Source organism: Armigeres subalbatus, chromosome 2 (assembly GCF_024139115.2).
Source record: "Armigeres subalbatus isolate Guangzhou_Male chromosome 2, GZ_Asu_2, whole genome shotgun sequence".
NCBI lineage: Eukaryota > Metazoa > Arthropoda > Insecta > Diptera > Culicidae > Armigeres > Armigeres subalbatus.
Genome location: NC_085140.1, coordinates 130,394,925 through 130,453,712, shown reverse-complemented (window position 1 = coordinate 130,453,712; position 58,788 = coordinate 130,394,925). Strand labels below are relative to the sequence as shown.

At 41.6% G+C, this 58,788-nt stretch overlaps 1 protein-coding gene across 2 annotated transcripts; it reads right to left on the bottom strand.

Annotated features, from left to right (window-relative positions):
* Positions 1-12,285: 12,285 nt before the first annotated feature.
* On the bottom strand, positions 12,286-49,719 carry LOC134210846 (uncharacterized). 2 transcript variants are annotated; one of them, XM_062687201.1, is made up of 3 exons: positions 49,134-49,719; positions 33,199-33,302; positions 12,286-12,646 (listed from the first exon to the last, which is right to left on the bottom strand). In XM_062687201.1, the coding sequence occupies exons 1-3, from the start codon at positions 49,288-49,290 to the stop codon at positions 12,473-12,475; spliced, it is 435 nt and encodes a 144-aa protein (XP_062543185.1). In that variant the 5' UTR covers positions 49,291-49,719; the 3' UTR covers positions 12,286-12,472. The 2 variants fall into 2 exon arrangements, with proteins under 2 accessions (XP_062543185.1, XP_062543184.1); XM_062687200.1 differs by lacking the exon at positions 12,286-12,646 and adding an exon at positions 13,066-13,738.
* Positions 49,720-58,788: the final 9,069 nt, after the last annotated feature.

The window sequence follows — 58,788 nt, the reverse complement described above, 5'->3', positions numbered from 1 at the left end:
CAATGCGGCATACGACAGTATAGATCGCGTAGAGCTATGGAGAATTATGGACGAGAACAGCTTCCCTGGGAAGCTTACCAGACTGATCAAAGCAACGGTGGATGGTGTGCAAAACTGTGTGAAGATTTCGGGCAAACACTCCAGTTCGTTCGAATCGCGCCGGGGACTAAGACAAGGTGATGGACTTTCGTGCCTGTTATTCAACATTGCGCTAGAAGGAGTCATGCGGAGAGCCGGGTGTAACAGCCGGGGTACGATTTTCAACACATCCAGTCAATTTATTTGCTTCTCGGATGACATGGACATTGTCGGCCGAACATTTGCAAAGGTGGCAGAAGTGTACAGTACCGCCTGAAACGTGAAGCAACAAAAGTTGGACAGGTGGTGAATGCGTCAAAGACAAAGTACATGCTTGTGGGCGGAACCGAGCGCGACAGGGCCCGGCTGGGAAGCAGTGTTACGATAGACGTGGATACCTTCGAGGTGGTTGAGGAATTCGTCTACCTCGGATCCTTGCTAACGGCTGACAACAACGTTAGTCGTGAAATACGAAGGCGCATCATCTGTGGAAGTCGGGCCTACTACGGGCTCCAGAAGAAACTGCGGTCGAAAAAGATTCGCCACGGCACCAAATGTGTCATGTACAAGACGCTTATAAGACCGGTTGTCCTCTACGGACATGAAACATGGACAATGCTCGAGGAGGACTTGCAAGCACTCGGAGTATTCGAGAGACGGGTGCTTAGGACCATCTTTGGCGGTGTGCAAGAAGACGGTGTGTGGCGGCGAAGAATGAACCATGAGCTCGCCCAACTCTACGACGAACCCAGTATCCAGAAGGTAGCTAAAGCCGGAAGGGTACGATGGGCAGGACATGTTGCAAGAATGCCGGACAGCAACCCTGCAAAGATGGTGTTCGCTTCCGATCCGGCAGGTGCGAGACGGCGCGGAGCGCAGCGAGCGAGATGGGCAGACCAGGTGCAAAACGACTTGGGGAGCGTGGGGCGTATCCGAGGATGGAGAGATGCGGCCTCGAACCGTGCATTGTGGCGTCAAATTGTTGATTCAGTGTTATCTGTTTAGATGTTAACTAAATAAATGAAATGAAAGATTCGACGTGTAATATTTTTGGTTACCACAATGGCGCAGTCGGTGAGTATAAAGAACCAGATTTGGAACTTTTTGGCAGAAATTGAGAACATAGTTCTTGTTAAACTTTTCGTGAAGCGATGGGTCTCCAAATAAATTTTCTCCGAAGCGACAGGTCTTCAGTTGAAAACAAAAGAAAAAAAAAATTGCTGGAGCGAAAAATATTCTGAGTGAACGAATGATTGTCGGAGCGACAGATCTCCGATGATTTTGTTCGTTTTCAGTTGGACCACCTGGCAGGGCTGATCTCGGACCGTAATTTTGTGATTTTAGCAACACATCTTCGAATTGTATTAAGGTTTTTGGTCCATTACAGACCGTTCCGATGATTATAAATACACTAAGAAATAGTCGGCAATTGGAATGGCGCTTGATATTTCATGAAAATGTCGATTTCTCTTATAGATTACATCATACTCTTTCACGTGATATATGGTCGGGGTTCAGCCAAACCGCACCAAGCGGCTTTTTGACTGACTTGTGATATTGTGTTCGTAAAAGGACAACGTAAAACGTTTCATATCAATTCATGTGTACATTTGCTGCAGTTTTGGGGTTACGATTTGCGATACGATTTGCGATTAATTAAATTTGCTGAACGAAAGCTTGGGCAGAAAAATTGATGATTTTTCGTTCGCGCTTGGTGGGATTTGGCTGCACCCCGATCATATTAGCTCCGATTTTTTTTCAGAATATTAAGAAAATATTAAGGCTCGATTTTTGACCAAAATTTTGTTTTTGCACAAAATGGGTTATTTTTGGAACGTGTTTTCTGATAAATTACCTGGAGAAAAACGTAAAACTGGTAAGTCAATATAATTTTCGATACAGATACGTAAAAATATCTGTCGCATTAACGACGAGATCTGATTGAAAAATTATTTTAATGACCTGAAAATTCCGAAAAACACAAAACATATTTCGAAAATGGAATAATCCTCATGAGTATGCATATGGCTTTATAATCAGACGATTTTCAGGTACTGTATATCTTGGGGATGGATCTGTACACTAATGACATAGACCACATTGCTCCAAAAAGTTAAAAACTGGTTACATTAGTGAAAACGAGAGCTTTTCACATCTTTCTTTTTTTCTTTTACATCTTTCAACATCTTTCAATGTTTTTTTGGTGCTAGTCGCTACACAGAAAAAAAATCATTAAGAGAGTTAAGAAAACCGTTGGTTAAAATAAAAAGTTGCGTTGTGTGAGTTGTGTATGTTTAAAATAAAAGTATGCCAACTTTTGAAACAACCATCGTTTGAAAGCTACGTATTGCACTGAAATTAAAAGTTTGAATATTCAAGCCTAAACTGTAGAACTGTTATATCCAAATAATCACACCGTGGAAAATGAGAGTGGTTTATTTTTATTCCAAAATGAAATATTATTTAACCAAAAAAGAACCTCCCAAAACTTTTCTTCAATTCACCCTTTCCTTTCAAATTAAATTGAATCCTAATTCTTAGTTATGATTGCCTTTTTATTTCATTTTTATATTCAATTATTTTAAATAATTTGTATTTTTGTTGTGACAGAACGTTGTTTTGGTGACTTTTTCAACGCTGCTGCGGGAAATCCGGTAGGGATCGAGAAAAACATCACCAGTGTGCTTTTCCGATGGCTACGCCCCACAGCAGCTCATGACCTGCTCGTGACGATCCGTCGCATCTTGTGATCGTATGCATGTTCTTCATAGGCTTTCCGACGATGTCTTGGTTTGTTTTTCCAGGTCGAATCATACGCCCGCAGCTATCAAAATGGATGGTAAACAAATAATTAATATTCGATTATTCAGATCTTCTCGACGAAGGTACTTACCATGAGCAGATAAAAACTCGAACTGGGAGATATTTCTGGCTTTTAAATAGATATTATTTCTTATAACGTCCGAATATGGCGTAAAACGCGTGAAGAGAAATCAAGTGTTTCTTTTTGGAACTTTGAAAAGGTAAACTTGCGCGGTAACTATCAAAGCTGGCGAAAATTGAGAACAACAGAAGAAATAAAAAATATCAGTTGGCAGTCCAAGTGATTTTTAAAGCTCGTGTTGTCAAATTTTATGAAAGCAGTTAACCAATTCAAATTGAAAATAAAACTTTTAAAATTACAGTCAGAGGAGATGGAAAATTCTTCTAAATAAAACGCATAACTTTCACTCAAAGATATTATGCTTTTATTTTAACGAAAATTAGCTACTTTTCCGATTGAAAGTGCATAACTTTTGATAGAACATTTTTTTTATGTGTATTGATTTGAAATTGTTCTAATTCTTGTTCGATTGCAATTATTCAATTTTCAAAATCCATATTGCTTGTTAAATGAGTGCGAAAAACAACAAGTCGCATGGAGTAAGTAGAATAGGGTAAATCACTACTTGGGCCTATGGACCCGGTTCCCGGCTCACTGCACAGAAAACTGATGGTTTAAACTGTTTGGAAGTGGTAGGTTTATGGTTGATAATTTTTAAAAAGTCTCTCACAATACTCAATATTTTTCTATCACTTGTTTTACTCCTAATTGATTCAATTGCAGAAAATAAAAATGTAGAATTCAAAATTTCACTCTCCGATGCCACACCACTGAGCCGGAGTGATTCTTTCCACGGGACTGACACTTGTATCCCACCACCACAGTACATTTCGTAGTCAACATTGAAAATTCCGCACTGACAGCCATAAGAATGATCGTGGGATGGAAAGAGATGGGTGCGATCCACGGTGACAGTTTCATAAACGACAAGCAGAAGAAAAGAGACGACATGTAAACTACGAAAACTCAACCAAAACATCAGACCGTGATTCTTTCCACTTTTACAAAACGGTATTATCGAATAAACACCTACCTGAAAATCGTCACAGTGCTCGATACAACCATTGCATGAAGCTGTTAATCACCACACCATAATTCTAAACACCCGCACTTCAATTATTCTTATTTGTTCGTTTCACTAGAACTTATTTAAACATACTAGAATACATTTAAAAATATATTCACAAACCGAACAAAAATTCACCTCGGCCCAAGAACTTCTAACCGCACCGTGCTGCCAAAAGGCCAGGATTATAAAAATGATCCTTCATTGTTAATAGGAAAATTGTCTAATATGTTGACGTTATCATGTTATTTATAGTTCTCTCGATTTTAAAAGGTGAAATAAATATTGTTTTTAAGTATTTGGAAGAAATTTGAATGAGTTAAAATATCTTCTCAACCAAATAAAAATGATTATGAATAATACCATCTGGCATCTTGTTGTCGTGGAACGTGCATATTTTTGTTTACATCGCTTTTTTACCGTCCCGAGAGAGAATGAGAGTAAAATGTTGAGAGATTGAGTGAAATTTTGCTTAGGCCGGGAACTGGTCTTTTGTATGCCGGATTGGGAATCGCTATGACTGAAATGAGTGCTGCACCTCGTAAATTTAAATCAAATAAAAGCTTCTTTGAACGATATTTAGCACGAATAGCTATTTTTTAAGCAGAAGTGAACCCCAATGCAGTATTATACAGCCTACAAATTTCAGAAAAAGTTGCTTCCTGTAATAAATATCAATCAAATAATGCAGTCGTACGCATGTTAGGCCGGGAATGGGGTAAGAAACCCTATTTATGAAATTTTTTAAGTAATAGCTGAAAAACATGTTGTGCAAAATCATCAAAACAATGGCAAGGAAATACTCCAGAGTACATGACAAATTTTCAAAACATTCTCGAATACTAGATGCTATATGAAAGTAAATAAACATTTTGGGCCAAAGAAGAAAAAAAAATGCTGGAGTGAGTAATCTCCGGAAAAATCTTACCCGAAGCGACAGGTCTTCGCTGTAAAAGAAAATGTATTGGATTTCCGGAGCGACATGTTTCCGGCGAAAACTTCTCAAAAGTGACAGGTTTTTTGAATGAACAAATGATTACCGCAGTGGTAGGTCTCTGAGAGGTAATTTTGCCTTTATTTTTTGGACTGGCTGGCAGGGCTGATCTCGGAACGTTAATTTTGTCTTATGAGCTTTAGTGACATATCTTTCGTAGTTGAGCCTTTGTTCGCAAGTCTACGAAGCAAAAAGTTTTCTGAGTGGAAATATTATTGCCAGGCTGGTCTCCGAGGGATGATTGTGGTTGATTTTTTTGTTTGGCACACACTTAAAATAAATAGCAGATTTCGGAGAATTGAAGCAAACCCAAATCTGTGAAATGATTTAAGTGTGCAGGCCGGCAGGGCTGGTCTTGGAACGTTATTTTTGTCTTCTGATTTTAAGTGACATACCTCCGATTCGTAGTTGGGTCTTTGTTTAATACACAGAAGAAAGGATTGCTGAGGCGATAAATCTCCTGAAGAATCTTCTCCAAAGTGACAGGCCTGGGTGTAAAAAAAAGTAATGGATTTTCGGAGCGACAGGTCTTCGACGACAATTTCGCAGAAGCAGAAAGTTTTCTGAGTGAAAATATTATTGCCGATAAAGGCAGGTCTACGAAGGACGATTTTGGTTGATAATTGTTAGACGTGGCGTGGCTGAGCTTGGAACGTTATTTTTGCCTTCTGAGTTTCAGTGACATGCCTTCGATTGGTAGTTGGGTCTTTGTTTGATAAACAGAAGAAAATATTGCTGGAGCGAGAAATCTCCTGAATATTGAAACTTGAGTTCAATTTGTTTTCCGTTTAATCGTTAAGTTGACATTACACGTTCTTGGACGAAAAGCTCCGATGATGAACGAACGTGTTATGTTTGTCGAAATTAACGTCTGCGAGTTAATAATCTATTTGACCGCGACGTATAATTTGGTAATCTCAAGAGAAACTGAAGCTGCATGCAATGTATGTATAATCGTAATGCTCAATCATTCTTACGAGCAGAGGATGCTCTCTCGCGCAGATTTTCGCCGAGAAATATTTTTGCACGAAAGAAAAAAAAAGCTCGATGAGAGATGTAATTATACTTCCCCCACTTCCAGTGCCGCGATCGTTTTCTCACTCCTTCAATCCTTTCCGTGCCTTCATCAATACCAAAAATAGTAGCTTTTAGTCCTTTATGGAACAGATAATCCATCACCGTCGAGATGATGGTGTGGGTAGAGTGAACGAAACCCAGTACCATTTTTGTTGATGACCTATGTTCGAATCTCCCTTTGTGGTCATATATATTTTGTTATAAATGCACACCGAAATATTTCGCGAAAAACTTTTGCCGTATTTATAATTTATTTATATATTTATTTCTTTTATAAGAATGATGGAACGGAAAAGGAATTTAATCAAGAAGGCACAACTTTTGTTTATCCTTCAGGCTTGTTCTAGAGAGTAGCGATTCTCCTTTGACCGAAAATCGCTTGATTTCATCTCACCGAAACGAAAGGTACGGACCCGAGAGTTTCTTATTTCGTCTCCATTGATAGCAGAAATATGCAAACATGTATGGTATTTTTCCGACTGATAAAAGCAAAGATGTGGACACAATCAGCAAACAATTAGCATCTGTTCAGGAAGCATGCAATATGGCGATGCCAACCGATTCTTTATGTATTTGCAGTAATTACAATCGACCACCGCGTAAAGAAGCATACCTTACGTAGGGGCAGAAATAAAATCTGTTAACAAGCATTAGACTGGAACCCAGCGAGATATCGCAGCAGAGGCAGAGGCTCATGACGGCGAATCCTCAATAAAGAAATAAAAAAGTCGGCCGAAATCTAACCTGGCAACAGATTAAACCGATAGCTCAGGGTGGAGATTTTTCATGTCGGTCCTTTGCACCACCGGAGGTGTATAGAGCCCATAAGTAAAATCTAAAAGACATTTGTGATGCAATGAATCGTTTTAATAAATAAACTCGTTTAAATAAATAATAAAAAATAATAAACTCAAAGTTTATCCAAGTGTAAAGATTTTCTAAAATTGTATTTACTTACCTGGTGGTAATTTTTATTTTCCAGAAAAAGGTCTTCAGTAAGATGTACAAAACTCCAAGAGAGGCCAAGTATACAATGATGAATATTCTTACGGAGAATGAATAAATATACCATAATATGCAAACAACATGAATTTTATTTCAAAGTTTTCAAATCAAACGTATGATAGTCTTAAATCCCATACTAGACCAATGCCTTCCTGCAATCGATTAACGTCCTCTTCGCATTTCCAATTTCACGCACCCACCCACTGTGGTTGTGTTGTGCAATCATCAATCCTTTATGAACAGCCCGAATAGGACATTTGGTCGAATAGGACTTTTGACCGAATAGGACATTTGACCGAATAGTTTATGTTGCCAAACAGATCATTGAGCTGTATATATCATTTGACCGAACATGTTATTTGTCCGAATAGGATATTTGAAAAGTGTAAAATGAAGTGTGAAAAGTGAGACTGTGCGCAGATTTGTATGTTAAACATGAATGTAAGTAACGATTTTGTATGTTTTGTATGTGTAAGTATTTAAAATTGTAAATAAAGTTAGTTCCAAATCGTCCGTCGCGAGTATGAGTCAACGCGAAATTTCATGGATCATAGTCCGAAACAGTTCCTAATTAATTACATACGCGGGAGTTATGTTTCATTGAGGAAGTTAGAGATCAAGTGAGCATGAGCATGAGCATGAGCATGATTGACCGCCCACGGTTACTACTCCGTTATTGCCAGGTCAGCTGAAATTACACAGAGAACCAACAGATGATGTTTGGGACTAACATCTTCCTCAATGTGTAAAATCTGGTGACCCAAAATCAAGCAATACCAGCGCCGGCCGTGTCCGAATGCAGGTCAATTGGGGAATAGGTAGGAAGATAATGACGTGATACTCGCTTTGATGGAAGCCGACGCGTCATCTGCACCTCCACGAGAATATGGGGTAGGAAGTGTAGCAGGGTTCGTTTTGGTAAACGGTTTGCCGTGTGTAACGTGTAGTTTGATGAACACAATCGAACGCGCACTAGTTAATCGATTTATCGACCGCACTTAGCAGAACAAAATATTTCGATGATCGCGCGATCACTCTGCGTTCTATTAGAAACACGATAGAACACGCACTATTTTTTATTTGTTAAATAATTTAATTACCCGCACAACGCAGAGCCAAATATATCAATGATCGCGCGATCGTACGCGCACTAATGTTTCATTTGCTAATTAATTTATTCACCCACACAAAACACAACTAAATTATTCGAAGATCTCATGATCGTTCTGTATTTGTTAATTGAATTACTCATTCGCACAACGTAGAACAAAACATTTAGGTGATCTTGGGATCAATCTGCGGACCAGAAATTCCTACTATTACATTGATAGAACAATATGTTTAAATATAATCTCTGAAAAGAAAGAGTGGCCTGCAATATTTTCAACATATAAATCACGGTATGAAAACGCCAGTATGTTCATAACTATTATCCTACCGTATATTTGTCATTTCATGTTCTACTTTGTTTTTCAAAAAAACGATTTGATATATTGGTTTAAAGGTGAAAATTTTTGAAGAATAATAATAAAGAAAACTAGCATTTCTATATAGGGAACAACTGCTCTGATTTTTTCTTGTATATCAGTTAATATATGGATTTATAGAATAGCCTATGGAATTCACTACCAATTTGTATAAAAAACAAGAATTTTTGTGTTCAGGCGCTGTAAAGAGTATTTTAATTAGTCATTAATTGAGCATTAGCATTTCAAAGCGTTTCATCAGATATTATGATAAGTGATGCTTTCCTGTATCGTAAAAATATGTAGCATTAAAAAGACAGTAGTCAAATCTTTGTTGTAATTTCTGGCCACCTGCTTTTTGAATTGACCTCATTTGATTCCTGTTTGAAAAATGTTTGAAAATGTATTTACAGAGCCCGACGATTGCTCCAGAGAAATTTTTCAGGAAATATATCTCTGGAAGGCAGCATAAATCGAAACTAACTCCGACAATACGCTGTATTTTTATCCTATCGTTAGAAGAGTTATAACACTACTCCACCAAATTCTATTCTCCGATGACCTATCTCGACCTTAACACAAACATGCTGTTCTTAGTGCCTTAGATCTGGCTTGAATTTAAACAAATCAAGTACGGCACAATGAAGACGGTTCTACTGTTGAGGTCGGAACACGCATCCGCATAGTCGCTATCAAGTATATGCACTCAATCTCATCAACTTCACACGAATTATGAACATGAACATGAAATCGATTGGAACACAAATCAAACAATTAAAAAAGCGAGATAGTGTCAATAACATATAGTGATAGTGAAAAATGAGAGATATGTCATTTTGTGAAATGTTTTTTACACAATCACAGGCAAAAAATTATGTAACTTCTTCCCCGGGCTACATGGAAATAATATGATTATAGATACATAGACGACAACAAAGAAATACATCGATAATATGAATATATATAAAAAGTAAAGGAAATGAAATTATACTTAATGATTTCCAAGGACAAACAGCAAGGGCCCGGGATGGAACTAGTTACAGATGTTTTGGGAAAAGTCCGCACACCAATGTGATTTCGAAGGCTTTCCCGGGCACGGTCCGCACGATGTCCAGAAAGGGCTCGATCAAACTCTGCCGCCATACATCACTCTTGGTTTTAACAGCACTTTGAACTCACTTCATCAAAACCTCCGTATGGGCATGACTTTTTCCAGACCTGTTTCCGATCCATTCTTGAAAACTGAATTGTTAGGTTTTGGAAACTTGATAGAAATGGCCGAATGTAAATTAGGGAAAAAAGTTGACAACAGAACCAATCTGAGGAAGTTAGAGATCAAGTGAAAGTAACAAAGTGACCTAACTAATGTCACTGGGAGAGACACTGTTAAGCAAGGAAAAGTGGCTTTGCAAATACGGCAAGTGTTTGTACAACGAGTTTAGTACTCTCCATTTAATTCCACTACGTTTTGTTATCTTTGCAGATACGTATTTCTGACCTCAACTGTGAGGTCAACTTCAGTGTCTTGTACTTGACTCGACTATAAGTCGTCTTCAGAAAAACACTGAAGACGACCTCACAGTTAAGGTCGAAATACGTATCTGCAAAGCGAACAAAACGTAGGGGAATTAAATACAGAGTACTAAACTCGTCGTAGACGGTTGAAGTGAGACGTCTCAATTCTCACTACTTATTTCCCACTTCTCATTGGGCAAAACGACTAGTTCGAAGTGAGTTGTGGTACATCCTACTGCTCGCTTCGGGCTTCTCACTTTTTACATTCAATCTCATTTCTCACTTTTTACAGTAAGAAGTGAGAAGTGAGACGTCTCATGTCTCTATCACAGTGAGATGTGATAAATGAGGAGTGAGAAGTGAGACGACTGATTTCTCACTTCTCACTGTGCAAAAAGATTAGTTCAAAATGAGAAGTGAGACGTCTCATTACTCACTTCTCACTCCTCATTTCTCACTTCTCACTCCTTATTTCACACTTCTCACTGTGCAAAATGAGAAGTGAGAAATAAGTAGTGAAACGTCTCACTTCTCACTTCGCACTACTCACTTTTCGCAGTGAGAAGTGGGAAAGAAGTAGAGAGAAATGAGACGACTCACATTTTACACTTCATTGCTCATTTTTTAAATGACCTATCGGCCTATTCAACCAAATCTTCTATTCGGCCAAATGCCCTATTCGGACGTATGTCCTATCCGGCCAAATGTCCTATTCGGCCAAATGTCCTATTCGGCCTAATGGTCTGTTCGGCCAAATGGCATTGGCGGTGTGAACTGTATAATTTCGTCCTGTTTATGCGATGGTTAAGAATCAATAAACTTCGCTCACAGAAGTCATGAGCTGTAATGACCTTCAAGGTGAGTGTGACTCTTCCGCAATTCATGTGCTTAAGATGCATCATCTCTGACGGAGCACCAGCATGATCAGCGTTTTGATGTGAAAGCAACTTACGCAATATTGATTTATGTTCACCACAGGTTTGTACATTCGTAGACCAAACGTACACATAAATTCCCATCGGTTTTCCTTTTCAACCCTTCAAGATTCTGCCAGCATCTACTAAGTTGCACCTCTTTTTGGCGGTGTCGTTCAATTTTCGCCGTAGCCATTTCCCACATACAGTTGACGATCTCGGCGACGCTGTCCCCATACACCATCATTTTGATCCATTCCTTGGGGCGTAGTTGGGTGCTGTAGAACCTTTGAAAAAAGGTTTCCGCAAACGAAAACATGTAGTTGAACAACTTGAATTGCTCACTTCCTGTGGTGAGTCTGTATTCTCGATACCATCAGCTTCGCCAGCTGCGGCGGTTTTAATGTTGTCAAGTTCCTCGTAATCCGTACCTTTAGAAGGATTCTTAGGAATGCTAAAATTCATTGAACTTTTCATTAACTGAAACATTTAGAAGCGGTTATTAATCTACGTACGGCATACTATACATTTCCAAAGTAGCACATTTTGAATAGATTTTGTTGCGGCAACTCAAATGTAAACGAATTTGGTCACATATAAGTTGCGGCAACTAACTTGCAACATGTGTGCTACTCGGGTTATCGGAACGGAATGAGACAGAGAATGAACAGCTGGATTGGAGACAAGAATTCGTTGTTTTTTATAATACTGCAGTGACAAGAATTTGTTGTTGTTTTTAACACTGCAGTGTTGCGAGAATATTCATTTCCACTGAAAAAATGTTTCGGAAGCAAACATAGTTCCCAGTATGCCAGCAATCCGTTGACATTTTTTATTTAAATCCACAATACGTAGCTTTAGTAGCTTACAGACAGGCCCGGTTACCACTCAATGGTAAGCAACCTTCCTCTCACTCCAGTGGGCCTAGGTTCGATCCTGGTCAACGCCGTTACCATTTTCTAAGACGAAGAATGTTTTGTCACATATTGCCTCGGATAGGAAGTGAATTCCGACCCTCGTGTTGATGTTGCACGTACGTCTTATTTAAGGACATGCCTCCCGGAATCTAGAACAAAAGCGTTTTGAAGGGCACCCACCTCGATTTTAGAGCAACGCACAAATGTTATTTTTATTATTGTATTCTGTGATCCATTCGTTGATTTCAACAAAACTTTTTATATCTCATTATCACATGGAAACTTGAAACTCATCTTCTTCCTCCCTTAATGCTATTTACATAAGTTTTTGAACATCTTGTTGACGTTTATTATTATGTGATATCAATATAATTCGAATGAGCCTTCAAAGCATTTTATTGTTGCAATTAACAGAAAAAAACAAGACTTCTTAGTACTTCGTACTTTACATTAATCAACCAGAATTGATCTTTTTGAAATGGAGAAAGGAAGGATAGGTATCGATGACCATTTTAGAGGTTTTGTATAAAAATAATTCATCCACAATGGCAATAACTCAAAACGGACAGCAAATATTCCCAACATCATCCGGATTGAAACAATAACCACTGGGGAAGCATATCATGTTGTACCGCACGAAAGAATAGACGTCCCGCTCCGTCATACCGAAGCTCGTTTCGAAATGATTCAGCAAATTGGCAGCAAAATCCGGCGGTGCCGCAACAAGTTCCTGAAATGGCAAAAATTTCCTGTTTTATTGGGGGGGTTGTGTAGTTCATACGTGCATTAGCACTATCAATCGATATACGGCTGCTGCGGCTGAGGTGGTGAGGCGTGGCCGATAATTATTTGCCGATGATTTTACCGATCTGCCCAGCATGGAACAAAAATCTAGAACCCAGCAGCATGTCATGATATGCGTCGTGATAGCGGCAGGCAACGATGTGAATGTATTTGATTGGCAATTAGCACGCTTACAGAAGCGTAACGGATGTTGGGGGGTCAACGGCGATTTTCGTGTATTGATGACGAACATGAAAGGCTATGACGGCGATTCGTATCAGGGTAAATAATGTGTTTCGGAAAATCAAGAGATTGGCTAGTTAAGGTATTAGCACCTTATTAATTTATCATAATTGGATTTGGTGTAACGAGACATAAGTGCATAGATATCGCAAATTAGTGATGGATTTCAAGTGGATGGAAATGGTATTTTTTTTAAGTATATATTTTTAAAGAGCCTTCCAATGTTTCCCATGTATACAGTCTGTGGATTTTCTTCTATCCAATCCGTTTCATACATCTCATGTCAAAGACTTATTATTCCTTACTCTTGCCGAAAATGTCTTTCTTTCACAACTAGTTGCATGAGTAACTATCATCGTACTTGTTCCACAATAAAAACATTCAAACCCAATTCTCCTTTTTGTAACATTTACCAGCACTCCAACAACAATGCATCTGCTGCAAACCGCAGCAACGTAAAGGCAACACATTTTATATATTTTTGCTAATTCAATCAATTAAGGCCTACAAAAACAGGAACGACACACGGGACCACTTAATTGTTGGATTGCAGCGTTGTTGTTGTGCCGTTTTTCGATTCTAAATTGGAATTTGATTAAAACGGGCAGCATATGTTGGCGATATCGGTCGGATCGAGGCATCCGGAGCTGTAGCACACCAGCCAGTACTTGACATAGTTGTTGGGGTATTTCGCGTCGAGGGCTAGTTCAACATTGCTGCCCAGGTCGGGTGCTTCCTCGGGCGGCTGGGTCGTAGCTGTGGTTGATGGTGGTGCTGTGGATGGTGATTCGGAGTCCTTTTTTTTGCCCGAGTGTAGGATGAATGGTATTGATGGTGGCGAGAAAGCAAAAAAAACTAAGCGTAAGTGAACTGGTTTTACCCGTGTGATGGATGCAATGTTGTTGAGATTTAATTCCGATTCACAACGTTTGATGAATGAAAATGATTGACTTTGATGATTGCTCTCCTGACACAGAAGGTTTTAGAAATGGGAGTAAGGTAGGCTCTTTGTTATGTTCCTGAGTTGATACCCATTGAAATTCAAATGTAAGCCGATTGCGATTTAGTTGAATGAAATGGATCAACTAGAAGCTAGCAATTAATTGCGTGGTTACCTGCTTGAGTGGATCGTAGCTCGTAAGTGTATGCGGTAGTGTGATGTCAGTTCAACCATCCTTCTGAGATTTTAGCAAATTGTGCCTATTCAGACAGGTTTTCAACTCAGTTTGGAAGAGGAAACTGAAATGTTTCTCAATGAAGTACAAAGTAACATTCTGTGTAATCCAATTCCACTCAATCTAAACCCAAACTGAAGCTAATCCAAATTAACGACAAACACAGTCCAAACCAGGGTTATTAATCGATAAATTATCGTCGTTAATTTAACGCCATCTTCGATAACGATAACGATTGTACGATGATGCTTCGTTGACGACAAAGTGAGCGTTGATTTATCGTTATCGTTATCGAGTCTTCGTTGATTTATCGAGAATTATCGAGTTAACTGTAATTTGTGCCGCAGGTAAAAATTAGAATATTGCATTATGATTTTTTAGCATTGCTGTGAAATATTAAATAACGCATTTAAATCTTGCAATTAAACTGGGTTCAAGAGTGTCATTGAATTGATCAAAGACATTCTTATGATCAATCATTCAATTTCACAGAGAGTAGCAGTTTTCCATAATAAATAATCGTATTTCTAGTGTTGGAATAACAAAACATAGGGTAGAGAACCATTTGGGCAGTACCCCCTATTCCCGTCCACAACGTTCATTACTCAATCGCATTACAACCGAGTTACTTGTTTTTTAGTACATGGTTAGTTTCTGTCGACATCTAATGATGTACAAAAAATCAAGCCATTTAGTTGGAACGCGGTCGAGTTATTAACGTTTCGGACGGGAATAGGAGGTGCTGCCCAAATGGTCCCACTCCCTATCCGGAGAGATCAAAAAACAACATAATTATGGTTATTTTATGACTCAAAGATTGGATTAACCGAGTTGCGCTGAATGGGTGATCAATTCATCACGGAGGGTATTTTCACTTGGAACCTATGTCTGACATGAAATACTACAAGTCGCTATAATAATTTTTAGTACTTGAAACTCCGATTCCAGCTACATCTTCTCGATTATCCGATGTAGATTGTCTAAGAAAAAATCATCATGCGTACTCAGTAGAAGGGTATATTGATATGTCTCCATCTCAGAGCAAATTAGGTTAGCACAAATATGCGCGTTATATTTGTAGCCAGTGCCAAATATTTCGAACACTTATGTAGTGCTTAAAAGTTGATGGACCCGTAACAGAACACCTCGTTTTTTTGTTCCGTAGAGTGTAAGGCATTGAGCATTATTTCTAGGAAGTTCCGCTTCAATCAAAATCATCTCTGGTCAACCTGCTGCAATCATGGCCATCAGTCTCGTCTTCTGTCAAAATTATACATAATTTTTTTCTCATAATCTAGTAAACACATTATCGCAGAGTTATCGAGTTGACTTAAGTTAAATTATCGATAAATTATCGAATTCCGATAATTACTGAGATGATGCATCTTATCGTAGCAACCGATAACGTTGAACACAGTTAACTTTATCGGCGATAACGATAAATTAACGATTAACAACCTTGACCAAACCAACACCTATCCAAAACCGAAGGAAATTCAATCAAAATTAATCCAAATCCAAATCCAAATCCAATCCAAATCCAATCCAAATTCAATCCAAATCCAATCCAAATCCAATCCAAATCCAATCCAAATCCAATCCAAATTCAATCTATATCCAATCCAAATCCAATCAAAATCCAATCCAATCCAAATCCAATCCAAATCCAATCCAAATCAATCAAATCAATCAAATCCAATCCAAATCCAATCCAAATCCAATCCAAATCAATCCAAATCCAATCAAATCAATCCAGTCAATCAAATCAGTCCAGGTCCAGTCCAAGTCAGTCCAGTCCAGTCAGGTCCAGTCCAGATCAGTCCAGTCCAGGTCAGTCAGATCCAGTCCAGGTCAGTCCAGATCCAGTCCAGTCCAGTCCAGATCCAGATCCAGTCAATCCAGGTCCAGTCCAGATCCAGTCCAGATCAGTCAGGTCAGTCCAGGTCAGTCAGGTCCAGTCCAGATCCAGGTCAGATCCAATCCAGTCCAGTCAGATCAGTCAGATCCAGTCCAGATCGGTCAGTCCAGGTCAGTCCAGATCAGTCAGTCCAGGTCAGTCAGGTCCAGGTCAGATCGATCCAGATCCAGTCCAGATCAGTCCAGGTCAGTCCAGTCAGTCAGATCCAGTCCAGATCCAGTCAGATCCAGTCAAGATCCAGGTCAGTCAGTCGAGTCAGTCCAGATCCAGTCCAGATCCAGTCCAGATCAGTCCAGATCCAGTCCAGATCCAGTCAGATCCGGTCAAGTCAGGTGGAGTCGGTAGTCGATCCCAGTCGGTCCAGATCCAGTCAGGTCAGTCAGGTCAGTCCAGGTCCAGGTCAGTCCAGATCCAGTCAGGTCAGTTCAGTCCAGATCCAAGTCAGGTCAGTCAGTCAGATCCAGTCCAGGCCCAGTCCAGATCCAGTTTAAGTCAGTCCAGATCCAGTCCAGGTCAGTCGATCGGTCAGATCCAGTCCAGATCAGTCCAGATCCAGTCCAGTCAGTCCAGTCCAGTCAATCCAGATCAGGTCAGGTCAGTCCAGATCCAGTCCAGTCAGTCGGTCAAGGTCAGATCCAGATCCAGTCCAGGTCAGTCAGATCGGTCAGATCGGTCAGATCAGGTCCGATCAGTCAGATCCAGTCCAGATCCAGTCCAGATCAGTCCAGATCGGTCCAGATCAGTCCAGATCCAGTCAGGTCAGTCCAGGTCAGTCGGTCAGATCGGTCCAGATCCGGTCCAGATCAGTCCAGGTCAGTCAGTCCAGGAGTCCAGATCCAGATCCAGTCAGAGTCAGTCCAGATCCAGTCCAGGTCGGTCAGGTCGAGTCCAGTCAGGTCCAGTCCAGATCGGTCAAGGTCGGTCCAGTCAGATCAGTCCAGGTCAGTCAGGTCAGTCCAGATCGGTCAGTCAGGTCAGTCCAGATCCAGTCCAGATCCAGTCAGGTCCAGTCAGATCAGTCCAGGTCAGTCCAGTCCAGTCCAGGTCCAGTCAGATCGGTCCAGTCAGTCCAGATCCAGTCAGATCAGTCCAGATCGGTCAGTCCAGATCAGGTCAGATCCAGTCCAGATCCAGGTCAGGTCAGGTCCAGATCCAGTCCAAGTCCAGTCCGATCAGTCAGATCCAGTCAGATCAGTCAAGTCAGTCCAGATCCAGTCCAAGATCAGTCAGATCCAGTCCAGGTCCAGTCGGTCCAGTCGATCAGTCCAGATCCAGTCAGATCCAGTCCAGATCCAGTCAGATCCAGTCCAGGTCAGTCCAGATCAGTCAGATCCAGTCAGTCCAGTCAGATCCAGTCAGGTCAGTCCAGATCCAGGTCGGTCAGTCAGTCCAGGTCCAGTCCAGATCAGTCCAGGTCAATCGTCCAGTCCAGATCAGTCAGGTCAGGTCAAGATCAGTCCAGGTCAGTCCAGATCAGTCAAGATCCAGTCAGGTCGATCCAGTCCAAGGTCAGTCCAGGTCAGTCCAGATCCAGTCCAGATCCAGTCCAAGATCCAGTCCAGTCCAGTCAAGATCCAGTCCAGGTCAATCCAGGTCAGTCCAGGTCGGTCCAGGTCAGTCCAGTCAGAGTCGATCGGTCAGATCCAGGTCAGTCCAGATCCAGTCCAGATCCAGTCAGATCCAGTCCAGATCCAGTCAAGATCCAGATCCAGGTCAGATCAGTCCAGATCCAGTCCAGGTCAGTCCAGATCCAGTCAGGTCAGTCAGTCCAGTCCAGGTCCAGTCAGGTCAGTCCAGATCCAGTCCAGATCAGTCCAAGATCAGTCCAGATCCAGTCAGGTCCAGTCAGATCCAGTCCAGATCCAGTCCAGATCCAGTCCAGATCCAGTCAGGTCAGTCCAGATCCAGTCCAGTCCAAGTCCAGTCCAGTCCAGTCAGTCAGTCAGATCCAGATCCGGTCAGATCCAGTCCAGATCGATCCAGTCCAGGTCAAGTCGGTCCAGTCAGGTCAGATCAGGTCCAGTCAGTCAGGTCGGTCAGGTCAGTCCAGGTCAGATCCAGGTCAGTCGAGTCCAGGTCGGTCAGTCAGTCAGATCCAGTCCAGGTCAGTCCAGATCGGTCAAGTCAGTCCAGATCCAGTCCAGATCCAGTCAGGTCAGTCCAGATCCAGTCCAGATCCAGTCAGATCCAGTCAGGTCGGTCAGTCCAGTCCAGTCAGATCAGTCAGGTCCAGATCCAGGTCAGTCAGGTCAGATCCAGTCCAGGTCCAGATCCAGTCAGTCCAGATCAGTCAGATCCAGTCAGATCCAGTCAGATCAGTCCAGATCCAGTCAGGTCAGTCCAGATCCAGTCAGGAGTCAGTCCAGATCAGTCTAGTCCAGGTCAGATCAGGTCAGATCAGTCAGGAGTCAGTCCAGATCAGGTCCAGATCAGGTCAAGAGTCCAGTCCAAGGTCAGTCAGATCCAGTCCAGATCCAGTCAAGTCGGTCCAGATCCAGTCCAGGTCAGTCCAGGTCAGTCCAGATCCAGTCCAGATCCAGTCCAGGTCAGTCAGATCGATCAGAATCCAGTCTCAGATCGGTCCAGATCCAGTCCAGATCCAGTCAGGTCAGTCCAGAGTCAGTCCAGATCCGGTCAGGTCAGTCAGATCCAGTCCAGATCAGTCCAGATCCAGTCCAGATCCAGTCCAGATCCAGTCAGGTCAGATCAGTCAATCCAGTCAGGTCGGTCCAGATCAGTCAGATCGGTCCAGATCCAGTCCAGGTCAGTCCAGATCAGTCCAGATCCAGTCCAGGTCAGTCCAGATCCAGTCCAGATCAGGTCAGGTCAGTCCAGTCAGTCCAGTCCAGATCCAGTCCAGATCCAGTCAGGTCCAGTCCAGATCCAGTCCAGATCCAGTCCAGATCGGTCAGGTCAGGTCAGATCCAGTCAAGTCAGTCCAGATCCAGTCCAGGTCAGTCCAGATCCAGTCCAGATCCAGTCCAGATCAGTCCAGATCCAGTCCAGATCGATCCAGATCAGTCAGATCCAAGTCAATCCAGGTCAGTCCAGATCAGTCAGATCCAGTCAGGTCAGTCCAGGTCAGTCAAGTTCCAGTCCAGGTCAGTCCAGTCAGTCAGATCCAGTCAGATCCAGTCAGTCAGATCAGTCCAAGATCCAGTCAGATCCAGTCCAGATCCAGTCAGATCCAGATCAGTCAGTCAGGTCGATCCAGTCAGATCCAGTCAAGTCAGTCAAGTCAGTCCAGATCCAGTCCAAGTCAGTCAGATCCAAGTCCAGTCCAGATCGGTCCAGATCCAGATCCAGTCCAGATCAGTCAGATCCAGTCAGATCCAGGTCAGGTCAGATCCAGGTCAGTCCAGTCCAGGTCCAGTCAGTCCAGTCAGATCCAGTCCAGGTCCAGTCCAGATCCAGTCCAGGTTCAGTCCAGATCAGTCAGATCCAAATCAGATCCAGATCAGTACCAGATCCAGATCCAGTCCAGATCAGTCCAGATCCAGTCCAGATCCAGTCAGATCCAGGTCAGTCCAGAGTCCAGTCCAAGTCAGTCCAGATCAGTCCAGTCAGATCCAGTCAGATCGGTTCAGGTCCAGTCTCCAGGTCAGTCCAGATCCAGTCAGATCCAGTCCAGATCCAGTCCAGGTCAGTTCCAGTCCAGATCCAGTCGAGTCCAGTCCAGGTCAGTCCAGATCAGATCGGTTCAAGATCCAGTCCAGATCAGTCAGATCTTGTCCAGATCTAGTCCAGATCTAGTCGAGTCTAGATCGATCCAGAGTCAGTCAGTCAGCTCCAGTCAGGTCCAGTCAGATCCAGTCCAGATCCAGTTCCAAGTCGGTCCAGTCCAGTCCAAGATCAGTCAGGTCAGTCCAGATCCAGTCCAGATCAGTCCAGTCAGTCAGGTCAGTCAAGGTCAGGTCAGATCCAGTCCAGTTCAGTCCAATCCAGTCAAGTCTCCAGATCCAGATCCAGTCAAGTCAGTCCAGATCCAGTCAAGTCAGTCCAGATCGGTCCAAGTCCAAGTCAGTCCAGGTCAGTCCAGATCCAGTCAGGTCAGTCCAGATCCAGTCAGATCCAGTCAGATCGGTCAGCAGTCCAGGTCCAGTCCAGGTCAGTCCAGATCCAGTCCAGGTCAGTCCAGTCAATCCAGTCCAGATCCAGTCAGGTCAGTCCAGATCAGTCAGATCCAGTCCAAGATCCAGTCAGATCCAGTCCAGATCAGTCCAGATCCAGTCCAGATCCAGTCCAGATCCAGTCCAGATCCAGGTCAGGTCAGATCGGTCAGATCAGTCAGGTCGGTCAAGATCCAGTCAGGTCAGTCCAGTCAGTCAGGTCAGTCCAGGTCCAGTCCAGTCAGTCCAAGTCGATCAGTCAGATCCAGTCCAGATCCGGTCCGATCGGTCAGGTCAGTCAGGTCAGTCCGATCAGATCCAGTCAGGTCAGGTCAAGATCCAGTCCAGATCCAGTCAGGTCAGTCCGATCCAGTCCAGATCCAGTCCAGATCGGTCAGATCCAGTCCAGGTCAGTCCAGGTCCAGTCCAGGTCAGTCCAGATCGGTCAGATCCAGTCCAGGTCAGTCAGGTCAGTCCAGATCCAGTCCAGATCGGTCAGATCCAGTCAGATCAGTCCAGATCCAGTCCAGATCCAGTCCGATCAATCCAGATCCAGTCAGATCAGTCAGATCCAGTCCAGTCAGTCAGATCCAAGTCATCCATATCCAGTCCAGGTGCGGTTCCAGGTCAGTTCAAAATGAGTCCAGGTTCAGTCTAAATCCAGTCCAAGATCGGTCAGTTCCAAATTCAGTCCAGATCCAGTCCAAGTCAGTCCAGATCCAGTCCAGATCCAGTCCAGATCAGTCCAGATCCAGTCAGGTCAGTCCAGTCAAGTCAGTCCAGATCCAGTCAGGTCAAGTCAGATCCAGTCCAGATCGGTCCAGATCCAGTCCAGTCAATCAGTCAGTCCAGATCAGATCCAGTCCAAAGTCAGTCCAGATCCAGTCAGGTCCAGTCCAGATCAGTCCAGTCAGATCGATCCAGATCCAGTTCAGATCCAGTCGATCAGATCCAGTCCAGGTCAGTCAAGTCAGTCCAGATCCAGTCCAGATCGATCCAGATCGATCCAAGGTCAAAGATCCAGTCCAGGTCAGTCCAAGTCAGATCCAGATCAATCCAGTCGATCCGATCCAGTCAAGTCAGTCCAGGTCAGTCCAGATCCAGTCCAGATCCAGTCAGATCAGTCCAGATCCAGTCAGGTCAGTCCAGATCAAGTCAAATTGAGTCAGGAGTCAGATCCAGTCCAGATCGGTTCAGATCCAGTCCAGATCCAGTCCAGGTCAGTCCAGATCCAGTCCAGGTCCAGTCCAGGTTCAGTCCAGATCCAGTCCAGATCGGTCAGGTCAGTCCAGATCCAAATCCAGTCCAGGTCAATCCAGGTCAGTCCAGAGGTCAGATCCAGTCAGTCCAGATCCAGTCGATCCAGTCCAGATCTAGTCCAGATCGGTCCAAGATCCAGTCCAGATCCGTTCCAGATCAATCCAGTCAGATCCAAATCCAATCCAGATCAGTCCAAATCCAATCTAAATCCAGTCCAAATCAAAATCAAGTCCAAATCAATCCAAATCCAGTCCAATCCAAATCAATCAATCCAAATCAATCAAATCAATCCAAATCCAGTCCAGACCAATCCAAACCAATCGATCCAGTCCAGATCCAGTCTAAATCAGTCCAAATCAGTCAAATCCAGTCCAAACCAGTCAAATCAGTCCAAATCAATCCAAATCGGTCCAATCCAGGTCAACCCAAATCCAGTCAAAGTTCAATCCAGATCCATCTATATCCAATCAAATGCAATTTAGACCAATCCAGATCAATCCAGGTCAATCCAAATCCAATCCAAATCAATCCAAATCAATCCAAATCAATCAATCCAAATCCAATCTAAACCAATCCAAATCAATCTAAATCCAATCAAATCCAATCCAAATCCAATCCAAATCCAATCCAAATCCAATCCAAATCCAATCCAATCCAAATCCAATCCAAATCCAATCCAAATCCATCTATATCCAATCCAAATGTAATTCCAAATCCAATCCAAATCCAATCCAAATTCAATACGAATCCAATCCAACAATAGTTTGGAGTCTTTCTGCTTCATGAATTTCTAAACCAACGTCGCGTCAGTTTCCTCTGGCTCCTATTTTAAATTTAAACCTCGATATTCTTTTCGCTCTGCCGCCAAATTCAATATCTTGGAATCCTTTCGCCCATCCGTTTAAGAGCTCGTTTACAAAATGCTAAATGCCAGACATAACGGGTTTCGGACTCCCACCCTCTACCTAGTAATATAGTTTGAAATGAAGGATTCATTTAATTGTATAAACCGTAATACTCGGTTTCGCCTTCTTACTACATTCAGTGTTACGTAATTTGCGAACAGCCCCTAAAGCTACTTCGCTACGGAGTTTCGGGATGTTGGCTAGGGCAAACGATCCGATAGTCGTGGGTGTTCCTATAGTTGCGATAGTACAGTGTGCGTTAAATCTACGAATCAAACGCAGCAACCCGTTACGTTTAATGATTAAACGATATGTCAATATACGAAGCAAGTTAAAAAAAAGCATTTCTTCAAATACTGGTAAATATCTAGAAAATACCTTACTAAATTTTCCCCTGTGGACCAATAGTTGCGGTAGTGTTCCTATAGTTGCGAGTCCCGTAAGAAAATAATGGGATTCGCAACTATGGGAACACGAATTAAAAAATAACGCAACTATAGGAACAGTGTACCAATAATTGGAGTTGTTATTTTAGGACGGAATACATGGAATTAATGCGACGAAAGCATTTTTCTAATAAAATAGATGGGGAACGCTTTCAAATATATATCCAAGGTAAGCGAAATGAAATTTCGTTTAATTCTAGGAAAATGAATAGTGTTGGAACGTGCTTAGTTCCTCCACTATTGGATCATTTACCCTAACATTAATTGAAGGTGTGCTCTGGCACACCATTCTCACTTGTCATCAGATGAGTTAGAATACTCTCTAAGTAAATCAGATTATACCAACTCAAGACGAGTTCACAAGCTAAGACATTCCTACAAAAAGCAATGAATTATTTTCTCTTTGCCGTTTTCATCAAAATTATTTTAGCAACTGCGACATCGTCGTGATCGTATTCAGGGTTCGACGGAAAGAGGACGATGCAAGTCGCCTAGTCTCTTCGGAGAGCAGGTTCTGCTACTACAAGCCTCTAAGCCTCAAGCCGGCTTTCTTTGGTACTCCTCTAGTTCATTTTGAGTAAAGATTTTTTTTCGAAGTCATGCTGCAATATATGTGTTCTGTTCTTAATAATCATATAAATCATGAAGTTCATTTTCACTGTTCAATTGTCGTTTTAAAAATTATACCAATTACTTCATTTCAGAAGGCATATCAGCCAAGAATCAATCATTTTAAATAATGTCTCTTCCAATTCAAGATCTGTTTCCATTTCCACTCTACGGCGACCAGCAATTGCAACCTAATGACAGTAACTGTTCGCTTATTGCCATGTTGAAGCACGATAGGAAATTGAAAAACGATATCGTTAATTTTCCGCCCCGCCATTTTTCCTCGTGAATGCATTCGGATTATCATCACTCTTCCTGCCAGACGCGGGCGTACTCCTGAATCTGGGTCGATCCTGTCACATGGAACGACAGCAGCACGGGCAGACCCCGGCACAGATTGAGCACATCGTTGCCGTCACGTCGTCGATTCCAACATCCGTTTTGAATAAAGCATTGAGTTAATTTCTGCGACTATACCGTTCTGCTGGGCCAGGCTAGGCAGCAACAAGGAATTAAGCAATCTCAGTTGAACTAGACGCTGCATCAATCAGAAGATGGTGGGTAGGACTTCCGTCAGGCTCCTGTCTATTTATATGGATGCACATAATGTCATGTGAGATTGTTTCGATGAGACATCATGTTGAAAATCTGTGGTGGCATGACAATATTCTCGAATGCCATCCAGCTTGTCATTGAACTGCGGATGATATTTGATACTGCGCCTTATGAGAAATTGTAAGCTCCTTACTCGGCCGATTAGTTTGAAAATTTCTTATGTTCCGTAATTTCATGCTGATGGGTGGAGGGGTTTCGCTTCGCTACATTCATGAATGAAACAATCAACTAATTTAACTCATCCCAACCACTTTGTGCTGTACATTCACCAACTAGAACAATCGCCAAAGTGGCAGTCGTCAAGTCAAACCCCCACCATCGAGAGACAAAGTTAAACAGTGGCTAAACGCCCAAATATTTCCGAAGAACACAGCAAAAAAGAAAATTCAATTTAGATTCTGATAGTATGATTTATCATCATTTACGTCATCGCTATGTTGACGATTTTGTTAATGATTTTAGGAAAAATACTCAATATTAATTCTACAGTCCACTAGATCACAATGATAAGTTGATCACTTTGAACGCAAGCCCGCTCGTAAGGTTCGTGATCTGATTGAATATTTTATATTAGTTTTGGAACGCATATGTATGCGGTTTAGTATAATTCGTCACATTTTATTTTAAAACTCAAATTTTCAATACAGAATTGATGGGGTGAACCTTTGTCAAGTAAATACTTCATTCGAAAGTATTCACTGCTTAGGGAGGAAGCATTCTTCAGAACTATATGTTTCAAGAGCTTAGATTGCACGACATCAGAAGAATTATTGCAAATTATTCCAACTGAATAGCATGAAAAGATTTAAAGTACCGTCGTCGGGAGTGACAATGGGTCAAATGGGGATGAGAATGGGTCACTGTTTCAACCACTTAGAATGCTTGTAGAATAGATTAAATGTATCTGAGGGCAAGAAGACTAAAATATAAGAGTCTTTTTTGAACGACTTTGTCTACGACCTCCAGACTGCCGGTGAGAGCGATGACCCATTCTCACCCCCCAGACCCATTGTGACCCCCAATGGCGGTACTTATTTCAAATTTATTATTATTTCCATTAGTTCCTGAATTAACAAGTAAATTAAAAACAAATATTTTTAGATAAGAAAACCATTCGTTCAACACATTAAACACTGTCCACGTTAAAATTCGGACATTTAGATAATGCCAAACTGATTTATTGCCATTTTATCAATTTGGATGGGAACGAAAACATGCTGACACGGTACTTCATTTACCGTTATTATGAAAATAAATATACCATTCAATCGGCAGCCCCCATTCGATTTTTACTATAATTCTACGCTTCTGGACAAATTTTCAAAAAAATCGTTGGCGAGATTTTTGAGTTATGCCGTTTTTAAGTTTTTCGATGAAAAACGCCTTGTAAATCAATTAAAAATCCATAGCACAACGTAATAACTTGCAAACGAGTTTTTTTAATGCAAAATCAATAAAATATCTACCTGCCTGTACCTTTGATGGTCGTACACTGCATGTTAAGCGGAGCAAAACCGACTGTAACATCTTGTTCCAGGTCGTTCGTTCTAGGACCGCCAGTCGCAGGCCCCGGCACGCCTGCCACACGCGCATCTTCCTCGATTACACACAGCCAGCGAGTGCGTGGTCAACCCTGGAGCCGACGTCCTCTTCCAGGTTCTCTGCTAAACATGACTTTTGCTGGTTTCTCTTTCGGCATACGTACATTATGTCAAGCCCACTGTAATATGCCGTATTTTATCAGCCTGACTATGTCTGCATTTTTGTACACTTGACACAATTGATTCAAGCGTCTGAGCCATTTGTAGTTTTACACTGCTCTGCCAAGTATTGAGCGTAGTATTTTCCACTCAAACACTCCCAGAATTCGATGTTCTGGATCTTTCAACGACCATGCTTCATGGCCCTCCAAGACTACTGGTCGAATCAACGATGTGTACAGAGCCAGCTTTGTCCGTGTTTATAGGCTGCGAGACTTTAGCTGGCTACGAAAATAGCAGAAAGTCCTACTTGCAGTCGCAGCACGAGTTTTCAACTCGCGGCTAACGTCATTATCACATATAACGAGTGTTCCAAGATATATGAATTCGTCGACCCGTTCAACCTCGGGACTAACACCGTTTGGGCTGCCACGCTCACTGCCAGCCACCAGAAACATAGTTTTGACAAAGTTCATGATCAGTTCTATTCTTCCAGTCTTCCGTTTAAAAGATTTTTCCACCGCACTGCGATCTACATCAATGATGTCTATGTCATACACAAACCAAGGAGCATGTAAGACTTGCTGATGATGGTTCCCTTTCTTTCCACACAAGATCTTCGAATTACACCTTCCAGAGCTGCGTACAGTTGTTCCACTATAGGTACAGGGGAGTCAATTTCATTGAGAAAAATCATTGTTTTCAATAGGGTTTCAATCAAAATTTTATGATAAGTTGTATTTAACATCATATTTATACCATAATGCATCAATTGAAACTATCAGAGTGTATAATTACAAAAAATTATACTGGTGCTACCTCCACTAAAGGTGCGGTTATTCTATTGCTTCAAAAGAAAATGCTTATTTTTGTGGGTATGGAGATTTAATTGATTCTGCATTAAAAACTCGTTTGCAAGTAATTAGGTTGTGCTATGGATTTTTAATCGATTTACAGGGTGTATTTCATCGAAAAACTTAAAAACAGCGTAACTCGAAAATCCCACCAACGATTTTTTTGAAAATTTGTCCAGAAGGGTAGAATAGTAGTAGGAATCGAATGGCGGCTGCCAATTGAATGGTATATTTATTTTCATAATAACGGTAAATGAAGCACCGTGCTGAAAGCAGCACAAAAAAGAGATAGTAATTCCAATGGTTCAATTCAACCAGAGGAAAATCCTAACTGCCTATTAAAATGTATTAATAATAACTAAAAATGTAACATAGCAAAAAAGGATGATAGTGTTAAGAAAACACCTAGTCGAAGAGATGAATGGATGTATTAGATAATTAGCAAATAAGAAAAAAGCACATAAAGGGGAAAGATTCAGCTGTCATGTAAATTGATCGTCTCAGTGGTTTGTAAAAAAAAAACAAAAATCGCATTGGAAGATGGGTATCCAAAATTTAACGTGGACTGGACAGGCTTTAATGTCCACGGAATTCCGATTGTGGTGTGTTTGTTATCAAATGATTGATCAAATGCGATTCCGAGAAAATTGAACAATGTTATGGTGCTCAACACACTGACGGTGGATTATAAAATATTTTTTGCTGTGAAGTGCCATTCCAAGACGCCTTGATTCGAGGGGAAGTGATGCGGGAAAATTAATTTATATTTAAATTTTCATATCAATTTTGCTTTTCTTGTTCACTTGACTAGAGCTCCTTGAGCGTTGATGAAGTGGCAAAGCTGCTTTCTTCTGCTACTCCAAAGTTGCACGATGCATAGCTCAAGCGTGAGCTTCTATCGTTCATGCACCCTCTCGCACTCTGCACAAGAAGCACGAGCGACAGCATAGAGATGAAGTTTAAGAAAATGTTTCCTTCTGGTCCACGGCCACCACCACCACCACCGAGTCGAGTCGGTTTGAGATGCCTTTGTTTCAACAGCCATCGGATCCTGGTGAGAAGCATGCCACAATTCCCGTCCGTCGACGGAATGCGGCAGCGGCAGCGGAAGTGCTCGGGAAATAGGTTCAATGTTCGACAATTTCCCTCTAGTTTCCATTTTCTTGTTGAGCTAAGATGCCCCAGATTGGCGTCGGGAAAATCAGAACGATGGAGAACGTCGTCGAGCTGCTGAGGTTTTAATGAAGCGTACAAATTGATTGTACTTTATTTGATGACTGCGTGACATCCAGCTTAAGCAACTCAACTGCGCCGATGTTCGTTCCGGCGGTATTGTCCAGGTGACGAAGGGTTCAACAAACGCCACCGCGCTGACATATGTTGGAATAGCAACGACACGGTTTGGGTGACTTTAGGACGACGATGCGGTGCGCGAGCTGGAACAACGTCAACGGTAGAAACACGTCAATTTTGATTTTGCGAATGAGAAATATGATCCCATCGCCAGAAGTTGATGAGGTAGAAGAGAATACTTCAATAAACATAACGCGTCTCTTAAGGTGATTCGATTTTATTAAAATATTTTTAAAAATGATTCTGAAATGGAAAATACCAAATGTCGAGAATTGAAAACTCGTAGGACGCAAATCTCTATTATCCAACATCTGTTTTCCAACATTTGTTTGAATCGTGAAAAACGTGGTTGGATCGCAAAAATTTAAATCAGCAATATTACAACAAAAAGATTTCATTGTTGAGAATAATGTTATTACTTAATTAAAAAACAAACCCAGTTTTGTACACGCATTGAGGTTAAATTTAAAAATGAATTTCTGTCTGTCCGAACTAGAGATGGGCGTTCAGATCCGGAACCGTTAAAATGATCCGGATCTCTAAAGTGAGTGAATGATTCGTGGATCATTTTTTAGAAGATCCGGATCACAAGATCAGCAAATTATTTGAACATCTGTAAGGAAACAATAAAATAAAAAGTTCATTGTTTGTAATCCATACGCTTGCAAACAAGAAAGGGTGAAGTTATTGTCAGTACGCTTCAAAAGTTTGAGCCTGAATGACGAACGTTTCACTATTTTGCATTTTTCTTGCGTTTTGTTCTAAGGATCCGATCCGGCTGAAAGATCCGGATCATTAGAATGAATGACCCAGATCGGATCCGTTCATCAAAGTGATCCGTTTTGCCCATCTCTAGTCCGAACCTTACAGACTTGGAAACTACTGAACCGATCGGCGTGAAAATTTGTATACAGGGGTTTTTGGAGCTGGGGCAGGTTCTTGATATGGTTCAAGACCCCTCCCCGCTTAAGAAGGGGTACTTCCATACAAATGAAACACAAATTTCTGCATAACTCGAGTGCTAATCAAGCAAATGAAATAAACTTTGGCATGTGTAGGTATTTGTAGACAAGAAATGTTTCTATGATTGTTAAAGAAGGGCTTATATACAAATAAAACGCAATTTTCTGTATAAGGCGGGAACTAATAAAGCAAATAGAACCAAATTTGGCATGTAGAAATAAAGCTGCCAAATAAAGTCAAATTGCAAAGCAGACGAGACAAAGTTCGACGGGTCAATTAGTACAAAATATTTCAGAAAGCATCTCGGTAGATAATTGGTGGATGATTTGAGAATTCCCGGGTGAATCCCGGAGGATTCCCGAGTGAATCCCGGAGGATTCCCGAGTGAATCCCGGAGGATTCCCGAGTGAATCCCGGAGGATTCCCGAGTGAATCCCGGAGGATTCCCGAGTGAATCCCGGAGGATTCCCGAGGGAATCGGAGGATTCCTGAGTGAATCGGAGGATTCCCGAGTGAATCCCGGAGGATTCCTGAGTGAATCGGAGGATTCCTGAGTGAATCCCGGAGGATTCCCGGGTGAATCCCGGAGGATTCCCGGGTGAATCCCGGAGGATTCCCGGGTGAATCCCGGAGGATTCCCGGGTGAATCCCGGAGGATTCCCGGGTGAATCCCGGAGGATTCCCGGGTGAATCGGCCAGGATTCCCGAGAGAAACCCGGAGGATTCCTGAGTGAATCCCGGAGGATTCCTGAGTGAATCCCGGAGGATTCCTGAGTGAATCGGAGGATTCCCGAGTGAATCCCGGAGGATTCCTGAGTGAATCCCGGAGGATTCCCGAGTGAATCCCGGAGGATTCCCGAGTGAATCCCGGAGGATTCCCGAGTGAATCCCGGAGGATTCCCGAGTGAATCCCGGAGGATTCCCGAGTGAATCCCGGAGGATTCCCGAGTGAATCCCGGAGGATTCCCGAGAGAATAGCGGAGGATTCCCGAGTGAATCCCGGAGGATTCCCGAGTGAATCCCGGAGGATTCCCGAGTGAATCCCGGAGGATTCCCGGGTGAATCCCGGAGGATTCCCGGGTGAATCCCGGAGGATTCCCGGGTGAATCCCGGAGGATTCCCGGGTGAATCCCGGAGGATTCCCGGGTGAATCCCGGAGGATTCCCGGGTGAATCCCGGAGGATTCCCGGGTGAATCCCGGAGGATTCCCGGGTGAATCCCGGAGGATTCCCGAGTGAATCCCGGAGGATTCCCGAGTGAATCCCGGAGGATTCCCGAGTGAATCCCGGAGGATTCCCGAGTGAATCCCGGAGGATTCCCGAGTGAATCCCGGAGGATTCCCGAGTGAATCCCGGAGGATTCCCGAGTGAATTCCGGAGGAATCCCGAGTGAATCCCGGAGGATTCCCGAGTGAACCCCGGAGGATTCCCGAGTGAATCCCGGAGGATTCCTGGAGGATCCGGAGGATTCCTGGGTGAATCCAGGAGGATTCCTGGATGAATCCAGGAGGATTCCTGGATGAATCCAGGAGGATTCCTGGATGAATCCAGGAGGCAATTACAACGAGCTGGTAGCATCCCACTCATTTCTTATCCAAGCTGCAGTGGACTCTTCATGAATCGATGTTCTGAAACTCGATATCGGCTCGTGAAAAGAAATAATGCCCATACTAAAATATGTTTTCGGGTTCTTTTCCATTTTCCAAGAAACTCCAGTTCCACATCTTGATTGTATTACAGACCCTTCTTTGTTCTTCAAAACGTTCTGGAGCTCAGAGCATTTAACCTACTCAATGATTCATTTTTTTTTGTTCAATATGTTAGATCAGATATCCCAGTAGGTCCATAGAGCTTACATGACTTCAATCATTACAATGCATGCCTTTATGGATCGCTAAAATATCCAGAAAGTCGTAATGTTTGATGTAATCATCCAAGTCCAGTGGTTCAATGGCCCAACAAAAAAAAATCCACCGCGTTATTCGAATGGACATTGCTTGACACAAAAACCTCCTTAGTTATTGTGCATCTGGTAGATATGCTGACCTTAGCTCAAGATTGGAGTTCTTATGTTCATGTAAATTAGGATCATATGTTTCTTAACTAGATTGGGTTCATACTGACAATTAGAACATTGTAAAAGTCATGAGTGATGCGCATATGCTTATTGAACCTGGTTATGCGTTTTATGCCGATGATGAGGACATTGCATAAGCATTGGTTGATCTGGTAGATACCGAGGGCTGAACTCGAGAACGTTTTTAAGAACCTTGAGCATCCTGAAAATTGATCACTGTCTTAATGATCTGGATGAATATACTTGTTTGAGTATTAAGAATTATCAAACAACATATTATATGATCCAAACAGTTCAGCTTCACCTGCATGCTCTCAGAAACGAAATCTTCCCAAGATTTATGATATCTGAGTCTTTGGGGTATAATCCAACTAGAACACCGATATTTTCCCTATGAAGCCGACATCATGATGTACATTTTTGCTGAAGAAAGTAGGGACCTATCCACATCCAATCTAAAACGCTGGGCATATACGAACCATCCGTCCCAAAAGGATTAAATATGATTCAGAAGCTTCGTTATGACACATTCATGGCAGGGTTGTCCATAATACTCATATTGTTTCGATTCTTACTGTTTTTGAATGATACAAAGGCCTGAATCACTCATGAAATCTCGCCGCGCTTGTGGACGACAAGCGTGCTTTTTTTAGGATCTTGTACATTTCACAACGGAGCCAGTTTCGGAAGGTTAATTAAAATAATCTTGTTTCGAAGGTTTCCAAATAAAGTTTTAACATATCGTATCAACAGGCTTCACATTGTCCACGATTGAACATGTTTCTACCAATTATATGTATTAACATTTGAAGTGGTTTAAATAAGAGCCATGGGCCAAATGGGGTTAATTAGTCAAATGAGTTGAAATTAGGTATCAATAAAAATGAACAGATATTGTTGTAGTTATTGCTTTTATCCATTTCCAGCATTGCTGAACCAGATATCGCCTGCGCTGCCATAATAAAATTAACACAATGTTGTAAAACCATCTCCCCAGCAATTAAGCGGTACCGACAGTACATTCAAAACACCGAAATTGGTCCATTAAAAAGTAGCTTACCCGTGGAAACAGAGTGAAATTGCCAACATTGCTCGATTCGCACAACACAGACGACACAAACCATGAGGCATTATGTTCACAACGGTTTCCGGTTTTCGTGTGCGCCCTCCCCGGAGCAGTTCCATTCAGTTTCATTGCCTTTTATTGAATATTAAGCGCTTTTCGATAGCCGATGTTCCGAACAGCGCCTAGCACTTCCAATCCACGGAGTGTGACGAAGAACCAGGCCTCTCTCTGTCGACCATGACCATGATGACGAAGGCGACGACGACAACGACGACAGTATTTTAAGATCGTAAAGCGAGGATAATGTCTTCGAACGTGCCAACGATGAAAAGTGCTGGAAAATGTCGCCGCCTCGTTACCCCGTCCCGGCACCAAACCATTGTCGACACGGAGCCACCAGCGCGTGGGGATCAACCGGATCTGAATGTGATGCTCTTGTGGTGGACGGAAGAGCTCTCGATGGGTGCTTTCAGGAATGCTGTGGTTTAAGATTTCGTGCGACATACGTTTTTCGAGAAGACGGTAAATAGGGTAAGATAAGGGTATCTGGTATCGAAGATAAATTTAACAGAATTCGAAAGCGTCATTTCTCGTACACTGCATATCCCTAAAGAACAACAAAGGATCTGAATCGCTTCATGCCCACATGCATGCGAGAGACCACACACATGCTCTGCAACTTGTTTAGATAATGCTTTGATTCTTTATGGTGTTGCTTATGAGCGGAACAGTATTCCATGAAGCGCACTCGATTTTTGTTTGCAAATTGTGAGTTGGGATACATCCGACCGAATTTCGCTGCTATCAGCCTAACCAAGGCATCAACACTTATCGCCATGTGAGTACAACAACACAAAATATTTCACCTTGCGGAAGCGCTGGCACAGCAGCGGCATCTATTTTATGGCCTCACAATAAAGTACGACCAATTCGAATTTATTGTTTTCGCCACTTATCGTATGTTTCTCGTCCCTAAGCTGAGGCACGGCTCTTGAATTGAATCTCATGTTCCCGTGATTGAACCATGATTGGGTCGTTTCAAACAATTTTTACAACTTATTTCCAAACCAACAGCTTCAGCTTGGCGATTTGCGATTACAAAAGCGATACGGATAATGATAAAGCTGTGATGCGGCCAATTTAGTGAAGATCATGCAGATGGTATATAATGATGGCTTTGATTTCAAGTTTATGGAACAAGCGTTACCTGGTAGATGATAAAGGAGAATGCGGCGGGAGTGAGGCTGACGTGGCCGGGAATACGCTCCTCAAGTGCTTTGTCCAGGTAATATTTCAGAAAAGCTTCTTTATCTGGAATAGAAGAGAATAACGTTGAATAATCTTTTTTAATTTAAAAATTCGAAGTGATGTTTCTAAAATTTGATGCCTGGATGTATCAATGATCAAGAGATTCTGACAATATTTTCATATGGAAACTGTTCATATCCGATTAGAATTAGGCAATTTGTAGGTGGTACAAGCTCTGATTATTGTATGAGAGTGGCTTCACTTTTGACGTAGAATTATGTCCTTCGGTAAGATAGGGGGTCATTCCAAACTTTCAAATTTGTGACCATCACGAAAAGTGGTCTGGAAGCAGCCGTTTTCCAACGAATTTTAGAATCAAAATATGAATCGATTCAATACATTTAAACAATTGATTCAATGCATTTAACTATTCAATAATTGTCCAGATTTAGGCTATTAGACATCTGACATGAACATGTACAAAATGCTGCATACGTACACGCAATTCTACGTTCAATTTGCAGTGGGGGTGACATTGATACAACTTTCTTCTTCTTTCCCATAGTGTAGAACTGGGCTCGGTCACAAAAATTCACGGAAATAGGGCACTGCACGGACTGCTTTGTCTCTTTCTCGCTGCAAAGAAATTTGAAAACAACAAGGCCAGTAAACGTCAAAATTTTTAAAGAACGAAAGAGAAAGAGATGTTCCCGTGCAGTGCCCTATAGAGATTCAAAACGAGAACGAGATCCTTCGTAGCTTGCTAGTAAAAGCACAGCATACTGAGATCGTGGGTTTAAACCCCAACGAAAAAAGTGGTTACCTGCAATACATTTTTTGAACTAAATCTTCCACAAGTTGACTCAAAAGTATAAGCAAAGACTAATTAAGACGTCACTGTAGAGCTCTTTCGAGGGACCACTTCTAGTACTGCATTTGGTCCCTCGGTACCCAAGTTTGACATTTTAGTGATTCCCCCATTTTTGATCTACCTTGCGATGAATTTGCATCAGTGGTAGTCGATGGCAACGACGACTAATTGTTTGAATCAAAATAGTTTGTTTGTTTTGCTCGTAGAAAATTCAATATAAAATATTCTGTAGTATCAAATGAATTTACTATAAAATTCCGTCGGAACAATATTACAACTATTAATAGGAAACAGTTAATGTTTACTTCTCATGTAAAATAATGCTCGCTCTCTAGTTTTTACCAAATATTTTCATGGTATATTAAAATATCAGTACTTTGAAATAAAATAGCACATCGTATTATATTTAAAAGAGGAATGGCATAGTCTGTCTTAGAAAAAACTCCAATTACAAGACATCTATGTATGTGCTGAGCTACAATAGATCTAATAATTGGTCGCAGTGGCACACCCGAACAAAAAAAATGTGCTGAGTTTCCATTATTTGTTCGGTTTATGACTGACTGACTGTAGAAGCTGACTGTGGGAAGGGAAATACATCGGAATGATCACAATACAACACCCGGCCGTAGTGACCTAGTGAGCAACATAGCTAGAGTCGTCTGCTAGTATTGTGTATCACATGGAGAGCCCAGCCTTGATAACAGTCTATTAAGACTACAACTGGTCAACTCTCGAAAAAAAAATTACAAGACTCAGTTTTACAGTTATCATTGATTGGGAAAAGTCTTATATCTATCCAGAGAAAAAGAGGTATTTCATGCCAAATCTTCACCAATAGTAATGAACGAAAATTTATGGATGTTCGACGACTAGGCAGAATAGACTCTTTTTAGAATAAACTTGCAGCGAGCACTCAATCCAAAATGCTTTTATTTTCGTCGTCTGATAATAATTATATAATTACTGATTCGTTTCCTCCTTTGTACTCTGAAATAATAAATAAGTTATTCAGTTTTAAGTACCAAGAAAGCCATTTTTTAAAACCAATCCTATTTTCAACGGTGCATTATGTTTTGACTTTCCAAACATTTACCAAATCGCCTTGGCAACTATGATGAAGTAATAGTTGCTTAGTTTTTTTTACAGAGCAAGGTGATTTCAGATGGGGGTATGATAATTTCTTTGCTAGTACTGGATGAGCGCAAAAAAACTGGGCAGTTGTATAGGACATGAACGTCTTAGTTAGTCTTTGGTATAAGATTGCTAATGTCGTTCCTGTTCGCGTAACTAACATATAGGTTACTTTGACCTGGGAGCCAAGGTAATGGTACTACAAATGTCAAACCGATATTGGCGATGGAATTAAACAATAAAAAATTTAAAATTTTGAAATTTCTTTTTTTAATTTTTTTTTTGTTCAATAAACATGCACTGCAACATGATGCATGCATCATGGCCAATTGAAGCTTGTTGAAGCAAAATTTGTGTGACCTGATAATACGTCAACCCATCGCGTCCCGTAACACGGTAGATCACTTTGACGTAGTGTGTTGCGGTGTAAGATCTACCAAACAAAGCCCTAGCTTAATCCATTTTCCTAGCTAGTGCAATAAGTTGTGGTAATTAAGGATTCATCGTATTTAGTCCCCGCTACCAACAGCAGTCTCAGAAATAAAACATAATTAATGTTACCTTGCAGACAGTTGAAAGACTCGAATTCCTCTGGTTTGAGGCTAAACTGTATGCAGTGGAAACAACTTTTCAAGCAATTAGTTAAAAACCTCGGTACCCGTCCCTAGGCTGAACTGACTGCTGGAAAAATCGAGTTAGGGGTTTAAATACGTACTAACTCTTCTTGAACTGGTGAACAATGGTAGTGAGAGGAACACACGGAAGTTCTTATTGCTGAACAAATTCTCTTGCTTGAAATGGTCTTGTAGACAGAGCTAAATCCCGGGTTTTAAGAGTTTTACTGGTGATATTCTAGAAGCAAGACAAGGATGTGGCTAGGGCTCCGATGCATGGCCAAAACAGTATTACTGTTCTGTTTTCTCAAGACAGGATTGATTTCCTATTGATAAGGGGCGCGCCTTCAATGGGATTGCTCTCTGTGAGGGGTCTAAATAGCGGGACCTTGTCATGGTGCTCTTGAGAAAACAAAACAACAACTGTATTGCTTATCAATAGTAATGGAGTAATTCGACATGCACTTAAACACTAAGGATACGGGTAACGCTACAATAGATCTAATAACTGGTCGCAGTGGCACACCCGAACAGGAAAAAAAAAAAAGCAAAATTTGGCAAAATAATTTAAATGACTACAGCGCCACTAGCGTTCTAGTACTTATGCTTCTACTCTTCCACATGATGTGCATAGGTGTCCACAAATCAAGTTTTAAAACATCACATTCTGAAGTTTTCCTTAGAACCAAGTTCCCTCAACTAAGGCCAAGCCCCTCGAAATCCACAACCATTTTCATTTGCGTTTTCAAGGGCACCCGATTCAACACGGAAGCAACGCACAATTGTCATTTTTATTATTTAAGCTTTGCTGCATCGCAGCATTCGTGAAATAATAAAAATGACCGTTGTGCGTTGATTCCGTATCCAGTGGGGTGCCCTCAAAAACGCGAGTGAAATTAGTTTTAGATTCCGGAAGGCTTGTCCTTAAGAGGATTTCAACTAATTTCTGAATCAATCTTGACCCGTATCAAACATCATGGGCACAAGCCAATTAGATGAAATTTTGATAGGTTTAAGACAAATTTGTCAAGGCATTCTGGAGAAAGTTGAGAAATTTCGATTGCTCATGAGGACCATCGAGACGAGTGCGATCTTCCGTAGCACGCAGTAAACATCGGGCAATTAACTACCTACAAAGTGCTGCGCGTCTGAACGATCGTCCAAAGTGTTCACTATTCCAGTGTGTCACATTCAGGGACACACTGGAATCCTAGTTCCGTGGTAAAAAATCCCACTTTTTATTGGTTTTGAAACCTGGCTTGCGACGTGTCAAACTTTATAGCAATGCTGAACAAGTTCACTAAAATGTGTTCTGAGGGTAATGTGATTAGATGGACCCAATGCCCTCAAAACATATTCCGCTGAGCTTGTTCTGTAAAATCAATAAGTTTGGCACGTCGTTAGACAGGTTTTAGAATTGATCATAAAGTGGCCACTTCCCCCAGGGCGTTCCGGATTCCGTATTCCGTTGCGTATGAACCAAATACCAAAGTAAAACATTGCTAAAGGTTTTACAAAATCGTATGTTGAAAGCCAAAGACTTCCAGAGTGCTCCGGAATGTGGCCAGATGGATTAAATATCCTCAAACATATTCCGCTGAGCTGTGTTGCATAATCATGAAGTTTGACACGTCGAAAGCCAGAATTCATCAAAAAGAGGCCACTTCCCCCAAGGAAGCATTCTAGGCAGTTCTGGTAGTTTTCGTGAACGTCGTGTGAAAAACAGTTGCATTTTCATTATCAAGAGATCAAATGAAAATGTAGCGGACTCCCGGTCATCTATCGCATTACAAGCAGTCATGATGGGAATGTTGCTTTGTTTTGAAATCTAAATTTCTCAATATTTTTAATAGTTCTGTGCAAAAAACGAAGGCTAGTCGTTAATATGATTACATATATTGTTCCTGATTTTCGAGTTAGAAGTAACATTATTGAAGGAGATCAACTTGTTTGTAATCAGTTCATACATAACGTACATATTCACATATGAGTTTTCATAACATTGTAAATTGTTTGTAATGGTTTTATGCGCTTTCATGAAATAAAACTCTGTGAAAATTTGACGTAATTCCTTTCATTTTTTTGTTTTCTATGGGAAGCAGAAAAGAATGAAATGTTAATATAGCGTGACCTCTCTCAATGAAAATGAAAATCTCAGTATTGATTGCAAAGCGTTCCGGACCAAATGAACCGTTTGTTTGAGAAACTGCATATGTAACATTTTTTCCAAAATGAGATTTTTATATGTTTTCAATCCTCGTCCAAAAATACGTATTCTGGTAGAAAATACGAAAAAAAATTTGGTCTGGAATGTATGAAAAAAAATCGTTTGTTTGAGAAACTACATACCGTCGTCGGGGGTGACAATGGATCACTGTTTCAACTACTTGAAGAGTGCTTGAAGAATAGATTAAATGTATCTGAGGGCAAATATAAGAGACCTTTTTGAACGATTTTGCTATCCGACCTCCAGGCTGCCGGTGAGAGCGATGACCCATTCTCACCCCAGACCCATTGTCACCCCCGATGGCGGTATGTGCACGCACTTTGAAGGGCAATTATGGAGTACTGTTTACAGTTTTCGCCTTTGAAGTGCCACTGGATGTTAAGTTTTGCCAAAAACTATTGATCTGTATCGCAGAAATAAAAAAAATCTGTGGCAATTTGTTCAAAAACAGTTTTTTGTTGTTGTCCCGAAATTGTCTCAAATGGATATACCGTGCAAACTCAAACTTCGGACCCTTAAGCACTTTCTGATATATAATCATCCTGTTTACTCACATTATTAATCACACTGTTTAAACCGCCATTGCAATCATAAAGTAAAGTATTCATCTTTGAATTACGTATTTAATATGTGCAAGATAGTGCGAAGATTATTTGCAAATTATGAAAATGTCCGACTTCCGTTTGATTCAAACCTCGGACACCGGCGGGGTTAGATTCATATTTCGGACACAAAGATTCAAACTTCGGACACCTGATTACACAGTACCGGGAAGAATAATTGAAAACAATTCTCACTGCACAGCACAGACTGTCTTTTAATTATTTCGTTGCATTGTTTTAACATGTCTTATTAGAATGTAACTATGCTAAAACAAGCTAAAACTATTAGTTCTTCCTACCCATCTTGACGAAACATTTCGATGAAATATTTCAGAAAATTTCCCATACGAATTGGAGCGTCCGAAGTTTGAGTGTGTCCGAAATTTGATTCTCCACGGTATGTAGTTTCTCAAACAAATTATTCAAATACTCTCAGGACACATTCTTGTTAACCTCTTGTTTTGATGACTAATGCCCTTAAAAACTATAGGAAATTTGTAATCAATTGTAGAAAACAGTTCCAAATTCCGAAATTCCGATGAGAACCATCATTTTGAAAATTTAGTTTTCTTTAAAACTGGGGTCAGGTACGTAATTGTTAAGCATGAAAATGTTTCGAAAACTGTCATAGGAATGTGTGTGGTCTCCTGAGCTCAATTGTATATAAAGGTGATTAAAAGGTATCCGGATCCGGCATCCGGAAAATCGATATGGCAGACCAGGAGTCATGTGATACTAGCAAGCCGCACGGCGGACAAAAGGTCCAGAGATAATAGCTCGAAGGGACAAATAGTCAAAAAGGACAACATGTCGAAAGGGACAAAAGGTGGAAAAGAAGCAAAGGTCGAAAACTACAAAAGATTGAATTAGACAAGGACTGAAACAGAAAGAATCAATCTCGCACAATACAAGTTTTATTCATTTCTTAATTCAACAACCTTTTTTATCTTTAACAGAACTATCTACATATTCATTATATTATTTCATAGTGATTGCTCCTTGTTTGCAAATTGCCCTTTCTTTAACTTTGATTGATGACATGAGTGTATTACTTCTGCTGAAAGTTAAATGTATTTCAGAAATTCTTTTGGAATACACCCAACTTGTCAACTTGTTCTTGATCGACCTTTTTTCCTTTCCGAATGTTTGTCCCTTTCGACCTTTTGTCCTTTCGACCATTTGTTTTTTCAACTTCTGTCCCTTTCGACCTTTTGTCTTTCGATCTTTTGATTTTCGATCTTTTTGTCCTTTCGACCTTTTGTTACAGATTCCGGCGAACCACGGGCTCATTAGTCTGAATTTGAAGACGAAGGTCAACTCTCTATATAACATACTAGTCGACCCGGCAGACGTTGTCCTGCGTAGTAGGCGAAAATGCTCGTTCTGAGGTGTCCATGCCAAGTTTGCATACGATTCATAATTTTAGTTTTCCACGATTTGCTTAACCATACGTGTGATTTTCGCATGAGGAAATATCATATAAACCCCTCGGAAACGATAACGAACATATCTGCTGAAGGAGTGAAGTAAATCCATCCAGCCGTTTTCGAGTTATGCGGATACGAACACAGACCATTTCATTTTTATTATATACAGGGGTTAGACAAAAAGGTTAAGATAGGCAAAATTTTGTCGAAGTTCAAATCAGCCTAACTTTGCGTAGAATGATCCGATTTCGATGAAACCGGGACGTTCGGACGCGGAAACTCTTCTAGTATACTGTCCCCATGCAAAACCTCAGATTGGCCTATGGCCACCGGAGATGTTCCGGGTTTTCCGAGGATATGTTAAAAATGCATTTTTTCTTCTGCTTGTCGTTTTATCTGCCGTTTACTGCCATCATGTTTCATGCTCTCCCTGGAAATTAGAACTAATAAGCTGACCAATGCTGGCTGCAGATCTAAAATTCGTTTGGTATACGCAAAGATATGACCATTTTCGTAAAATCGGTACGGGATTGGCCATACACCCTGAACAAATGTCACTTTCGCAGAACACCCGGAGCCTGTTACAAATTGGCCAGAGAGTCTTACAGTCACCATATTGTATATTTAATAAAGATCCTATATTCATCGTATTGGGAAAACATGAACTTTGACACCCATATAAGCATAGTTCCAGACGGTGCCAAAACCGGCCCCTTCGGGAAGGCCCTTGAAACCTGCTATAAGGGTGGCAGTGGACAAAAATGTTTCGGAAATGTTTCGGAAATGTTTCTTTAATCATTGTCCCGCAAACCCATGAACATAGATACCCATATTTGCATTATTCCGACCTGTTATCATTTCATCATGTTCCCGGAACCGTTTTTACGGAAATGGCCATATCTCTGCGTAGTTTTGATGGATTCTTGATCTACAGCCACCATTGGCCGGCACATTAGTTCTAGTTTTAGGAAAAAGCATAAAACATGATATAAGTAAACGTCACAAAAAATGATAACAGTGAAAAAAATGCATTTTGAACATACCTTCGAAAAACCCGGAACATCTACGGTGGCCAAAGACCAATCTTAGGTTTTGCAAAGGGGCAGTATACTAGAAAAGCGTCCAGTTCTGATGGTCTTGATTTTATCAAAATCGGATTATTGTACGCAAAGTTATGATGATTTGAATTTCGACATAATTTTACCTTTTTGTCTAACCCCTGTAGATCTCAGATTGAACTGTACTCCCTTGTAGTTTTCTTCCCGAGCCATTCTTTCCATTCCAGCTAATTAGTGGCCACCCGTTAGCCGCACATGAGTTTAAAAAAGCAGACAGGCGTGGGTTTAAATTAAACCCAAATGAAAAGTGTCCAGTACCTTAGTGCACTGGCGGAGTTAAACCGGTAGTTGAACTGGGGCACTTGACCCACAAAATTGATCATTTTCACTGATATAAAAAAAAACCTATATCCAAAATCAATACTTTCTGAGTTTTTGTATTTCGATCGTGGAAAAGACAAAATAAAACACTGTGCAGCGTGAACGAAAAAATCTTTACTTCGCCGATAATGCCACGAAGAAAACGTCCATCGTGCTAGCGTAAGTTAGTTCAGTTCTAAGACATAATCATTGGCCTTGATAATTAAATTAAAATTTAGTGAATATAGGGGAACTGTTCCTGGAATTCATCTCATGGCTCCGATGTTCATCCTATCAAAAACAAAGCAATGGAGATTTGATTTGTTTCTTATTTTTGTGATTTTTTACAGCAGTGAGTACGCATGTTGACGAAAAGAAGCGACAAAATTGGTGCTGTATTTCTTTGAATATATGTTCAGTGCGACGGAAATCAGGACAGTTCCCCTAGTTGAATCATTTTTTTTCCAACCCACCAGTTGGATTACGTAAAGTATGAATAATTTAATAATTGAAATTCCAAATATCGTTAGGGGCCGTACACTAATAACGACAGGATTTTGTCGGGGTTTTTCAACCACCCCTCCCTCCATGTAAGATTTTTCCCATACAAATCAATTTTTATTTATATAGAGCGTAAGAAAATGGCCGACCCCCCCTTCCCCCATGAGTGCTTACGTAATTAGTGTACGACTTCTTACTGACGTTGATCTAAGGCTGCTGTGACTGCTAGGTATCGATGCCATCGTTGCGATTGAACTACACGTGAAACACAGAAGAGCTAAGATAGAAATTCAAAGTAGGAAAGAAACGTATCTGAAATGAACCCACGACCTCCTGCTTATACAGCAGAAGTGGTAGCCACTAGATCACATCTCCGATTATGTTTTGTAATTACGAGAAAATACTTTCATCTTTCTTTCGTATTTAATGGTAGTCCGAAATAAGAATCGATTTATTTCCAATAATGCGCATTCCACCGGGCGGTAGAATGCGCGGCTATAAAGCAATACCAAGCTGGTGACGGGGTTCGATTCCCCCTTCTGTGCAGGAAATTTTCGGGTTGAAAAATTACTCAACTTCCCTGGGTATAAAAGTATCATCGTGTTAGCCTCTTGATATACAAATACAAATGCGAAAATTGTCGCCTGGCTTAAACACTAAGCTGCGACGATGTCCCAATAGGGGATGTAATTCCAATAAGAAGAAGAAGGAGTTACTGATGCCAACGTTAGCCGCTCGATTATTTGCCGTTGAAACGCGATGAACGCCATCTTTTGCAGTCAACCCTTTCTTCTCATAAAATGTAGGTCATGAAAAGATCCAACTTTCAATCCACCTTACGTAAAAATATTACTTGACTACTGTTGTTGTCTAACGACCACTCGATGATTTTCTGCCAAATTACGACCCACATGTTTTCTATTTTTATGTTAAAGATCTCGATGTGTACTACTCGTTAAAACCATTTTTGGAAAATGGCGTATATGTCACTTATTCAGATTACGGCAGTTGAGTCCAGCCTGAAAGCTGCAAGGTTTTGATGACTGTGCTTGTGCATCGAATACGGGATTGGTTGGTTTATCGATTTTCATCAGTGCCTGGCATTTTTTTTTCAAAAGTTTAGCGCCTTTGACCCATGTGCTATGTATTTTCACTAGCAATTACACCAGAGTATCCTCCTGGATGAATTGTTAAAGAAATTCTACTAAGAGTTACTGGAAAAATGCTTGGAGGAAATCGTTAAGAGATTGTAAATAAATTGTTGCGGAAAAAATCTCCAGACTCTGAAAAAGCTGTCTATGATTTCTGAAGGAATGCTTTGGAATTTCATAAGATTTTTTCCAGGATTTTTCAAACAAATTTCAGAAGAATTCTTCCGAAGTCTTGAGGAAATTTTTCGAATTCATGTAGGATACCCGTAGAACAAGCAATACAAAACCGAAATTTAATCATTTGGGAAAAACAAAATATGGAACAAATAACGGTTTCAGGCCATTTGGTAAAATCTCGCTTAACTTTTCAAAAGGACCTAAGTAACATTTTCCATGAATTAATTTGAATAGCGCAATCAACAGAGCAACATGAAAGCTTTTGATTGAAGTACTCAAATTAATTGTTAAAAATGTTACTTAGGTCCTTTTGAAAAGTTAAGCGAGAAATGTCCTTTGGCCGAATCTTTATTTGACCGAATGCCGTTTGACCGAAACGATGAAAAAATTTGCTCAAATTGCAAAGTAGTGAAAAATAAAAAAGAGTGTGAAGCAGATTCTCACATAAGATATGAAGTAAGAAGTCGGAAGTGATACATGAGAAGTGAGAAGTAGGAAGTGAAAAGTGAGAAATGAAAAATAAGAATATGGAAGCAAGTTATGACGTGAGATGTGAAAAGTGTAATATGAGAAGTAAGAAATCAGAAGTAATGAATTAGGGGTATGAAGTGATAAGTGACAATATTATGAAGTGAGAAGTAAAGAATTAGAAATGAGAAGTGAGATATGCGATTACAAACTTCCACCTTGAGTTGGTCGAAGCGAGAGCTTCAACAGCTGCTTGGCTATCTGTACAAAAGTATATTACTTAGCCCATAATGCTTTGTTGCAGTGCGGATTGCACTCCACACATGATGGCCAATATTTCCGCTTGAAAGACAGTGCAGTGTTTACCCAGTGAGTGGGACTGTTTCAATCACGGCTCACCTGAGTAGACACCTGCACCCGCTCTACCTTCGATAAGGGAGCCGTCAGTGTAACAAACAATACTGTCCGACATACTTCTCTGGGGCCGTACACTAATTACACCCAACCGACGCTTGTTAGATTTTCTAACAATTCTGTATAAGAACACATAGACATCATCTCATTTCGTAGAGCTGAGTCGATTGGTATATAACACTTATGAGTCTCCGGGCCTTCTATAAAAAGTTTGTTTTTGGAGCGAACATATAGCCTTTACGAGAAAGGCAAAAATCATTCCTAGCTTTAATTTGTATGTTATGAAGCCAATTCTTCTCTTCCTCTTTTCTTATTTCGCTATGAAATAAAGAGCCGCAAAAAACCTAGTTCTACCATTTCTAATGGAATAACTCCGGATTTTTATTCATCTTAGATCTAGCACGCTTGGTAAGGACGAAACTAGCCAACCACACATTACGACGCTGTCCTCCTTGCTTTGATTGTTTGAATCCTTATCACACTAGGAGTGCATAGTATAATAAAAGAAAATTATTATTATTATTATAGAGTTTTGGCACTTCCTCAGCAAGCGTGCTGGGAATTTTCACCTACCCCGGGCAATCTGAATGCCAAAGGGGATTAGGCTCTGTGGATCTCATTCGCCGGTTGACTTAAAATCCTATAATAAACGTTTGCACCGGATGTATTAGTTATGGTGGTTCAGGAATCTTCTTACGATGCTGCAAGTTCCAAGAACCACTGTTTTTTTGATGCTATGGAGGTTATGAGATAGTTCCAGCTCTCCTAAGGATCTCAGAAGAGATTTCGGGACGATTCCGGTAGCTGAGATAACAACCGGAATTATACGCACGTCCTCCAGGTGCCACATCTGCTTCAACTCCTCCGCCAAGTCGTGGTACTTCGTTATCTTGTTGGAGAATGTTGTTTGGACATTATGGTCTAGCGGTACAGCAATGTCGATGAGGGTTACCCGCTTCATCCTTTTGTCGTAGACCACAATATCGGGCCGATTGGCACGAATGATGACATCCGTTATGATCTCGCGATCCCAGTACAGCTTCACGAAACTATTTTCCAGAACCGGGACAGGCACATATTTGTAGTAGGCGACAAACTGGTTAACCAAGTTGTGCTTTAAAGCAAGCTGTTGGTGCACAATCTTGGCTACTTCGTTATGACGACCGAGATAGGCTGAATCAGCTAAGGCTGAACACCCGGACACGATATGTTCGATCGTCTCTCCTACTGAATTGCACTTCCTGCAGCGGTCCTCCACGTTTTCGTGCAATATATAGTGCCGATAGTTCTTCGTCGCAATTACCCGGTCCTGGATGGCTACCATGAATCCTTCTGTTTCGAGAAGAGTTCACCCCGCACCAGCCACGTATTCGACGCCGCTTTGTCGATATATTCCAGCTCCAGTTGATGGGGGTGCGTCCCATGTAACTCCTTCTGCTTCCACGATGCGATCATCTCGTCGACAGATTTGATGTCGCAATTCAGCTGATAGTCCTCCTGCGCCAGATGCAGGGCACTGAATCCGTGGTCAGCTTCACACACAGCGCGATAGATTTCGTGGCGGTTCTGGCTTTCCACGAAGTATCTTCGCAACTGCTGGATCTGAGAAACACATAGTGTTTGTATATCGGTGACGCCTCTTCCTCCTACTGTACGTGGCAGGGTGACTCTCTCAATGGACGATTTTGGATGACGCATGCGATGCTTAGTGAACGCCACTCGTACTGCTCGTTCTAACGCCTCCAAGTCAGTCTTGGTCCACTTCACCACCCGAAACTGTATGTCAACAAGGGCACAGCAAACGTGTTTATCGCCTTCACCTTGTTGCCGGCCGACAAGAGGCTCTTCAAAATACCGTTGACACGATGCAAGAACTTTTCCTGCAGCTCTTTCTTGATCGTCGTATGGCGAATTCCTTTCAGTTGCAGGAAACCTAGGAACTTGTACGTTTCGCCTTCAACCATGTTTCGAATCTCCTCCTGTTCGTTGACGCGGAAACTGTCGGCATCCACCAGGTGACCCCGGTGTAGATGTATGGATCGACATTTATCGATACCAAACTCCATCCGGATGTCGTTGCTGAATACCGTTACAAGCCGCAGAAATTGATGCAGCTTCTCCACAGATTCCGCAAACAGCTTCAAGTCGTCCATAAAGAAGGTGTGGGTAATGTTTGTACTCCTTTCCCCACTCTTCAAATGATAGCCATAGTTGTGTTGGTTGAGTGCTCTGCTAAGAGGGTTCATGGCAAGGCAAAACCATAGAGGACTAAAGGTATCGGCTTGGGGTGTGGCCCTCCTGGTGCTGAGAGTCCTGTACCGTAACACCTTTTCTGCGTCGGTAGTGTGTAGGGATGTGCTCCACATCCCCATAGCGTGCTGCATTAGCCTGATGACGTTACCGTCTATCTTATACAACTGCAGTACCTTAAGAAGGTACGAGTGAGGTACTGAGTCGTATGCCTTTTTATAGTCGATATACGCCATGCTCAGGTTTCTTTGCTTGTGGGTGGCCTGCCCAACAACGACTGCATCAATGATGACCTGATCCTTGCAGCCTCGTTTGTTGCGTCGGCAACCTTTTAGTTCCTCGGTCATAAGGTTGTTGACGTCGCAATGGTTCTGCACCCTCCTAGCTACTACCGATGACAGCACTGTGTACAAACTCGAAAGGCACGTTATAGGTCTGTACTTGGCTGGGTTCAAAGTGTTCCGATCCTTCGGCAGAAGATAAGTGACACCCCTAGTGATGAATTCCGGTAGCTGCCTTGGGTTATCTAGTACCGTGTTGAAGCATTCCGCCATCCGCCCTTGGACCGTTGTGAGTTTTTATACCAGAAATTATGCACAAAATCGGGTCCTGGTGCAGCCCAATTCCTGGTATACCGAGTAGCCTCACGTATGTCTTGGGCGGTCACGTTGATAGCGGTCATGTCTCCAATTCCACCACAATATTGCTCTTCTTCTGCCATCCACACCCGTCGCCGTTGTGTATGACGGGGTTCTCCCATAGATTGGACCAAAACTGCGTGACTTCTCCAATCTCCGGAAGGCCCTCGCCAAAGTCGGCTTTGTCGTTTCGGATGTGGTTGTAGAACTCCCTTTCGTTGATGTTGAACATTCGATTTTGCTCCTTCCTCTTCGAACATTCTCCATAACGTCGCAGTCGCTTAGCAAGAGCACTCAACCGCTGTACATGGGTGTCGAGGATCTCAGTTATGTTCGCCTCGGTGAGATCACGGAGTTCTGTGGGTTTCACAATCTCAGCAACATTCCGAACTAGCCTGGTTGATCGATTGTACTGTGTTAATCGACCAACCTTTGACCGCAGTGTGGCGATGCGGGTCTCCAGACGTCGCATCCACGCGGGTTTTCGTGCTTTGGGGCGTGCGCGTCCATCACTCTCACCTTGTGGGCGCGTTCGCAATCCCAACGTTCTTACAACAGCCACTGCAGCCGAATACACGATAAATTGCAGCTCCTCAAGGTTCTCCACGGTTTCCAAGTACTGTGGCAAAATATCCTGGTTAAGGATGCTTACTGTACTCGTCAACCGATAGGAGTACTGCAACTTGGGTATCCGGTGTCGGGACATGGGTTCTGTCCCACGGAACTGTGTAACTGCTGTGCCCATATGATTAGCTAGTTCGTCCTTTAATTGCTGTCGTTGCAATTCCACTGTTGGTCCTGGAGCGGCGGGTGCAATCGAATCGCGACGGTTACTTGCGATTGATGCATCCAACCCAACAGAACTCCTTCTCGACGTATCGCTCGATCTTGCCTCCTCCTCCTCTCCTAATTCCCTCTGCACTTCCCGCTTGATGTACTCTACGTCTTCTGGAGTCAGCATATTATGTGACATAATAGCTCTCTGGCGTGTGTACAATTTGTTCTGGTCAAGCTGGGGTGCAAACCGAGGAACCTCTCATTGAACATCTCCAGCATCGCCGGTCTGCCGGACATATCCGTCTCCATCCTGGTGCAAACGTAGTAGCAACGGATCACGTACTGATTCTTCACATGATCCGTTGCCGTCGGCGGCCCGCTAACGTGAGTGATTGACGTCGATCAACCACAGCAACATCAGCAGGTGCAGCATTGCCTTGGTGATTTCTTCTGCTGCCGTTTCTGTTTTGCCTTGTCGGCACGGGCTGAGCCCGATGACTAGAGGGTCGCTGTTGCACCTCTCCTTCCTCTAGCCGCTGGCCGCTCGCTCTGTCCCCCGTTCCAGGACCAGCTCCAGTAGGAGCTTTCCCTCGGGCAATCGCATGGGTGGTATTGTTCTTGAGCGTAACTCCATATTTGGGTGTGCTTTCATTCCCGGAAGCTACGGGTTCTGTAAAGTTATTTAATTCTTTACAGTGCTAAATAGCTAGGTTCAAGCGCCAGTGCTCGCCCGAGGGTGGTTTTTCATTGGTGCTTAGGAATTGGGCCTTCAGCTCCCACCTACTCGAAATGGTGGTTTTTCATGGACGCCCAGGGTATTTCACCTGAGCTCCCACCTATAATATATATATATATATATAATATATATATATATATATATAATCACCATATATAATTATTATTATTATTATTATTATTATTATTATGACAGTACTGCAACGCTGCAATGCATTATCACTAATTTGAAAGTTCATTTTATTGAGACCAACTTTCTTTTAAAATTGAAATTATGAAATTTCATTAGACTTCATCACATAGGAGTTGTATAATCAGTTTTCAAGACAACCAATAACCAGACTATTAGAGTAGAGAGAATGACATCCACGCTTGATAAGATTGAAAAGCTGCTGCTCAAGAAAATCACAAAATTAAATTAAACCCAGCATCATAAACATATTTCCACAACCGAGACCCAGACGTTCTTCGAGCACACAAACACACCAACCTTCGGGTGCAACGGTATCGAAATAGCGCTGTGCTGCAGAAACCTCTCCTTCGTCACGCTTAACTTGGCTAAATGCGAAAATTTCTCCCGCTAATCCGACGGAAATCAGCAAGATTATGGCTGCTGAGCTCCCCATATTTCGTTTCTCCGCTCGCATTATTGCTTCCGAGTCTGTTGTCTGTCCAATTTCATAACCGTTGGCACTTGAGAAGTTTCACCACCCCAGATTGGGCGCCGTGCACGACGACCGAAGGCACAGACTGGAAATTTCGATTTCCGCTATTGATCTATTAAGTGCTTTCTGGCTTCCTACAAGCTTATCTTCCGAACTACGATGAAATCCAACGGCACTTGTTGGCACGCAATTTCCACACACAAACACAACGACGCGACACAATTTTCACTTTATGCTCCGTTCAGTTCCTGTCTGCAATCTTGCCTCTCGCTTTCAATTCAGAGGATTTGTCCAAATCAAAAGTGCTAATCTGCCGTTTCAAAGGCTTTGTTACTTTTTCTTTCCCTAACACCGATTAAGCGCGTCAACAGATCCTTCCGAGGGTTGGGCATTGACTGTGACACCGGAGGCTTTCCACGCTCGATTGGAAAGGGAAGCAATCGAAGCTGAAATAAAAATTAATCTTTACTCAAACACAGGCCTTCTTGTCATCACACTGTGCAATAGTATGGCGTTTAAGCGTTTCACCAACAAAGACAACAACGACCCGAAAGTCGAACGGATTCAAGATTAGAAAATCCGATCCAATTGGGCAAATCAACCCATGCCCATGCCGGAGGGCAGTGACGTTGCCAGCTGGAGAGTTGGTGAGGGGTAGGTAGAGTATGTAGGATGGATATTATCGCTGATCACTGAAAACATTCAGCCACATTGAGCTAATTCTGTTCATGGACTTTTTTCTCTTCGATAGCTGTAAAGGAGTATAGATATCCTTTGTTGCCATCGTTGTTGTTGCAGAATATAGTCGTTATAACAACTTTGGCATGATTCAGCCTGAAGTTATTACCAGAAGAGTTGTTTGTCAAAAAGCTAACAATAAATGATATTTACTAACGCATACAGCATTTTTAATGCCTGGCAAACGACGACCGAGAACGTTGACTATTCAAATCACACATGCTCTACTCAGGAGTGAAAAATATATGTACATGAAGAGGTTTTCCATTCAAATTTATAAAATCCCACTTCCCTTCCAGGATCGACTTGAATTTTTTTGGTTGTTCCATTCAGAAATTTAAATCTGTACTTGTTCAAAGCACTACAATTGCAGAGCACTGCACTTGCAAGCCATTTTCGGAAAACATCTTTATGGAGCCAACGAAATTGCTAAAATGATTAATGAATATCAACCCTACGAAGTAACCCAATCTTGATCCGACTGATGATGCTTAAATCTTTTTAAATAGCACAGCATTGACCAATGTGGCTGATTGTTTCAGTTTCAGATACTAGATGACAATTTGTTTTCAAACAGTTTTTCAGAAAAAAGCATGCGTATTAATATTGTAAAGTAAATGTAATGGTGCGGACTCGTCTTTTAAATTCTAAGCTAATCTAGCTCCTCAGATCAATTTATGACTATTTTTGACTATTTACAACAGGATCGAATCAATTACAAAGTCGAGTAAAAGCTTAGCACCGACCTGGTTGTTACTTGCGTTTCCCACGGACGCCTACGCCAGTGCGTCAAAGGGCGACATAAGAAAAGATCAAAGTTGAAGAGGGCAAAGGTCCATATCGGAACCCGATTGATGTTTACGGCCGACCAGATAGCATCGGAAGAAGGTCCTGCGCCATCCAAACAAATTTGTCATCGTGTTCGCTAAGAATCCCAGCTGGGAGGAGGGGGACATGTCCGGTCCCTTTGGTCCCTTTGTCCAACGAATAGGTTACGGCACTGCCAGCCAAAGAGCATGCCACTGCCACCACTTATCAGTGGCAAAAGCTTTTATTGCACTATTCGCTCGGTTTGAATCGATTGGTTGTTTGTGGAACCATTTGATCGCGCCTAATCTGATAAAATGTGAGTATTTGTTTATCATTTTGCACGGGATATGGCATGATGAGACACAACAGCCAGATGGGGGCGCCCCATTCAGCTGATTTATGACTAGGGCAGGTAATAAAGTTCTTTGTTCCCGTGATGAGTGAAGTATCTTGATGGGATGACCTGAGGGAAGGATGTCTAGTTTATGAGTTCAGTTCTGGTTTTGTGCTGGTAGTTTTATCAACAGTGATAAAACGCTATCATTGTTCATTTAATCACGCTTCATTTGTGCCTAGTATGATAAATTTTGAAATTCTAACAACGGTGCGAAATTTAGTTGCAATGAATGACGGCTTAGCTGTATCAGAGTCAAGGATGGGTCAAGAATGGATATCTCTCATGAAAGTGTAAAAGAGCGAAACCTCATCCTCATTCATTGTGTCGTTACGAAAAACTGTTAAAAAAAAAATGATTTTCTAGCGACTTCATGAATGATAAACTTTATAACAGAATTAAGGCACATATTTTATTAATGCCACCAGAGTTTTCGGACTATATGTAAAATGCTGACTAGAGGCCTATTGGTAGTTTAATAAATAATGAAAAAATACTATATCAAATCATAGGCGATAAATATATGCCAACCACACATTGTGCAAAATTATTTCAAGTTACTAAACTCAGCTTTGAGTGTAGTTCCCCAATGCACTGCGATGCAAGTGAAGAAAAGGGAGTGACTAACAGCTACAAATAGACGATGGTATTTTTGGGTTTTGTTGGAATTACGCTTTATTCCGATATCAACGTTTAATCTAACGGAATCCCAACCCGATTAAAAACTCATAAATTATTTTGAGTTATCAAAGCAGTGATAATATTCAACATATTTTTAAAAACGCAGCTATAGATAATTGTGAAGATGCATACTGCTGCAAATATGGGATACTTAAGAAAATATTGTCAAAATTTGCTCTTAAGTTATTAGATTTGTTTGTATCCACATAGAAATTTTATTCATAAGCCTATTAAACAAATTCATAGCATTTCATTCAACTTAATGTTTTTATTTATTCATACTCATTGCACTATACCGTGGAGGATCGACTCACGGACAGCACCGAATTCCTTCCACTTCGTGACATATCACTAAATTGAAGGGAGCTTAAGGTGAAGGTGGGTTGAGTACCAAATTAAAGCTTTAAAAGTATTGGTACAATATAAACTGTCATATACTGTAGTAGTATTGGTGTCGTATTAATAAAAAAAACAAAGAATATTACACGGTAAAAAATCAACACGCTCAATTTAACTTTTCCATCTATTGAATGATCAACATTAAAATCACTATTATTGAAAATGATATTCCTTTGATTTGGAAGTGGTGTCACACCTTTCACAAGTGTGTTGAATGCAGACAATTCCATAATATGAATACTGTTGCTGTTGATCAGAGTGCTACCCACTAGATATATGTTGAAATGATTAGCACTTCGATCAGCACCAATAATGTCTACACTAAAATTGAAAGTGCTATGCTATTGAATTCACAGGTTCAAGGCTATTGATTTAAGAGTGGAGCGATATTGGTGTTGTTCTAAAAATAGATGACAGTTCTTTCATCTGTTCTGCTTATTTCACAAGGTATTTCGAAGTGTGAGATGGAGTCATGGTAAGACGAAGGACTTTCAAGCAAAGGTATGTTATTCAAATCTGAGCTGAGGTAATTCTATTTTTTTATTTTGTTGTTTTATATTCAAAACATTGTGCACGTCAAATGGAAGTGGTGGTCTTTGAATGCGACGAGCTCAGCTATTGATATTGATTTGATTCCAAAGTAGTGCGTATTCAAATGCAGAACAGTTCGCATGGACGTGTATATTTTTTACCGTGTAGTAGGGTGGTTCAAAAGACGACCCAACTTCACCACGCTCACTTGATTCCGTCCCATGCTCCGAGTGTCCTCCAAAAGCCGAATTGAACAAAACTCAAAGGTGCAGCCCAATCGGGTTGTACGCAAAGGTGACGTAGGACTACGTAGCTATACGAAATAAAGGGTATTTTTCATCATAATTTGTGTCAATTTATTAGCATTGTGCAAACTGCTCGGAGGTCAACCGGAATCAAGAAACTGAAAGTAGCTCCCAGTTGGATGAACCTGCCGTGGAAAAGGAGCGACTCATCGGCCGCATCGCCACTGAAGCCATTCGTCTATCTTTCAGTGGATATCATCAGAATCCTAGAAGACATTATGCTCAAAAATGTCCGAAATAAAGGAAAAATAAGCAGAATCGGAGGTGACGCGAAACCAACAAATATATTAATTTGCAACGTTCGACTTCCGCCGGCGATGGAAGCGTACATGCATCGTTTTCTATAGCGCTGGTGGCAAAGTGAGCGGGTCTTGAAGAATAAATTACAAACAGTCCTTTTCAGGACATAAACTATTTATCCAAGAAGAGGTTTTGACCGTTATGAAAATTGTTTACTCAGACAAACAGACTGTTCGGCTGTTTAAACGACAATGACGATTTTGGAAAGATTTATTGTTTTTAATAATGCGCCATTTGAAAAACTAAGGCAGCTAAACGACATTTTTCACTAAGGTGGCGTCTTCATCGATTTGGCCGTCGTCGACGGAAAGTGAAATTTTCTGGCAAGATTCTTTGGTTTTGTTTCGTTAGTCATTAGAAATGATCGATTTTTCCGGGTTACCATCGTTTGGCGACGACAGAAAGTTGCCCTTTGGTAGCACAACCACAAGCGCGCGTCGGAGGGAGATGATGCAATGAGTTTGTTCAAATGGATGGCGTCAGTAGCAGTCAAATGGAATTTCCTCACAAGATTTTGATTTGTTGTTAAGGTTGAATAACGACCACCAACGCAGACATCCACCGCCAATTCGATGATTTTCCTTTGAAAGAGCTACCAGACCGCCTTCGTGCTGCTGTGTTCGCTCCGCTGCGTAGAATCTTATTTAACCGCTCTCTGCGAAATCCCGATCAAAATGGCTTGCGCGCGCTGGAAAGCAGCTTTCTTGTATTCAATAAATTAAGCCCGTTAGCTCCGCCCCTTTGTGGTCTGATATAAGTGTAAATATAATGTGCACTCATAACGATTAATGAAGGGGCGGGGCTAATGGAATTACTTCATTAGATATAAGAAAGCTGGTTATCGACGTGCGCGAGCCATTTTGATCGGGATTCCGCAGACAACGGCCCGTTCGGAGAATGACAAATTCTAAGAATCTTATGAAATTTTCTCGCAAGATTCTGAATTTGGTTATGAGCTGTTAAACCGTCTAAGACGAATTAAGTACTGTCCATTTAATTCCACCAGTTAAGATACGTATTTCGACCACAACTGTGTGGTCGTCTTCAGTGTCTTGTACTTGACTCGACTTCCGACTCGACTTTAACTGGTGGAATTAAATGGACAGTACTTAATTCGTCTTAGACGGTTTAATACATTCCACTAAACGAGCTTAATATATTTTTCTGAATATGAGATGTTGTTTATCTAAGATGCATATTGTTGCGAGAAATAACAACAGAAATTTGACTCAAGACGAAGTTTCTTCATATTACAAAACATTATCTCTTGGCATCTGTCTGTCCGAGCGACGTTCACCGATGGGTGGTTGCTGTAGATAGTTTCCACTGAGGTGGCGTCTTCATTGATGTTATACAAAAGAAGGTTGATCCGACTATCCGCAAAAACTTTCTTCAAAGTGCAAAACTCAATCGTAAATAGCTTATTTGATAGCGCGTCGGAGGGAGATGATGTAGTGTATTTTAATGGATGGAATCACTAACAGCAACCAAACTACCACGCCAAACCCGATGCCACCGAAACAGTTCATTTTCGCAATTAACTCTTTCTTTTCATAAAATGTTGGTCCTGAGAAGAACCAATTTTCTTTTCTCAATGTTCCTTTCCAACTAACTGACACCACAATTTGTAATAAATTTTCAGCATCGGCACTGGCGGTGCGGGATCGCCACAGTGCTATTTTTATGGTCAACCTTTTCTTCATATGAAATTCTTCGTGATGCTGTGTCCGCTCCGCTACGATCGCTTTGATCTTTTATCTTTTATCTTTTATTGAGAGGGATGCGTCTGCTATGCGTAAAATCTTGTTCAAACTGAGGATTAGATCCAAACCCGCAAGGGATTGATTTTTGATGTCTGTGCTAGTGATACAAGTACATGATTGGTTAGTTTACCTATTTCTAAACTTTTCATCAATTATCGATGATAAATAGTTTAAAATCAGTAAAAGTTAAAATTAAATACAAAGAAGCGTTGACTCATCCTTGATCGAATGGTCCAAAAAAATTGAAAATCCATCGAGAAACGGCTTAGAATTAAAGTTTAAAGTCTATCATATTTTCGTGACGTTCCCCGATTTTCGCAATCGTAAAGTGTACTCCAATATAGAAAACACAGACGTAGTCCTACGTCAAAAAACTGGTAGAGCACAAGCCGGTTCAGGTCTGTATGAAAACTAGTATGGGAAACGAAACCTTTCATTACGCTGGTAACAGCGCATTCTTTCGAAACGCTGGCGAAAAGAGAACCTACATAGCTGAAAGCAACATTCCAGAGACTTCATTGGACTATAATCGAACCACAGGAATGATCCATTGATAACGTTAACGCAAGAAATAGCATTTTATACCCCGCTCATCACCATGTCACATTTTTTGTATGAAGTATCTGCCCCGGGTGTGAAAGGTATCACAGACAAGTTCTGGCTGTTTGCGTTTCACTGATGTCTTCTAAGAAGCCTAATTATCATGCCGAAGATTCGGAACCTCGATTAAAATCAACTTCTCACTAATAGTAAGATCATTCAATATGCATTGTATATGGAGTTAAAGATCTTGAATATTTCATCCAGTCATATAGTCTCCCACCTCGCCAGCGCCCAATGGCGGAGTGCCACAATCAGAAAAATGTAAAATTCAACCTCGTCATATCAGCTGTCATACAAACCTGAAACGACCTGTGTCCCTATTCAAACCAGCCCAAACCATCGAACGATACCCAAAATATGAAACATAATCTACTGAGCGTGGCGAAGCAAAATCATTTTTGAGCCACCCTAATTATTAGTTTGCTGCTATCGGTGCCGGTGTTTACATTTGCTCCGCGATCAGTTTTTCATAGTTTTTTTTTCGGGCAATAATAGCAGTTTATATCGAGTTTCGGGCTGCTCATGTGCGGAGACGTGAGTGAAAACTTGATTTTTTCAATGCCCTTTGAAAGGAAGTGAAGTGCAGTGAGAAACCCACCAAATCGCGAACGGCTATTAAATTGGCACGAAACTGCCAATTTAATAGGAAATAGGTACTCTGTGAAGAAACATGTTCATTATCACGGGAATTAAATGAATATGATATGAACAGGTTAGTAATATGAATATTAAGCTTTTGTTCGATGCATTCGAATGTTGGTTGAAGAGGAGTGCGGGAGGTGTGGGGTTGACCCGTGGAAGGTCCGGTGCCATATTGACTGCCATAGTGGTACTCTTCCAACTATGTCCTTAAGAGAATACAAATATAAGTAATTTATCGGAAAGATTTCTGGTCGTTGAAATGGAAAATATGCTTTGAAATTAAAAATTCACAATTAAATAAAAATCGCCAGCCAGAAAACGCAAAGTTTTAGGTGTTATTTGGTCGAACCGGACCGAAAGTGACTCCGTTTAAATTGCATATTGCTATTAATAGAGTAAGATCAGCAGAATAAAAATCAAAACGATCGCTCTCAAGCAAGATGCATATTAAACTATTTACAGTGGTAGCCTGGTGAATAGGTCTGCTTTAAATTAAATATTTAGTTTTAAAATAGCTGTACGGATTACGTCCGCGGTAGACGGATTTCGAATCAGAATGTATTAGTTTATTCATCATTTTATCATATTTTTCGTTCTTTTCAAGGCAATAGAGTGGAACACATGAAAAATAGAGGCCCTCGGGCACCTGTATCAATAACGAACATTCTATTTGAATTCGATTCGTATTTTCTATAGCCTTTTTAATAAAATTAAATGCTTAAGTGTAGGGATTTCGATGCACCACGATACAAACAACATATTTTATTTTACAGTAAAGCGATGAATCACGATGGCACGGCAAATGCTGGGTAAAGCGTACCATTGGTACTTCGCGTACCTGAAGGAATAAAATAGACCCCATTTTGCGGTCTTTAGCCTCTTACCCAGCAACTCCTATCCCTACCTCCTCGTGGCGCTGGCCGGGATACGAGCAACTTTAGGGAAGATCGGGTAACCAACCCCGGTGGGAACTATGGTCGTATGCTGACAGGGAAGGGGGGATTTGCTCCTCTCCGGAGGTGCAAATCTGATCGAGCGTCTGTTCTTCATTTTAGAAGCGGCTCAAAACAACTTCTATTTAGGGGCGGCTGATCATCGTCCGAGTGCCAGCGAGGGACTTTAAACAAAACTGTACACACCATGTTGCATCGTGTCAGCATCGAGAAGGCAGCCCCTTCAACGCGATAAAAGTAGCGAAACCCTGCGTAAGGTAGCTTACCGAAGATTCTACAGTTACCAAAAAAGGCAAAAGTAGAGCAAATAGATTGATTCAACGGCAACGAATAAAGGACAACGAATGGTAAGCCGGTTCTTGGAACGTGAGAACTTTGAATGAACCCGCACGTGCAGGGCTCCTGGCTCGTGAGCTGTAGAAGGTCGGCGTGAGTGTGGCAGCAATCCATGAAATACGGTGGCCCAGAACTAGAGAACATGAATTCCGGGCGGTGGATCCCATAGCGAACGCTTCATTCAAGTTGGAGGAGTTGGCTTCATGGTGATCGGGAAGCAGATGATGCGTGTTATCCGGTGGAAGCCGATAAGAGACCGCATTTGCGTGTTGAAAATTAAGGGCAAATTCTTTAACTATAGCCTGATCAGCATCGATGCCCCTAAGAACGATAAGCCTGATGACGTGAAGAATGAATTCTATGAAAGCCTTGATAAGGCCTACGGAGAGTGCCCAACACACGATGAAAAGATTTTCACCGGGGATGCAAATACGCAGATTGGAAGAGAAAGCTTCTTTCGCCCTGGTCATTGGTCCGGAAAGCCTTTATTCCGCTACCAACGATAATGGTCTGCGACTTGTAACTTGTAACTTGCTGCTGCTGCTTGAGGGATGACAATAAGCAGTACCTAATACGCACGTAAGAATATCCGCAAACACACCTAGTAACATCTGAGTGGAGACACTTGCTCACAGATAGACCACGTGCTGATCGACCCCAAGCAGCACAGTTCAGATTGATTTGGTTGTAGCAACTCCACTGTGACTGGATTTGGTCGCATATGAGTCACAGTGACTGTGCTACTCGGGACGGACGACATTTTTCGGATGTTATAGATGTAAGGTCATCCAGAGGTCCGAACATCGACTCGGATCACTATCTTGTAGTTGCAAAAATTTGGGCGCTACTTTCTAGCGTCACGAATCCAGGAAACAACAGAACGATGCGTTTCAATATCCAACGCTTGTCAGTTGAAGGAGTTGCAGTACCACCATAAGCTGGATGAGTGGATGGGAGATGCCACCGGATCTGGCGACGTCAACAGATTAAGGGAAAATATCCACGAAGCTGTGACTACAACAGCG

Bases quoted from the DNA above. Each gene is read 5' to 3' on its own strand.
- LOC134210846 (XM_062687200.1), bottom strand. From the start codon at position 49,290: ATGCGAGCGGAGAAACGAAATATGGGGAGCTCAGCAGCCATAATCTTG. The intron at 33,303-49,133 runs GTTGGTGTGTTT...CTTCTATTCCAG, and splicing joins CGATACCGTTGCACCCGAAG to ATAAAGAAGCTTTTCTGAAA. The intron at 13,739-33,198 runs GTAACGCTTGTT...GGCAAAAAAAAG, and splicing joins TCTCCTTTATCATCTACCAG to GACTCCGAATCACCATCCAC.